Source organism: Ochlerotatus camptorhynchus, unplaced genomic scaffold (genome assembly GCF_037179485.1).
Source record: "Ochlerotatus camptorhynchus isolate MF236.1 unplaced genomic scaffold, CSIRO-AGI_Acam_v1.1 ptg000432l, whole genome shotgun sequence".
Taxonomy (NCBI): Eukaryota; Metazoa; Arthropoda; class Insecta; order Diptera; family Culicidae; genus Ochlerotatus; species Ochlerotatus camptorhynchus.
Genome location: NW_027040918.1, coordinates 8404892 through 8476980, shown reverse-complemented (window position 1 = coordinate 8476980; position 72089 = coordinate 8404892). Strand labels below are relative to the sequence as shown.

Here is a 72089-nt window from a genome sequence, read left to right as displayed (position 1 = left end):
AATGCCAACCATACTGATATTAACAATCTATCACTTTAAGTTTAACTAATTTATCCTTGGATTTCATGTTTGCTGAAAATAGGTTTAAATAAATGGCAATGTTCATACTGCAAATCTTGTTATATGTTATTCAGAATATGGCCAAAGAACATGTATCATGTTACTACCCAGATCACATGTTTCCAAGTGACATTGAACAACATTGCATGGCTTTTAGTAGAAGCAAGACGAGACATTGAGCAATTAATTTAATTAGTTTGACAATGTTTTGTGATAGAAGTTCTAATATACACTATTATTGAATACCGCATCAATTTCATAAGACTCGCGCTCTAGATTTCAAATTATTTCGGGTTGAAATGAAGAATTATCGCTTCTCTCATTTGACTTCATTTGTTGTTGACTTGCCATCTTCGCAAGTAATGTTTGGCATGTGCGTGTTTGACATTTGCTTCCAAAAGCAAAACTAATCAAATTCAATCGATACAAACAGTGGTGCCAATTCAAATGATAATCATTTTGATTTAATGGTGTTATACAGTGCATATTTTTCAACGACAAATCACTTTGTCTCTAAACGAAAATCACTTGAAAATCAATGATAAATCACTTCGATTCGTAGTGCCGCATGACAGACTAAGTCAAGTGCAAGGGTATTTGGATTAGATATGTCAACTTTTTACCGTACAGAATTGCTCAAAACGATTTGAAAACGTATTTACAACGCTCCAAACTTCTCAAGTGAGTGACTGAGTGTGACTTTTCATTTGAACTGCGTGTTAACCAACTTTTCTATTATTAGCGGCACCGGTGGTGTAGTGGTAAGCGTGATTGCCTCTCACCAAAAGGCCTGGGTTCAATCCCACTTGGCACCGCCGGGATTTTCTAAGGCACAAAATTTCTGATCAGGTCTTCCTTCGGAAGGGAAGTAAAGTCGTTGGTCCCCGGTCTATGAGTTGATCGGTCGATAGGTAGGGTCCAGGTGTGGGAGCTGTCTTCCTGGCGTCGGTAGTATTGGATACTCAGTACGGAAAACAAGATCGACGGAAAACAAATCAAAGAAAAAAAAAAACTGTTCTATTGATGAATCTACGCGAAACTGCACCAGTGCATGGGACACCTAGGTTTGAAATCCAAAACCACAAAAGTGATGATGTACTAAAAAATATTCCATACGATTTGACAGGTAGCAAAACGTCATTTTCATTTTCTCATCATTTCCATCTGCTGGTCGACCGTAACGTAGATTCATCAATTATCGGCAGCTCTAAATCGAGCCATTTGAAGAAAAACCTGGTACAACAGGTTTTCTCAGTCGTAAAAATGTAATTAGATTGAAGCTGGAAGACTAAGGAATCGTTTAAATAAATTCCGCAAAGTGTTTTGGTAAGAAAATGCAGCGAAATTATCGTTTAAATTTTGGTTGCCTAAAACAGTCAGTAGGTGCCGAGCCTGAATTCGAAAAATATAAGCGTTTTCAAACTTCTCTCCCATACTCCGCCGTGCAATATTTTGAAACCTGTATCATCAAGATTTTTTGTCCAGATGGCCACGAGAGGCCTATACATCTCGTGGTTTGCCCTCATGTGCCCACGGTGAGTGAAACCGGTAGTGAGGCACACACCGGGGTGGCGGTTTGTCGTAGCAGGGAGCATGGTTTCAATGTCATGACTGTTTTGTTCTTAGCTTGATGAATGAACCATTGATTGAGTGGGGCAATAAAACATATCGACATAATGTTAGAAGCTTGATAGAGATTGTCTATTTGCTATCAAACTGCGGTAGTTAACCCACGACTGTTAACTCTGCTTTACTTGATGCCTCTCTAATTCGTTGAAGACATGGATTAACAATACTATCAAAATGCCTTTAAAATGTTAAATAAATCATAATTTCTATTGATTGAAAAGAGGAACACAATTCATCTTACACACCTAAAATTGTATGTAGAAAAAAACTGATGCTTTCAAAGCTTTTCGTAGACACAAAACCTCCACATACTTCGAAGAATATTCAAAGCTTGAGACAAAGCTGAAACAATTAGCCAAATCAAAAAAAAATGCGATTATTGGCGCAATTTAATCGATCGACTCTCACGAGAAACCTCAATGAACACCTTGTGGAGGGTGGCTCGTAACATGTGTAACCGCTCATCTTCTAATAAGAGTGAAGAATATTCCAACCGATGGATATTAGGTTTCGCTAAAAAGGTCTGTCCGGACTCAGTTCCAGCACAATATATTCTTCGACTCTGGATAGACCATTCACAATGCTGGAATTCCCTATGGCTCTTTTTTATCGAACAACTCGTCACCGGGAGGCGATGTGATTAAATTCAATCTTTTGAAAAATCTCCCAGATATCGCTATAAGACGCTTGCTAGACGTATTCAATTCCTTACTAGAAAACAAAATTGTACCGCCTGAATGGAGACAGGTTCCGAGCAAAGTCCAGCATCAAAATGACAGCAAATTAAAATCAAGTTTTGATATGAACATCAAACAGAAATCATAATTTGATTTCAGTTTACGCAATTGATAAATTTGATATCTAATTTTGTTTTCATTTTGCTGTACATTTGCTCTTCAAAAATATGTTGTTGCGGGGTTGATTTCATTGGCTTAGCATACCCTCAAATTGAATAGGTACTTGTTATGATATCAACAGGAAAAATGGATATCAAATTAAGTTTTCAATTTTCTCTCACTGATAGCAGAAATAGTTTTCAATGTGATGTCACAGGAAGATTCGCTTCCTCTCAATTTTGATATTTTCACTATCAGCGAAATTACCACATCAAATTTAGATTTCAATTTGATCTTAGCCATTCAAAAACCTGGCAAACCAGCGTCTGACCATAATTCATACCGTCCGATTGCTATGCTTTCGTGCATTAGGAAATTGTTGGGGAAAACGATCCTTCGGAGACTCGTTCACTGCAAACTTAGAAATACCTACACACTTAGAAATGACTACTTTTACACGAGGCATAATCCATATGGGACGTAAATCATAGAACGTAAACAAACATTTCATGTAAAATTAACTGTTCTCAAACCGAAACATCAGCTAGTCAACGATGAGAACGTTTGATTGAATTGATTTTCACGTTTCTTTCAACTGATTCTTATGTCAAAAGGCCCGCTGTCATGTGTCGGTCTCAGGGAACCAAAATTTACATGACTTTTTAGTAGTGTGTAATCTTACACGTGACGGAATCCATTTTTGACATAAAGAATGATACGTAAACCAACATGTCATGTAAAGTTAAGTGCTCCGAGACTGAAAACTTCGAAAGTACGTTTTATTGAGTTGAATTTCGCATCTATTATGACTCAATTTTATGTCAAAATTGACGCTCGTATAGGGGGGATGGGGGCAAGAAGACCATACGGGGCGAGATGCGCCACCGTTCGTTTGGGCATAAAACCTATTAACTCAATCTAATTTTTTTTACAAACTTGTTGAAAATGCTTCTAATATGCATCTCCATGAAAATCGTATCAAAATTCAATTACATGTCTAAGATAATAATGGAAATGAGTGAAAACCTGTCAAAACGTTAACTTTTACTAGGGTGCTCATATTGCCCCCTATGAAATTTTTCAAACATAATAATTTATTGAGTCTATCATATTTTATCCATATTTTGAACATTGTATATTATCAAACATATTCCAAAGCATGAGCATGATCACAGTTATTATGCATAAATGAATGTTTTTCATGTGTTATGATGTGTTTTTCTTAGGGGGACCATATTGCCCCTATCTACCCTATGTCAGTCTCAGAGCATCTAAATTTACATGAATTTTTCTAAGTGTCCCATGGGTCGAATCAAGTAACTTCACACTTAGAAAAATTGATGTAAATTTAGGTGCTCTGAGACTGACATAAACGAGCGTCAACTTTTACATAAAATTGAGTCATAATGGACGCGAAATTTATCGTACTTGCGAAGTTATATCTTAACTCATGCGTATGATTAAAAAACTGTGAACAGCAAAGTTTAAGGAAATTAATTGGAATTTTTGTTAAAAATATTTTCAAGATTGGACACTCACGAATAACATCTCAAAAGAGCAAAAATTGCTCAAATTATGCGATAAGTGAATTTTAACCTGCGAGTATCTCGAAAATAACAACTTTGGGCAATTTAAGCATTTTGAGCTTTTTTGTTGTAAATTTAATGAGTTTCAATATTAACAATATTTCAAAGATATTCGATAGCTATCGGTAGTATTTTGGAAAATATTAATTTTTTCAATAATTCATAACTTTTTTAATAATGATTTGCCCAGCAAATACACAGTGTCAATATGTATTTCTTTACCTAAGCTACAAAATAAATATAAAAAATACATTTTAAAAAGATATGCAATTTGAGTAAACATTTCAAAAAGGCGAAAATTTCTTAAAATATGCGATAAGTGAATTTTAACCTACGAGTATCTCGAAAATAACAACTTTGGGCAATTTAAGCATTAAGAGCTTTTTTGTTGTAAATTTGATGTGTTTTAATATTAACACTATTTTAAAGATATTCGTTAACTGTAGGTGGTATTTTGGAAAATACTTATTTTTTCAATAATTCATAACTTTTTTGTTTATGATTTGCCCAGCAAATGCACAGTGTCAGTAGGTATTACTTTAAGAAGAAGGATATTACAGAAACATATGAAAATCCACGAACCTTTCATTTTATCTGTCAAACTTGGAAACTTGGAGCGAATCAAAACAAACATAGTGTAGTACTGGAATTTATACTAGAATGGGGTAAGTTAGTCGATTTGCTTGGGATCAATAGGCTAATCAAGTAGTAAGCCAATTTAAAATCGTTACTTTCGTATTGATTGTTAGTTTTACTCCTGACTTGGACATACAATGCACGTGGATGATATTGTCCAATACTAAAATTCCCGGAGTCAGATATCAACCCTGCGTGTATTCCCGTTTCTTACCGTGTAGAATAATAACGAAGGTCCATTTAATAAGTAACCAACCTTTTGATCTTTTGTTCATTCGACCTTTTGTCCATTCGAACTTGAACATTGACCATCAGTTCATTCGACCTTTTGTCCATTCGAACTTGAACATTGACCTTTAATTCATTCGACCTTTTGTCCATTAGACCTTTCGTAAATTCGATTTTTTGCCCATTCGAACTTTAATCCATTTGACCTTTTGTCCATTCGACCTTTTGTCCATTCGACTTTTTGTCCATTCAACCTTTTGTCCATTGTACGTTTTATCCCCCTTCTCATCATTCGACCTTTTGTCTCCCTTGCCATTATTAGACCTTATGTCCATCCGACCTTTTTTACTTTCGACCTTTTGTCCTGTCGACTTTTTGTTCTGTCGACTTTTTGTCCTTTCGAACTTTTATCGTTCGATGCTTTGCCATTCGACTTTTTGTCATTTGACCTTTCGTCATATAATCTAAAAAATATAGTACCTAATTACCAAATGTAGCTAAATTTAAATTTTTGTGAATTTCTTGACAACCGTTTTAAAACGCTAACATTCAATATTTATAGCTCGCACTAAGGCACTAGCTTATCAGCATACCTATTTCCATATAATTTGGAACAAACGACCGACATGCCCCGTACTCTGACCAACTTACCCCGCCTGTGAGCTAGTTGGTTAACATGACAACTTTTCGGAAAACACACAATATTCGTAAAATGGTAACATATTTTGGACCGTTTATTTTGTTTTACACGAAGCATAAACTCATCACAATATTTGAACGATTTAAGTTCCCACCAGAACATCACAAAGAATGTTCTACCCAAATACTTTGCTCAGCAGAAACATCAGAATGCAAGCTTAATTTAGAACTATTTTTGATCAAATGAAGAGCTATAAAAATGTTGTCTTCAGTAAAGTAGATTGAAATATTTATGTCTACACCTTTACTAGAGAATGTATCCACGTATACATTGAAACAAATGTTAGATTCATGATTTAAGTTACAATAAGGATAATCTTTTTTTTTTTAGAGAGGGCTCTTTTTATCATAAACTAGTTCTACGAAGACCCTAACCCCCTAAAATGAATAGAGCAAATTATTTTCCCTCGCTAAATTGCCATTTTGGACCATAGTACATTGTGTCCAAGCATTTTTAATAATCTTTCTAACAAACATAAGTTTATAATATTAAAAGCGTACTATATTTCTTATTGACATTTTTAACAGTTTGATTGTACATTTTTGATGAAAATTTATGATTTTTTCAGTATTCTTGCTCATGAGATTAATTACTCAAATAAGGGTATTATCAAAGTATCAGCTGTCATCCACAACTGTAATTTTATATACCTGACAATCTATCGGATTTCATCGTACTTCACGTTTTGGCTGTATCCCATAGGAACGTATTTTTCACTTTTAGAACCACAATTAAATTATGGACAGAAGTAAATAAATGAGGTAGTTATGATTACAAAGAATGAGAATCCAGCCAAAAAAATGTGAAAAATAACATAAAAATATTATTGTGCCATCAGCGAGAAGGAATTCAAGAAAAAATAAAAATATATTAAATAGCATTGATTTTTCACCAGAAAAGCTCAAAACTACCTCTCACTCATCTGGCCATATCTCAAAAACTATTTGTCCAAATCATTTGCCCTTGGAAACACATAAAGTAGAAGAGTTTTCCAAAGTGTGGTGAAAATTTGAGCCCAAAATATTAAGAAACAAAAAATCCCGAGCATGGTGAAAATAGGCCATTTTTTGACAATTTGGATACCTTCCGGTAATCAGTATGTTTACTGTAGTTTCTGTAATAAAAACAAAACGTTTTTACACATATAAGAATCTACATTAAAAAACCTTCAAGTTAACGTTCTAAGACCACGAATAGCTTATTTGGTTGTGGAGTAATCTCTTCTGAAAGTTGAAATTTTTAAAAATCTCGAAAATCCAGGGTTGTAGCCCAGAAGGATCTAGGCACATTAGAGCAAAATCAAAAAAGGCGTTTTTTCAAAATTCCAAAATAAGCGTTTTGGCCAAGTTTGGCTCAAATCGGTGTCATCGACCACAGGTGGTGTACCCACTTGAGCTGGAATGACCCATTAGCAAAATCTTATTTGTTAGCTGAGTATCGGAAATTGTTTTACTGAATCTCAGTAAAAAAATTGCAGAACTACTCGGCTGTTGGAATCTCGGCGAAAAAATTTAAGTCCTATTTAAACAAAATATAGTAAAAATTAACTTCAATTTTTTTTTTTGTTTATTAATTTATTTGATAAGGCTCAACCGAATTAACTTAACAGAGCCGAGGATTCTTGGTCACTATACAATACATCTTAAAGTTATAGTCAAAAGGTACAACACAATAAACACTTTATCTTCCGCTATCCAAAAAGCCTCCTCCATCAGAACTGGAGCCGCTTCCAGTAGTTTCATTGTATGGCAAATTGTTGTACGCCAACGAGGGTCAGAGCGCGTCCATTGCAGCAATGGACGCAAAATGTAATCAGCACTCACACACTCTTCACGAAACGGTTGCTTTCCAAAGTCGACGACGCATCGACCGAAAGAACTGCTGATGAAGAACAATGAGGAGGACCACACAATGGTTGCTGCCGAGTAAACAGACGATCGCGTAGCACACATCGAGAGTGGCCTGCTTTTGTCGACAGCCGAGTGAACACTGTAAATTAAATTAACTTCAATGATTGAGTTCGCTTTTTGCTGTGGACGGTCACGGCAGCAGTTGTATCTTTCGGTGTCGATAAATTATTGACAGTTTGTTTACTCGATCAGAACATTGTTCGTCACGCCTATTGTCTTTACCCGCAACTCTGTCGTGTGTGGTTGCTGTTGAAGCAAAAATTAACGATGAGTGACGGCGTTGAAGTGAAAAATACCATCAAAATTTGCTTTGAAAATGGTGCTGGAAGACCGTCGTTGGGCTGGATGTGGATCCTGTCCACATGGAAGCTACATATGTACATAATAGCTGAGGAGAAGTCCATGTTCATAAAAATTAAGACCGAAGAAGCGATACTCCGTATAACAGAGCAATTAATTTTCCACTATGGTGATGGAAAGGCAGTCGAGGTACGCATGCCGAATGCGGGGGAATACGTCCAATGTAGGTATATGATCTGCGACCTGAAGTTCCGGACAAAGATATAGCGTTGGTGCTGGGGAAATACGGTAAAGTGAAGGCACGTAATGTGGGTGGAAGCGAAACGGAAACGGCAAGTTTGACAGTTGTCACTAATGACATCAATGTGCCTAGCCGAAGTCGATTTGGTTCTAACTAGTTTTCAATCCGACAAGTAGGCTTACTCAGATCGGGCTTTTCCACTGCCGCTGCCGTTCCACTTTCGCTTTCATTGCGCTTGGGCCTTAAAGCGTGTCGTCCGTGAAAACATTCCAGCAGCAAGGTTGCAAATATGTACTCATTTCAGTTAAAATAATGTTTTTCGGAATAATAAAACCAAAAGATGGTATGATGGCATGTTTTACTTGTAATTTACAAGAAGATGTTACAAAGTATGCGTTTGAAACATAAAACCTGTAAATTTTGCTTTCTATGAGTCACAATCAGCGATTTTCTGATCGCTGAGTGAGTGAGTGAGTGAGTGAGTGAGTGAGTGTGTGAAAAATCGCTGATTGTGACTCTCATGAAGTGAAATAAACAGTTTTAATATGTCAAACACATTCTTTGCAACCTCTTCTTGTATCCTACCAATTCAAAATATGATCATGGCATCTAATTATTTCATAATTAAAAAAAAAACATTGTTTTAGCTGAAATGAGTATTTGCAACCTTGTCCAGCAGAACTGGGCCCCGTCACTTTTCCCGCGTTAATTAATATATCAGATCGACATTTTCAGACAATTCAAATGATTTTACAAATTTAATTGATTTTATTCAATTTCTTCGAAAGTCTATATTTTCGTACCACTTTCTTGTTGCACCACAAAGCGCTGTGACAATCTCATTAACTTATTATTTTGTGCCTTGTATAACGTGCAATGGTTATAGTTCTGCATAATTTGGAACTTATAAAATAAAATAATACATACTACAAAACCAGAAAGTTGTTATGACTAATGAAGAGATTTGTTTGATCGAAATCAACAGTAAGTCCAGCGCTCATTTTAGTTTGCATGATAGGCACTCAAATCCAGTTGAATTTATTATGATCCAAACAAGTTACCGGTCGACTAAATTTCAGGACGCTATGGTTTAAATTATTTTGCATAAAAGTCGGATAGATTTTCATCGACTCCGACGCCGACTCCATATGCTCAAAAATGCGTCCGAGTCCGACTCTGACTCCACATTCCTGCTCAATAGTACTGATTGTGAAAAAAATAATCGTCGTTAATATAGGGTAGAGAACTACTTCGGCATAAGATAGGCCCATTTTGGGCCTATCGAGCAGAAAACTTCAAATAAATCCATGATTCCAGAGTTAACAAGTCAATTATGCGTTTGGTACGATACTTTAGTTAATAAGCTACGAAACAAAGTCAATGAGAACGCGTGATATGAACGTTTGCACCCATTATTCCCAAAATCAAAAGAAGCGCTCCGACCGAATCAATTTTTATCTTCATCCGATAGGCCGAAGTGAATTCATTAGCGTTTCAATGGCGTTTCAATGCGTTAGGCCGAGTTTGGCGTCAAGAAGCAGTGTTAGACTTTTGACAATATCTCAACGATGGGTTTCTCTTTATCAAATCTTATGGTACATGGAAGCCATCAGTTTGGTGCTAAACTGCGCTAGATTAAGAAAGACTAAGTGCGGGTTGTGCTTAATAGGCCGAAAATGGGGTAGTTAACCCTTCACAGTTCGAAAAAGTACCTAATGCTACATAGCGTTTATTGTAAAACCCTTACTTACCATACATTTTGTGGTACAAAACAATATATTTTATTGTATTTTTCTGATAATCAATTATTGGTTTTATGGTGTGAAAATTGGATTAATTGCATTGTGAAATTAAGGACAAGGTTAATAGAATCCATAAATGGCCGTTCTCAAAGCTGGTTTGCCTTGTAAAATCAGTAATGATAGCGGCCACTTGTGGCTTCTATCAATCTTGTCCTTAAGTTGTATTGTATACTCACAAAATAAATCACATAACCAGTGGAAAATATCCATGTGAATTTCACATAACCTTCATGTGATCCCATAATTGGAAATTGCACCACTAAATAACATGAACTTTATGTGTCCAATGAAATCTATATGATTTCCTATATAGAATTTCTTATGCTATGTGATATTTAGATAAAAATCATTATTTTTGTTATTGGAAAATATTATGTGCGTTCCTAATAGAAGCTAAGTGAAAACTTTTTTCAGTGTATTTTTATGATATTTTTTATTAGGGCAGGGAGGCTGCTTCAACCACTGTTCCGAAAGAAATTTAAAAAAAATGCCTCTGTATTTCCATATCCATCCCCCTGATATTCTCCATATTGCCTTTTTCAGACTACAGTTGATGCAAAAACGGTCCGTTTAAGAGGGGAAATACAAGTAACACGTCAAAAACTCGATATTCGGAATTTTTTTGTGAGCAAATGAAACAACGCAAACGTTTGGGGTTTTTTTGCATTAAATTGCTTAAATCTTCCTCTACATTTGAGATTTTTTTTTCATTGGTGTGTGACCTCTGTGGCTCCTTGGGGTCACATCGGAAGGAGGTCACCTCCGGTGGAGATTGGTAATTGGCGGGCGTTCTAGAGACCTGAAAAATGGACAAAACTTACTTTTATCAATTGGACCTTATTCAGAAAAGATTTTTGTTCTAGGTGAACCTCTAAAACAAAAAAAAAAAAGAAGAAAATATCTGAAAAAAAAAAGTTGATTTTTCATTGTTTTTTTTTTCCACTTTATGCAGAACTGAACATTATTTATTGTTAATTTTTTCATGATATCACATAGAGTAAAAATCTATTTCCCTTAAGATGCGCCAGGTTTCAAGTCATTTGGATGAGAACTTTTTGAGTTATCTTTCCCGCCAATTTGGAAAACACCGTTTTGAGAAAAACGCGTTTAAAGTTTTGGGTTGTGTAAAAACATGATTTCTGGAACTTACGGTTAATCAGCTTGGGAGAAGTTTGTGCACTTAAAAAGCCCTTTCTTTTGAGCTTAGCCATTTCAAGATTGGTCCACCTAGCAGGGAGATGAAAAATTTCCTTTTCTTGTTTGTCAAGATGGCAAAATGGTGGTTGAGCAAAGTTTTAAACAATATTAAAACAAACATTTTCGCTGAAGACGTCACCCAACTAACAATTTTGACTGCAGACTAGCTTATACAGCCATAAATTGCCTTATGCAGCTAATTTGTGCCTGTATAGGCTGGTCTGCAGCTGGAACTGTTTGTTGGGCAACCCTCTAACTCTTATGTTTACAGAGATATGTCATTTTTTTTGGTAAGAGCCTTCAGAAAATCAATTTTTTGCAAATAACTTTTCAGGAAGTTATTTTTTGACATTAGTATGTTCTACACAAATGTTTTTTAATACGCCAACTTGTGTTGGAAAGCAAGTCCCTATCTTCAATATTTATTAAAATATTCAAGGTTTTGATCCAAAATTAGCACTATTTCCAAGGTCAATAACTCGAAGTTGGGCGAAATTGGGCAAACCAGGTTGATTACATTTGAAAGTATACTTAAAATCCTGCCCAATGCATACCAAATCATTAGTCTTCTTTTGTATTCTCTGCTGATCTGCTTATTATCAAACTTTAGTAAACCGTGTACAGATAATCGTTTTCTTCCATTTCTACATAGAGGCTCCTTCATACGTCACTTACTCTTGGTGTTAAAGGCTGAAGAAAAATCTAATTCGTATAAACCGAAGTAGGCATGCAAAAAACGAGTAGGCGTTGCAAAGCCGCGTGTGGTAAAAGATTTGATTCCAAATTCTAAATTGTAGTGACCGGTTGACTGGACAAGAAGGTGATTCGCAGCGCTGCCATTTATACAGATTTATCTGTATTATACAGATTTTTTAATCTTAATACAGACCCGATACAGAATACAGATTTATCACAGATTTTTAAATTACAATACAGATTTATACAGATTTTTATAAAATGCTTGAGAAAAAAAAAATTCAAAATTTATAAAAACAAAATAACTTGCTCGATTTTATCCCCCCTTCTCTCCAAAATTAATTGTTGTGCTAAAAACCATATTTTTTGCAGTGAGATCTGCTCGAGGCGTTGCTGTTTCTTTTATGCTTCTCTCACTCCCTCCAACGGAAAACGCAGTCACGCCCGTCACGGTAGTTTCGCATTGAAAATGTATTTCGTAAGAAATTGCGGATTTTCTGATATTCTCCATACTGCAAAAATGATTTTACCAGCACTGGCGGGGCGACATCTCTCGACTTTTCGGTGTAACTACCACACAAATGATGTAATTAATTGTATTCATCTATATTAAAAATATCAAATAGTAATGAACTCGTGCACTTTTTTGCATTTAGAACTGCTTATCAGGAAGATAATGAATAGAAACTAAAATCTCCATACATTTTCAAACGGCTTCTTATCCCTCTTATAAATAAGTACGGACGATATCACAAATGGCGCAATTATATCCCGTATGGTTAGTACGATAGCCCGAATAGGTGGTTAAGCACTTTTTATGGTTATTTTGTATGCACTGTATTTGTAAAACAACAAAACATGATTAATTAAGAAAAAAATCGTCAATACAGAAAATACAGATTTTTTAATAGAGTGGATACAGATTTTTTATAAAACCACCTGGCAGCTCTGGTGATTCGTAGTGTATATTGTAGTGATTGGTTGACTGAATAAACAGTGGTTCTTGGTTCTCATGGCAGGTGAGTCCCGGTGTTTATTGTAGTTTGTAAAAAATGACTGAACTATGATTGGTCTCTGTTTCCTCGGCAGGTGATTCACAGTGTCGGTAGTAGTGACCGATTGATTGAACGGTGTTTGTTGTAGTAATCTGATCTGTTAATTTCAACAATGAGACCCCTTCCAAAATAAGCAAAACTGCTTTTGTCCGAAGATGCTCAAACTGTTCTAGTTCCCTCTACCGATGCATGAACCGATGGTGAAACAGAAGTAAGCGACAATTCTGAAAGTGACGAGGAAATGGGTAGCGATGAATATGTTTTTTTCTTCGATATTGTATGAAACGGTTGATGAAATATAACTGTTTTGAGGTATATGCGGTAATCATTTGAGGTAGTAATGTTGTTTTAATGTTAATAAAAAAACAACAACAATAACACAATTATACGGGAAGTCGTGACCCTATAGTTTGGTAATAAGCAGATCAGCAGAGAATACCAAAGAAGACTAATGATTTGGTATCCATTGAGCAGCATTTTAAGTATACTTTCAAACGTAATCAACCTGGTTTGCCCGATTTCACCCAATTTCGAGCTATTGAGCTTGGAAATAGTGCTAGTTTTGATTCAAAACCTTGAATATCTTAATAAATATTGAAGATAGAGACTTGCTTCCCTAGACAAAATTGCGTATTAAAAAAAAAAAAAAAAAAAAAAGATTTTTGTAGAACATACTAATGTCAAAAAATTACTTCCTGAAAAGTTATTTGCAAAAAATTGATTTTCAGAAAGGCTCTTACCAAAAAAATGACATATCTCTGTATAAATAAGAGAAAGAGGGTTAACATGTTGATCAAAAACGTTTGTTTTAATATTGTCTAAAACTTTGCTCAAAACATCATTTTGATATCTCGACCAACAAAAAAAGTATATGTTTCATCTCCCTGCTTGGTGGATTAATCATGAAATGGCTAAGCTCAAAAGAAGGGGCTTTTTAAGTGCACAAATTTCTCCCAAGACACTATATGGCTTAAATGAACCGTTTTCGCATAAACTAAAAACCGCACGTTTTGGCACTTTGAGACCACTGTGCGAGGGGGGCGACACATCTAAATCTCAATTCTAGATGCTCGAAAAATCTCACACTAGCGAATCAATCTTTGAGAAATCTTCTTTCATTTGTCACACCTACTTGCATCGCGCATCATCTTTTTGCAGGAAATCTTCAGAATCGTCATCAATGTACTTTCTATTTACTCAGCGTGCGCGTCACAACAAAACACAATCTTTTCTGCATCGTAGATAGAGTCGCCCCCTTCGCTGGTCACTCCGAGTTTTTGACGATTCATGCCACAAATGATTCAGCGCAGCAAAAGATTGATTATAATTTCGATTACGATATCTTTATAGCTTCTGAGATTCGTGCCATCAAAAAATTGAAGTGGCATAATAGACTTCTCTGACGTTTATGAAATGCACAAGTATTAGTGCAGAACTTGGGGTAAATTATAAGTATTAGTGCAAGAAAACCTTTAAATCCACCCAAAGTTCTGCACTAATACTTGTGCAATTCATAAACGTCAGAGAAGTCTATAGCGGCCATGTGTGGATTCTATCAACTAGTTGAATCCTTCTATATCGAGTTAAGCTGGGCTTAGACAGGGCAAGTCAACTGATCAAGTCAGTTGAATTAAACTTCAACGTGAATTGAACGCGTAAACCATGCCATTCATTTGACTTGATCAACTAACTTGAATTGCAAAAAAGTTGAACCAGGCTCAACTTTTCAAGCCAATTGAATTCAACTGACTTGATCAATTGACTTGCCTAGTCTAAACCCAGCTTTAGGGAGAACTGGTGGTAAGACTGAATGACGCACATAGAATGCGGGATATTAATGCCATGCAGCAATGATTCTAAAAAACAAGTACAAGCTATGATAGGTGGATAGAGTCTTTCTTTTGCAAGTTTTGTTTTGTATTGTGTCTGATCAGTTCGCTGCAGAGCGAGGTGAGCGTGGTGATATTGAGCTTGAACTAAATCGGCCAGAAAGCTGCTTGTCTCGCCAGTCGATGCTCAGCGTGTGCTTGCTACGGATCACAGAAGCGGAGGTCGTATAATAAAAGTGAGTTTTTATTGTGGTGCATATTTTTCGTCACGCGTGTAGCTTAATTCCGAGGACCGCGGCAGGGCAGATGATACAATGTCAAATCGGTACTTAATGTATTCAAAGTGCTTCGGAGTGCAAGAATCAGATATTTCGATGGAGTAGAATTTTAGCAGATCAGTGTCCTCGAACTGAAACTGGACGTCCAAGAAAATCACCGGTTTTGTTTATAAACATGAATTTGTAGTGGCTTTTCCTCTCTATTTTACTTTTTTAATGATCATTCGACTTCTTCTAAGTCGTTATTTCGATAAAATAAGTAGTTTTCAAGCTACTAATTTTTTGAAAATAAAACCTTCTTTTTTAGATATGGCCTTATGAAAACTTGATCTCACAAAAAGTAATAATTTTAACAAAAATGCAACTTAGGATATCAACCGATTTACGCTCCAAGTTTCATCAAAATTGGAGTGGGTCTTGTTCAACTGTTTTGTTATTTGGCGTGGGACTGCACTATGCAGTATATCCGCATACGATTTTTGGCTTTTTTTGCTTTCCTCAAATTTTAATCATTGCAAACAGGGTTGCGGCCACTCGTTTGCTATAAACATTTTTTTTAGAAAGTTCAAATCATTAGATGTTATGATGATGTTTTGTACGAGTAAGAAGGGGTCGTTATTTATGTCTTTGACACATAAAAGCATTCAATTTGGCATTTAGAGAGTCACAATCAGTAGTTGTATGATCGGTGAATATCCACTCTTCATGAAGAGTAAATATTCATTGATTATAAATCTACCAAAAAAGACAACAAGTGTTTTGTGTCAAACACATAATTTACAATCACTTTTTGTTACTTTTTAGAGCAAAGTGTCATCATAACATTTATTGATTTGCATAAATACGAAAACATTTGTTTACAGCACACGAATAGCAGCAATTAGAATGCAATCCTGTTTATATGATCGCGTTTATTGATTTACAATTATTCGGAATATCTAAAAAAAAGAGAGTTTAATATTTTTAAAGTGTATCTAAAGTGTGGACCAGTTTGAACCCGGAAGCGCTGTATATTTTATCGATTGCACCCCTAGTGATATGTATGTGAACATACATTTTAGTGCTTAATGTTTCGGTCACGATTTGTGAAGTTTTTAAAAAGTTGTGCCTGATGGAGAGCAGAAAACTGAAACTGCAAAAAAAAAAAGAAGTGAAGAAACACAAAGGACCTGTGATGTTTTGGCCATATTTGGCAATTCTGCCAATTCTGCCGGGATGAACTTTAGTGGTACCATGACAACGGGGTGCTTTTAATCGCAAAGAACATTTATGCATCCAATTACTCCCTGTTCAAGAATAATCGATAAATATTGAACAATTATCGAGCGGATGCTGAAGAAGATTGATTGGCAAGGTGACTTGGGATGCTGATGCTGAGATGACCAAACGTTAGACAAACTGGCCGCTTTGGATGACCAGCAGTGTAAAATTTAATAGTCCGCATTCGGAGCAGCATTTCTATGCAGATAAAGATTGGCTGTAACGGCGGAGGAAGCTCAGAACAAGATTTTTTTTTTCAACGGCGCCGGTGGTGTAGTGGTAAGCGTGATTACCTCTCACCCCAGCAGGCCTGGGTTCAATCTCAGTCGGCGCCGCCGGGATGTTCTGAGGCATAACATCTCTGATCACGCCTTCCTTCGGATGGGAAGTAAAGCCGTTGGTCCCCGGTTCATGAGTTGATGGGTCGATAGGTAGGGTCCAGGTGTGGGAGCTGCCTTCCTGGCACGTCGGTAGCATTGGTGCTCATCACGGAAAACAAGATCGACGGAAAAAACAAACCAAAGGAAAAAAAAAAAAAATAAGATTTTTTTTTAGAATTTTGGCACCGGTGGTGTAGTGGTAAGCGAGATTGTTTTCTCATCCCAATTGGTCTCGGTTCAATCCCAGCCTGGGCTGGTGGGATTTTTCTGAGGCATAAAAGTCACGTCTTCCTTCGGAAGGGAAAATAAAGCCGTTGGTCCCGGCTCATATGTGTTTGAATGAGTGCGATACAATGGAAGCTGCCTTCCTGCATATTCGATTGCCGTCAATGGATGGCAATCGATGTCCGTCGGTATTTGGCACTAGATTGCGGAACAGAGACCGACGTTAAATAAAGGAATGAAGACTAATAGCGAATTCGTTTATTATCAGTGCAAAACCGAACCTTTTGTCAGTGCGAACCTCAACCTGAGCTAGGTTTTAAAAACAAACAAGCAAACTGACGTTTGTCAGAAAACAAGCAGACCCAATCTTGATACCCGATCCAGGTTGGAACTGAATAATAATCGAATTAGCTATAAGACGTCATTTCAAGTCGGTCGGGAGAGATTCAATGCAAGATCCAAGATATTTTATTTTGTGACCTAGGAGATAGGTATTGGGTTTAAAACAAACGTTAATTTAGTGTGGTTGCATTTGATTATCATTCCAATATTTGTATGGAATTTTGCTGGTGGGAAATTTTCCGTTGAGGGATATTAATATTCTGTAGATGGCCAAAAACATAACCGTGTAATTTTGTTTAATTTTATCATAATATTTAGCTATATTTCCATTTAGACCCTCGAGAAAAGGAATGCTAAGGTTGCAAAAATAGACTTTATTCCTTAATTTTCTTAATATCACTCGTAGAAGGCGCGTGTCAGTAATTTTTTAACTACGGATAGATACGGATCTGTTCGGTAAAAGTGGTGATCTGAGTAGGCTCTGTCGGCGAACGGTTGGTTTTGTTTGTTGATTTCGTGTGCTTTCCACATATTGTTCAACTCATACCAAGACAAAACTACAATCGTTTTCACGTGTGCATAAGTCGAAATGAAATTCAACTTAAGTAATATTTATTGTGACCATTAATTGACAAGAATTTGAATTGAGTAGATGTGGCCAGTGTGGTAGATAGTCGTTTTGTGCTTCGGTCGGTTTTCCTTTCGTATGGTTTGGTGCTTTTCGTATCTTGGTGCTGGCGTTCTGCCTTCCGGACAATTGTTATCAATTATTTGATGCACACTTAAATCTTTTTGTCGATATTCCAACAACCGAGTTCTGTAATTTATTTAGCTGATATTCAGTAAAACAATTGCCGATACTCAGCTAACAAATAAGATTTTTTTCTGAGATCTCAGCAAAGAAACATATATTTTTCAGATATATCAGCCAAAGTAAATAGCACCGGTTTATTCACTCACGGTAATCTAACAAATCCTTTCACTTTTGTTTCAACTGAAACCAACATCTTTATGGTGTATTCAGCAGACCATCAGACCTGAGCAAGAGCGAGAGTAGCGGAGCGGACTTCGGATATTCGGGTGCACTCGGCTCTCTGAAGAAGGCTTGATTGCTACCACGCCACAGCGAGCTTCAAAAAATACTTTCTCGGCGATAGCTTTGGAGCTCCGCTTGGCGGAAATTCTTGCTCTCTCTCTCTATATATATTTCTGCATAGCATCGGCTGAAGAGAACGAGAATTGACAAAATAAAAACATAGGTAGGCACAGCAAGACTGCCGGATTGATTGGTGATTTTTAAATTTTAGTAGAGCAAAAACGATAGACACCGAATCGGCGAATACTAAGAGCGGAAGGGAGAGAAGTAGGTAGTGGTAATTAGTTGATATCCCTAATTGGCGTTGACAGCACCGTTGAAAAATCGTCTCTTCTAGCACAAAATGACAGTATCTTATGGGAATTTTCAGTGGAGTAAAGAGATAGTACAAAAGCTGCCATGTTTCACACACAGTCTAACGTTTGCTTACGCGATTTTCCATAGGAGTAAAGAGCTACAGAGTCGCCGTCAACGCCAATTCATTGCACTCGCAGCTCAGCTGCGGTGCTATTTAACGGGTGTTCAATAAAAAAAACGAGAATTTTTTCAGTCATATAAATAAATTAAAAAAAAAAAATTCAACGAATTCAGTATTTTTTATTAAAAACATAATGTTTATTTTTCAAAAAAACGTCAATTATTATTGGAGAAGGGGCCCTGGTCAGCCGTACGACGCAACTTAGTCGCGATGCTCTCACAAGAGCGCTGGACGGCACTGAAATCATTCTCATTTTTTTTATTGAACACCCGTTAGATGGAGGATTGCGCAGCTCAGCTACTTTTGCATGCTGCTGTGCAGAGGCTAGCATCCGCGCCTCTTATGTCGTAAAGGCCCAAACGCAAAGTGGGCGGAAGCGGAACGGAAACGGAAAGTTTGACAGTTGTCACAAATGTCATCAAGCTGCCTAGTCGAAGTCGGTTTGGTTCTAACTTGATTTCAATCCGACAAGTAGGCTTACTCTGATCGGGCCTTTCCGCTGCCGCTGCCGTTCCGCTTCCGCTGTCATTGCGCTTGGGCCTTAAGGATCAGTGTTTCGAGCGCGCAATCATATTATCATTTCTGTATACAAAATGCGATGACATGCCAGCTTCAGGAAAAGTTATGTGAAAAACGGGAAGCCAAAGCAGTTCTGCAAATTTCATCGAAAATTTCAGAGAATTTCTAAAATACAAACAGCTAAGAAATATCTGTGAACATCCAGAGAAAATGTGTACACTTCAGAAAAAAAATCTGTGGAAGTTAAAGAAATTCTAAGATCTTCGAAAGACGATCTTAGAAATTTAGGAAATAAATACAAAGTCCTGCAAATTTCGAAGAACTTCGAGAGCTTCAGAAAAATTTAATATCATTCAGAGAATTTCACAATACAACACAAAATTTCTTAAAAGCTCCGCTTATATGCGATTTATTCTAGAATTCGTCAAGCTTATCAAAGGTTTGCATGTCTGACAATAATTGAATATTCCTGATGTTTGTTGAATTAAAAAAAGTTTTCAATGCGAAATACACAGAATTTAAGTGAAGTGTTGAACTTTTCTTAAGCTCACAAGTATGTTTTGAAGTCCACAGATGTAGTCAATTATTTTATTTTTTTATTTAAGTTGCCCAAAAATCCCTTAAATGGTACGATAAATACATCTTGATACTAAACTGTTTGAAGTTTGTTGCTTGATTTACTTTAGGTCTTAATAATGAAACTCAACTGTTTTAATGTACTACTTGGATGACCTCTCAAATTATGCATCACTCAAATTTGTATGAAGTTATATGCTACGTGATATTGTAGAAACACTTGAGCAACAAATCTAACTTGTGTTGTATTTGTTGAATGAGATTTCCATAAAATATTAGGTTTCTTGAAACTTCACACTTAGAAATGCATAATCTTACACGTGAAGGAATCCACCTTTGACATAAAGAATGAGACGTAAACAAACATGTCATGTAAAATTAAGTGCTCCGAGAATGAAAAGTTCGAAAGGACGTTTGATTGAGCTGAATTTTGCGTCCATATTGTCAAAATTGACGCTCGTATATGTCAGTTTCAGATCGCCTAAATTTACATCAATTTTTCTAAGTGTGTTGGTTGCATCAGAGTGTGAATGATATGTTGTTTGTATCTGTTGAGCAACTGTTTCGAGATGTTACTAAAGAGTTGATGAAGATGTGATGAAGAACCTATTTGCAATCTTATAATGAATTTTTAAGTTTTCAAACCTCGTTTTGCAACCAACTGTATCAAGTTGTTACTGTAAAGGTTTGTTACGACCATCTAGTATCTACCATGGCTCAAATATGCCATGTCACTGTGATGTTGTTAAAAACTTTTGGACTACATTGAAAAAACCAGAGAAATCGTAATTAGGAAATTGAAATAACAAATAACCATGTTGAGGAAGACCATGACGAGGACGATTGGATTACGAACGGCGGAGGACGATGGTGACTAACGCGAACTAAGTCAAAAACGATAGCCACAAAAGCAAAAGAAATTTATTTGAGTCCCAAAAATCAAAAGTCTTTTAATCGTCTCAAGCAATAGTTTATACAAATAATTAAAAAAAAAGCAACAACTGAAAAACACGCTGCGGGGCCGTTCGGATTGGTCCGGGTAACACATTTTCACCACCACCAGTTCCAAGGCTAAATATCAGCGGTTCCTTTGGGCATTCCAAAGGGATCCTTCACTGCAACTATCATATTTGCACCGGCGAACGAGAATGCGGCAGGTTTCCCGCCGGTGGAGGTGACGTTGCAGTGGTTCCAAACATTCTTGTAACTCGTATTTGCCGGAACTGCTGGCGAACTGAAAACGGCACCAGCGGGTGGATTGCCAGAACTAGTGGCTCCTAATGCCGAAACCTAATGGCTGCTGTTGGAGGAGCTGCACCGATGTCGCTATCACTCGATGCCGCATTGCCACTGACAAGAGAGGATTAAAGCACGCACATACTCACCTAATTCTATGGATCGAAGTAGGCCACGCTGCGAAAATGACGTATTTTTGTTTTGCTGCGTCAGTTTTCGTTCTTGTGAAAATGTTATAAATTTACAATTGCTTTTTTAAAAAGTGTTAATTTGAAAGTACAGAAGTGCATTAAGTGAAAATGTTCAAATTCTTATCCGTTGCAGGTGGTTCCGACTGTTCTAAGCTACGCGTAGTTACGCTCAGCTAAATTTATTTACCTTTTCGTTCCTCTGTCCTCGATAGGAAATATCCATCTAATTAAAAACATCATTTCAAAACTTACTAAATACGCGTCAATCAAGTATTTCACTACTGCTTGATTGAAAGTTTCAGTACATTATCAATGGTGTATATTTGCATCGATAATGTATTGGAGCGGGGCTTATCATGTGTGAAAATAGCTTCGGAATGCTTGCGTTCTTGAAATGGGCTATTGTACCAACGGTAGAGCTGGCACCTTCTAACTCCCGGCTTCAAGCTTCTTGCATTAATAAGAAATGATTGCAGGCAGATTTTATCCATAATGCCACTGCCAGACAGTGAGAGTTAGACCAAGGGCGAATCTTCATTCTAATCTACGATTCCACATACTATTAATAACCTCTTACACATGAGAACCTCCTATCGATCAGAATGAATTGTGTATATGTTTAGGAGCAACAAACATTTTCAGTCGCATAAGAGCAACAGGATCGAGCTAATAACGTTTCGTAATTCCAATATCTGAAGACTGTTTTGAATAATATGTTTAGGTAATGGGCAGCAACAACGGACTGATAAACTACTTACAGCTTCTATTGATTAAATGCTTGATATAACAATTGCCAGCAACGCCGGCTGGGCGTATCCAATGGCTTACCATCCCTTCTAACAAAAATCCACCCTTCCAGTGACACTTATGAGGGGTCGTAGAGTTCTCTGCATCTCTCTTAAGTAAGTGTCGGACTAACATTCCCGCCCTTTCCCCACCAGATGCAAGGACGTGCCCAGGACAGCTCTGGTCTGTTGGAGGGAGACACATCCTTTATCCAAATTACTATCTAACAGCAACGGATGAGGGTGGGTCTCCTTCTTAACAACAGTTTGGTGCTCGTACCACCTACGACATTGTGCAACCTGGTTTATGCTATGCACATACTCAACTATTTCTATGATTGTTCAAACTACACATTTGCTACTTATATTCAACATAGCTGGGACATGGATACCATCGATAATACGTAATGGTGCAGATATGTTGACAAACCGTTGCGGTGTTGCTGCAGTTTGATAAGAGTCATTAATTTTAATATCCTTTCATCTGCAACGTTTGAAATACTTGCTATAAACTTTCAGGATGTTTTGAAAAATGACAACCTTATTGTAACGTACTATTTAACATTTTTGCAACAGTTCTGTGGCTTACACAGCAAAAAAATAATTTTGATATCACGTCAAAGTGGATGCACTACAATCATGTCGAAAATATGGTGTAATATTACTTGCTAAAAAGGACAAAATTAGCATTAATACAATGCATGAACTGACATTACGCTGCTTTTACTGCATTTGTTTACAAAATTACATGAAATTTTCGACATGATTGTAGTGCATCCACTTTGATGTGATATCAAAATTATTTTTTTGCTGTGTAGATTATATATGGATAAAACGTACATTACCGGCCAAATTTATGTTGCTATAATGAGGAATGTTCACAAATATTCCAAACATAAACAAAATAAATCGATTCAGAATTTTGCACTTCGTAATGCTTATGTGAGAGCGTTTCAATTTGTAATAGGTGCAGAATATCAAAGAACTCAATAAGGTCGACTCTTTTTTCTTATGGTGCAATGTTGTTGTTGATTTGTACTTTGTCGGAATTTTAATAGAAGGCTTTGCTTTGAAAGAATTCACGGTTTGTGTAATCGACGTAGTGAAATTGCTTTGATTCTTCATTCTCTAAGGGGTCCAATATATCATGGTAAATTGTGCGATTGAATTTACGGTAATAAGGACAAGTGTTGAAATTACCGCAGAGAAGTATATAGAATTCACCAGACTGGTTCCTAACAGTGCCACCTGTAGGATTTACACTTCCAGTGCTGGTGTCACACCATCTTATCAAAAATAATCTGTAGTCTTTGCAAAGTCACTATTTTTGATCAGCCAGAGCGCTATAAACTGGACGTTCGAATCCAGAATGTTTGAAGCAGTGCACAAAACAGTCAGATTCAATGAGTCATTTTCATATGAGTATGAACAGCCATCCGCCTCATCATTCACTGCCGCGTGAGAGTCTGAATGATTGGTAAGTAAACGAGTCACTGATAGTCGAGCACTCAGTCAGTAGCTCAGTCAGCTCGTTTATTCTTCCATGATGGTACTCAACCCTTGTTTTGAATGAATGAGTGTACATTTTCTATGGAATAATGCCTCAATTGCATGTTGTGTGAACGAAGGCAAGTGGTGTGTGTCGCTTGTTGGTAAGCGGCTGAATGTTTTTGTTGGCTCTTTCATTGCCTCGTCCATTACCGTTGGATACCTGAGTACTGCGAACTAACTCAAAATGCTTGTCATCTGGGAGCCGAGTCAAACTGTCAAACGGGAGCCAAACATTCAAAGTCACGTAGGTAGTTACTTTTTGAACCACAAGTAAAGGTGTTGCCACCTACTGAAAACAAATTAAGAATTATAATTATGAAAGTGTCGAAACATCAACCTTAGTAGGCGTGATGTTCAAAAAAGTGTTTTTATTTGATATTATTAATGCAAAAACTGGGTTGCTGAAACAAGAATGTAATCAAACTTTATAAGAGTCATGTGAGCTTTGTGGGCAGGTGCACTTCTGGAGCAGAGTAGGAGGAGCCAAGAGTTCATTTGACAGCATGTATATACAATTTCGTGAGCTGTTTCAGCAAAACAATTTGAAACTTCGGAAGATTTTCAAGATGTTTTCTAGCTCACTTGAAAAATAAAATCGGCTGAGTTCGCAGTACTCAGTTGGATAAATACGTCCAGGATAGGCGAATCCAACAGAAAGTAAGTGATTGTTTCATCCCCTGGCGTTGAATAAGGGAACCCTAAAAAGAGTGATGATGGTGGAAATTTTTGCCGCTCTGCATACACTGATAAAATTTCAAAAATTGTTTTTATGTGTCCCACACATGACAATGTGATCAACAAATGATATCTATGTATCGGACACATACTTAATATGTGTACACTTAAAAACCATGTGTAACCACACATACTATTCATTTGACTCATAAATTTCATGTATGCTTCTAGGTGGATTTTGTTTATGTGTGGTCACATGAAAATCATGTGGAATTTCACATGGAAATTCTTCAATAAAAATGGGTGGAATTTTATTATTGTAGGAATACGAAAATATTTTCACCCTTCCTGATTAATTTATCCACCGCAAGTGCTTGAAATCATCATCCACGTGGAATATTTTGTTTTCTGTATCGGGTTTGCAGTAATCCGGCTGGTTCTTCCATATATTTTTGATGAGAAAAATTAAGATTTATAAAATTGTCCCTGCGGTTACGGTCTTACGGATTTTTAATGTGTGGTTATATCAGCTGTAAATCAGTTCCGATCTGTAGATTATCGAAAAATAAGACCACTCCCGGTGGAAATTTGCAAGTTGTGCAATAAAATGTATATTATTTTGAGTTTTGAAAATCGTCATTATGATGTAAACAAATGGATTGAATGACATTTCCTCTCAGATTCGGCTAGCATACTCTATATTGATAATGCATGAAAAGAGCATATATACCAATGCATTGAATAGAGCAGTGCTTTCACAGTCAAGCTGGGCTTAGACAGGGCAAGTCAATTGATCAAGTCAGTTGAATTCAACTGACTTGAACGCGAATTGAACGTGTAAACCATGCCATTAAACTGGCTTGATCAACTCACTTGAATTGAAAAAAAGTTGAACCAGGCTCAACTTAGATAGCCAATTGAATTCAACTGAATTGATCATTTGACTTGCCTAGTCTAAACCCAGCTTCAGGCTGTGTTCCATTTGGAAATTTTTCACTTCAATGTGACACTTCGAAAATAAATTAAGATGTTCGAAAATCCCTCTGTTGTTGATCGGCAAATTTTCGAGAAAGCTTCTGTAAAAGTTGATGCTTTGTCTGTCAGAAATAAGTCTGCTGGAAAAGCACGCTTATTTGAAAATTTTCCATCTGTCAAATTTAAGTGCAAATTCACCAAATCAGTGCTAACATTTGAAAACGGCGCAAAAGCCATTTGTAAACAAATGGTTTGTGGGCCCTTTACTCGCTACCCGAAGAACGCCCACGCAAACCAACAGCATCGTCAGGAAGAGGAAAATTTCCCCTACCCGATGTTGCTGTTGTGTCGCGTGGGTGTACTTCAAGTAGTGAGTAAAGGGCCCACAAACCATTTGTTTACAAATGGCTTTTGTGCCGTTTTCAAATGTTAGCACTGAAATGGTACACAGCCTCAGCCTAAGCAGTCAATAATGTTACGCTCTGGTTTGAAGATAGAAATCTAAGCGTCGTAATATCGATGACCTTGTAACATTATGATCGATAAAAGAGTAAAAAGCAAGCATTTTTGAAGTAACTTGAAACTGATGCATTGCAGCCAAAACACCTGCAAAAACAATAAACAAGGGCGTGGACGGCTTTAATGTGAGTGCCTTTTTAGCTAAGAATTACTCAGAGTAACTCTGAATTGCTCCGATCTGCATCGGAAAAAATAAAGAACAAGGCATATCTTGCGTAAACTTTGAAAAGGGCCTACAATCAAATTGTAAACAAATCTGTTTTGATACCATTCTATAGCACCGCTTGATAGCTACCAATCGTGTAGAAATGTTCCGCATAACCGGTAAAAACCATTGTAAATAACTCGATTTTCAAAACGACCGACCAAATAAATTGTTCGAATCATTTATTAACCCGCACGCTAAAACGGCCAACTATGTATTATTTGGGTGTTGTGTACTGAATTTTAGAAATGCTAACAAAAAATCGATTTTCTTATATAGGAATAGAAGTATGCAGATTATTTACAATCCATTTTCTGGATTGTTCATATTTTTGGTTGTAGGCCCTTTTAAAATGTTTCGCGAGATAGGAATCAAAATGTTTAAAAAGACCGAGAAAATGGCCGAGGGGGGCGACACATCTAAATCTCAAGTTTAGATGCTCAACAAATCTCACACTAGCGAATCAATCTTCGAACAATCTTCTTTCATTTGTCGCATCTACTTGCATCGCTCATCAAGTTTTTGCAGGAAATCTTCAGAATCGCCTTCAATCTTCTTTCTATCTACTCAGCGTGCGCGCAGGTAGCTACAGCAAAACACAATCTGTTTTTGCATCGTAGATAGAGTCGTCCCCCTCGAAAATGGCAGAGATTATTCAGAATCCATTTTCTGGTTTGTTTAATAATAAAAAAAACTTACTGTCCGCTTTCCGAATGCTTGGAGCTGTAACCTGAGTGTGACCCGGATGAGGAAAAAATATTCGGTATCCCGATGTTTGATTCGGGTTGTAGTATTCAAGACATCATCAATAATATAAGGATTCTGCCGCTGTTCATCACTTTCAAAACGAGTTTAAATATCCAGCTGAAGATTTCAAAAAGCCTAAACAAACCTTATACTTGAATTGTTGTCAAGAAATAAATAAGACCTTTTGCAAAAATCCACTAGCAATGAGAGAAAGATTCACTCAGAGAGCAATAGAGTTTCTCAGAGCAACTCTAGAATGCTCTAAAGTTTTCACAACCATCATCACTTTCATAGTTCTTCTATTCTCCACGAGTGCCAACTTTGATTTGCCAATACTGCTAACCTGCTTTGTTGCCTCTGTTCGAATGAAACCTCAGACCATTCAAATCGAAACATTGAAATCGCCTTTTCGAATGATAACTGCAACTGGATGACGTTTGTTTTGAAGTCCGGTGATTTTTTACAGGATGAACATTGTCATGAAAAGGGATAGGGCTGTCAGTTGGAATGCGTAATGCTCTCTGCAGAATGAAATTCATCCTAAATTGAAATGCATTTGGTATTGGTTCAGCCCCTTAAGGCAAATCATTCAAAACGATGATGTAAATAATTCAATTGAACGTCATTAGCCGTGAGTAGACAAACGAGGTGGAAGTATAGCCATCGCTATCAGAGGTGGTACGAATATTGATAAAGCGTGGAAACCGTAAATTATCTATTTCGCGGTGGAGGAAGTTTCCTATATCAACACTACATTTTTTGTATCCATGATTAATGGCTGTTCATAGCTATTCAATATGGAAATGTAAACAATCGAATTTAATAATCTAAAGCATTTCCGGAGAAATTTGAGATTTGGGCGTTATAGCTCTTGTAAACAAACACGTCTATCACCGATTTCTCACGAATGAATGCTCAATCTCGCGAACAAACTATACCAAATCAAATAAGAATCATTCCCCTACCTGTATGTGTTATTAGTTTTTTAAGATTGAGCTTTAATTCGCGATAAATCGGCGATTGGAATGTTTGTTAACAAAATCAATTACGCCCTAATCTCGAAGTTCTCCGGATTTGCAAGTCATCCTATCCTTAAATTGTTGTCCTCTGAGCCCACACGCTATGTCTGAAGGCACTTTTTTGCAACTTTCATGTACCTCAGTTTTTTCTTCACAGGAAGTTAGTTTTGGTCCTAACAATCAATTCTGTAAAGGTTTTAAAATAGTTCATCTTGGGTTTTTTGAGAAAAAGTGTTGTGAAGTTTACTTAGCCGTTTACAAAGGTGTATGCGGACTATTGATGATACAAAACTTTTACGAATCGAAACAAATTCAGCTGAAAATGATTCAAACAGGGATTGAATTAGTCAAAATACTAAGATTCAATGATACAGTAAGATTCCCTCTTCGGTACCGTAAGATATCGTAGCTTTGTCATGATCTCATAATGTTTAAATTTAATAATAAAATAATTAAACAATGGCTTAGTCCCTAAATTTACTATTATTCTGCCATTCCAAAGCAAAAGGATATAGTGGATTTCAAAACATGGTAAAAATTGTAGTTTTGTTCCTTTTTTGTCATTAGGGCGACCATTTCAACGTTAAAGTGGTCCAAAAAATCGTTTATTTTGGTTTTTTTTTCAAAAATTTATTACTTTTGAACCACTAGACCTCTTTCAAAGATCAAAATAAAAATTGAAAGGAATTAAAAAATAATTGTTAGAAAACATATAATAATATTAAAAAAATATATATTTGTATTGAGAAACATTTATTGTTTTGCTCATGCCCTCGATCACATTTCACAAGGGAAGCGTAGAAGAGAAAGAGGTATCGCAAGAATTTATCTCTATTATACCTGTTTTTTATGACAATGTTCCCTGTGGTTCACAGACCATCCTAAAGTTTGCAAAATTTTCCTCACGTTTAAAAAAACTTTTTACATAGCATCATTGAAATTCATATAATGTTGTTATGGTTCACAGAACTCTCTTGAACTTCGTTGAACTTACCAGGAGGACATTGCACTCCCCTGAAGGTCACAAAACGTCCCTTAAGTTCGCAGAACTTTCCTCAAGTTTATAGAACTTCTTCTCTAAAGATCGAAGCACATCTTTCTAGTTTGAATCAAGGTTGCAAATACTCATTTCAGCTAAAACAATGTTTTTTTTTTTTAAATTATGAAATAATTAGATGCAATGATCATATTTTGAATTGGTAGGATACAAGAAGAGGTTGCAAAGAATGTGTTTGACTTATTAAACCTGTTTATTTCACTTCATAAGAGTCACAATCAGTGATTTTTCACACACTCACTCACTCACTCACTCAGCGATCAGCAAATCGCTGATTGTGACTCATAGAAAGCAAAATTTACAGGTTTGATGTTTCAAACGCATACTTTGTAGCCTCTTCTTGTAAGTTACAAGTGAAACATGCCATCATACCATCCTTTGGTTTTATTATTCTGAAAAACATTATTTTAGCTGAAATGAGTATTTGCAACCTTGGTTTGAATAATTTTCCTGAAGTTTGTAGAGCTTACCTGAAGTTCAATGGACTTTTCTGAAAGTTGTTGAATTTCTCTGCTTCTTTGAAGGAACTTCTTTAAAGTTTTTCAGAGCTTTCCTAAAACTCAATACAGTTCCCTATAGTTCGCAAAATTTACTAGAAAATCACTGAACCTTCCTGAAAGTTTCCTTAGACAAAATATGGGAATTGCTATGAAGCTCTAGCAATTCTGTAGTAATTCAATGTGGGGGCTACCTAAACTCACTGGGCAAGAGTAGCTAATCTCATGTGAGCTTCATTCATGTATTATCGACATTATCGGATAAATTATTTTCATGGTTGTCAGAATTTATTTTCAATTTATCCGTTGAGTCAAACATCGCTATTTATTTTTAAAAATCGTTGCAAATTTTCCACCCCTCAGGATGTTTTGGTTACAAATGCCACATTCGCCACCTACTGAGTACGGGACACAAAACTTCCGGATACCTGTCATATCCTTTATTGAACTTTTTTACAGAGTAGCTTTTTTGAAGCACATTAAGCGAACTTTCTATTTTCTTCATGAGGTTTTTAAATTCTACACAGTACATTTATAAAAAACACTCGAAACAGGACGAAAATCAGTGCCTACTATGAAAACGTGGCTGTCACGGACTGTCCTGCTCGTTTCTTCTTTTTTACTCTTATGAGGGAAGAGAAATTAAAAAAGATGTGGTGCTACCAACAAATATAAAATGATTTTGCGCAAAGTCGACAAAATCAATATGGATCTTACTTACAAAGAGAACTTCTTAATGACATTTTGATTAATGCAATCAACTTTTGAACCATATTTAACACTAATTTATTTAGCATTTTTTTCAATTCATAATAGTTTTGTGTGGTCCATAGTTCATATACGTCTTCATAATCGGCTATGTTAACTTCAAAACACGTTTTCTCAAAAAAACCCTAGATGAAATATTTTAAAAACGTCACAGATTTGATTGTTATGATCAACACTAACATCCTTTGAAGAAAAATCTGAGGTACATGAATGTTGCAAAAAAATTTCCTTCAGACATACACTGTATGAAAAATTCATCTAAATTTCTGCGAGATATAGGGCACATAAAATTACCGCTAGATTTGGCATAATTTTACATAATTTAGCAATATTATATGCAAGCTTGTAAACGATATCGCTGTTTACGCCAAGTATAACTCAAAATTAAACGCGATAGTTAAAATACAGATTTTTTTCTGTGTAGCGTGGCCCAGAATGTTTTACAGCAAATTTTCAAATAAATATCATCCTTTATTTGGAGGACAGTTGTATGCATGCTTATCAGTTGATGATGAATTCAACCATAAGAAAATCATCCGAAATTCGACAACATATTGTTAAAGGGCTCGAGCAATATAGTAATCAGTCGAACGAAGTATTGCGGATGTTTTCGTTCAGTGTATATGGATGAGGAAATAGCTTGATCTGAATCGAGAAAAGACATAACAAAGAAATTCCCAATAACACACGTGTGTCATCTTCGGCTTTACTTCGTCAAGCAGCTTGCCAACAATTTGCTCGTTTCCTTCTACCGCCTCAAGTGAGCTGTGTCATGAAAAAATGAAAAAAGATAATAATGTTTATTACTTTCCACTTCTGACATAGCGTTATTACTCGGTTCGGTTGATCACTTGTCATTTTGTCATTTGGGGATATTTTTGATTCCTTGGAAATTACTGTCACAATTTTTCAAGCCCTCGGTGGGCAAGGCTATACCTACTTAGCAACGCGCGAAAAAACCTTTGCGCACACTTATTTTTGTAAGGAAAAGTAGGCCGTTATGTTACTCTACCGCGTGATGAAAAAAAATGTATTATGATGCGGAATTGAAAAACAATTATTTTAAATGCCAAAATTACATTTTGCCTCTACTTTACGCTTCTACCATGCAATTTTTTTTTATTAAATTAACAAAAATTACGAAGCTATGAAAAGTGCAACTACTGGATATTAATTCTTTAATTATTTAAACCAAAAAAACAAATCACCGACGTGAATCTCCGTAGAAGCTGTTTCAAGGTGGAATCCAATTGGAATGACTCATTCAACACCTCAATCACTTGAGCTACGGCGAAAAGTGGCGTCCATGCTTTCGCTGGTTACTCATATCGGGTGCTTGGAGTTTACTTGGAGAGAGTAGAGTTTTACTTTTTTGCTGCTGTTTTTGCTCTTGGTAGCCTTAAATGGAGAATTCTTCGCTGAGTTGGATTCACTGATGTTTTGCTCATTCGATTGCTGATTTAAGCGGGCAGATTCCAAGGCGTCACGATAAGTTTTCCGATGAGTATTTTTCCACTATTCGTAATTTTTTTTTTAAATTACGTTTCCTGAAGAATGAACAATCATTCAAGTTATAAGTTGAAACGGAAGCCGTTACTATTTGTGGAAGTGCTTTTTTTATCTAGTTCGTTTATTTGGATGCAAAATTTGGAAGGCTCAATATCGAAGGATAGGATCAGGGGAGGAGCTTGGGATGGGGTTTCGTTCTCTCATCAGAGCGTTGTCGCCAGTATGAACGTTAGTGTGGTACTAGATTCGTCTGGAGATCAACCAGCTAAAGTGACCAGTGAACGACGATGAGACTCATCGAGACGGGGGGTCAAGACAATTATTAAAGAGAGACAAAAGACAAAGGAATTAAATTCTACCCAACTAACAATTTTAGCTGCAGATAAGCTTATACAGCCGAAAATTGGCTTATACAGCTAATTTTTGCCTGTATAAGCTAGTATGCAGCTAAAATTGTTTGTTGGGTAGTCATTTGCAGAAACACATAAATCGACTGCATATGGCAGAGAGCGGAAGTGAGTTATCACTGTGATTATTTTCAACAATGTAATACGCACACTTAAACGCATCGCCTCAGGCTAAAAATCTCTAAAATAAAGAAAAAAAAAAAAAAAAAAAACTTAAACGCATCAAATCAGGTAGTTACATACAGCTTTGCGGGATCATCAGCTTTGTTTATTTTAATTTTATATGGAATTTAAAGCATGCATTTTTCACGCATTGCTTCAATCTTTAAAAAAGATGAATTTTCTGTATTTTACCTATTTTTATGCACTAGGGAAGCAGTTGTAGTGAAAACATAGACAAAAACCCGGTTACAAATAAAGTTACAAAAAACATCCTCAACATTTCAAGATATGGGGAAATCTAAATGAGTACAAGGGGGCAAGTTGAAACGGATGATATCCCATTCTCATTAGGGGAACAGGTAATTTTCTATTCATTATTTTGAACATTTCAAGATACATCAGACCGACAGTGAACTGTCAAATGTTAAGCTAATAAACAAAACATACCCATGGTTTTGACAGCACAAAAAGATTGGAATCCTGTTGTTTTGCACACATATTGTTATCTTAACCGTATATCTTCATCATTGTGTGATTATAGGTAATTTGGATCAATAATATGTTGTTAATAGTTCTGAGGCATAACATCTCTGATCACGCCTTCCTTCGGATGGGAAGTAAAGCCGTTGGTCCCCGGTTCATGAGTTGATGGGTCGATAGGTAGGGTCCAGGTGTGGGAGCTGCCTTCTTGGCACGTCGGTAGCATTGGTGCTCAGCACGGAAAACAAGATCGACGGAAAAAACAAACCAAAGAAAAAAAAATATGTATGTTATTAATTAGATTTTGAGAAAATATGCTCTGTTGGGGCAAGACCGTTACTCGTTAAGTGGGGTAAGACCGTTACCCTATTTGAAGTGCTGGTTATATAGGTGGGTCACACATATTCACTCTTATGGCTTTTTCGATTTGTATTGAGATTTGTGATTTGTGAGTGCCGAGATTTGTGAAAATGAGCCACTTTGGGATATTTTTTTCTTACCGTGTACCTGGAGGTTTGAGCTCTGTAATCACTTTTGGACAGGTCGTATGTAACCAAAGTGTACAAAGTGTGATGTTTCACTACTATGATGACTTCACATGTTGGTCTTGGTGGCTAGGTGCATAATTATTTTCTGTATATGAAGGGGTGTCCTGGGAGGTGGTATGTCGATAGTATTGGCAAATTGAATAGAAATGTAGTGATAGTCTCAATATTGGAGGATAAAGAGATATCTTTATCTTTTTTAAAAATGACGAAGGTTGAAATTTTCAGTAAGATGGACATAACTTACTCTTTACCTTTATTTTATCAACTGTTCCACATTCGACCTAATAATAACGAACTCTAGCAACTATGTTTATGGTAGTACACGATGTACACTCACACCACTACAGCATCAATGATAATCAATTCACTGACACATAGAAAGGAGAGAGAAAAAAAAAGCAAACAAAAGCGTGACGTATCGTATCACCTTAAGGGCACGGATGAAAGCGGATGCTAAACTAAAGTCATCGCCAAGGAAGTATAAGAAGGACTCATAAACGATGTCCCTCACAAATATCTTATTGTAATTAAAATTATAAAATTATTTAATGGTTTTCGGTTCCGTGGAATCCTTTTGGACATTTGAGGCTAACAAATAAAGTTAGTAAAAAAAAACGTTCTATTAACTTTCATAACATTTGCATAAAATTTTGGAAGTGAGCTAAAAAATTGAAAGACATGTCCAGAGATTTTTTTTTGTTTTCATTGGTGTCTTTGATTTATTATTTTGGCCATTCTAATACGAAACACGGAAAAGTTATTTATGCTACTGAATCCCCCTAATTTTTCAATTAATGTTATATTAAGCACCTACTTATTGGAAACCAAACGTTTAAATTGAGAAAAGCCACAACATTCTATTTTGCATCATTCTACGAACACGCTGTAAAGTACACAATTACGATGCATGATAATTTTATGTTAAGGTTGTCTTCTAAATTGCAGAACAAAGAGGTGCTTAAACCCCGTATGATCGTTATACCCCCTGCTCCCCTACTTCGTTGACATATAAACCATTTTTTTTTGACGTAGGACTACGTCTTTGATTTCTATATGGGGGTACACTTTGTGAAAACCAAAAATGGAACATGTAACAAATTAAGAAAGATTTTAAACGTTAATAACTCAGCTGCCCCTGGTCCAATTTCAATAATTTTATCACCAATCGATCAGAAATATGACTACGCATCGATAACAATGCTTCCGAATGTTGATTTTCAACAAGAAACTATTGAAAAACTGGTAAATGTCCAGAATTGCCCAAAAGCGTCGAATTAACTAACAAATCCACCAATTACCTACACGGAGAACAAATTATAGCAGACGCAATTATTTTTCCGGTCAAAACAACTAAATTGTTCAATTGTTTTAGAGATAACCCGAAACTATAGTTGATTTGACTATATATAGTATATCTATATTATAGTCCATAGTTGGCTCCTCGGTTGGCTCAACTATATTTTTCAGTAGATGAACAAACGTCAAACTTCAAAATACAACTATGCTTTAGTTGATTCAAGAAAACTATTGTTAGGGAAGTAAAATTTTACAATGTTTATTAAACGAACTGCTCTTCATTATCGACATATTAGGGAAATTTGTTTTGCTTCTTTATCGATCTCAAAAACACAACTGCAAAATCATAAAAAAAATGAACAAGAACATTCAACTAAGATTTGAACCGTGTTCATCTGCGTGAAAGCCAGCTATCTTATCGCCTGCTCTACGCATCACAAGTTAAAAGTATGTGGATTTATGATGATCACTTGAAACCAAATTATATAACTAAATTACATTTGACGGTTGTTATAATTGATCAAAGTTATAGTTGAATTGAGTATAAGATGAACAGTTGAATCTATTAGGTAGATATGATTGAGTTGACTGTCAAATTAATGTTGGAATAACTATAGGTTTCTTTTAAACAACAATATTTTTCCATGTGAAAGTAATTATTAGGTTTTTTATCTTAACTTAACGAATTTGTTCTCCGTGTACATGCATATGCTGCTTCCCCAGCACAGTCGTCAGAGAGTAGTAAGTAGACGAAACAAGTCGAAGTGGCATTCACCTCCGATCCTCGGGCTCGTGCGAATAGGGAGGATGGAATTGCTTAATATTTTGCACACTCATCGCCATATTCAGAACCACACGCTCCCAACGACCACACAAAATGCTCTCCAGAGTTGTAATCTGGTAACCAAACTTGGAAACAGGGGATCCACTCAAACATATATCACATATTTAATGCATGAAATCCATGTGAATTTCACATAGCTTTCAAAAAAAAAAGTTGATGACAACCTAAAGAAATCGTTTATGGACTTTGTCGTTCAGTTTTTTCCTGGAAATTTTTGTTAAATAAGCTAGAATTAAATAAAAAAGGTTTTTCCCATACATTTTTAACCGCTTTACTACCAATCCCCAGAGAGCCAAAACATTTAAATTTGAAAGAGAAAATTCACTCTCACGATCTCAATATCTCAACATTCCATGTATTTTGATAACACTCTGTAACATTTGGTGCAGGAGGGAGGATTAACATTTGAAGTCCCTCCCATTTTGCATATTCTGCATAAAAATACATATACATTCCCTCCCTTTTAACAAGAAAGCCTGCAAGAAAATACTATTAACAAAAATTTCTAGGAAAAAACTGAACTATAATGAATGATTTCTTTTGACTTATTTTGGCCATAATATGCATCCAATGCGTTCCATCCACTTTTCCAAATTTAAACTTACTATCAATGGAAAAGCGCCAGCAATGAGAAAAAATAGCCTTGACTTAATGGTGAAAACTATTTTTGTAGTTCTTTAAAAATTCTACTCTAACTCTTTTCTTAAATGAAATTGGTGGCCCTGAAAAGGACCGTTTTGTTACTTGGTTGTTGGTGATAATGATGCGTAGACGACATCCATGGCCAGGACTGTCTACTCTTGGCGTGTTCAGTGACGGCATCACGGATCACATTTTCTCGGCACACCTTCAGCACACAGGGTTTTCTCGTACATTTGCCTCGGGTTTCCTCGTTGTTTGCCGTTGAACGGGTTCATCCCAACTAATGCAAACGCGCAGTTAGCTACCTGATATAGACAACCAGCTCTGCCATTCGTCGTCTGGCTCGACGTGGTGGTGTCGAGCTCATCTCCGGTTTGATGTACGAGGAAACCCGAGGTGTGCTGAAGGTGTGCCGAGAATATGTGATCTGTGATGCCGTCACTGAATACGCAACTGCCTACACGTCATCATCATCTTCGAAAGGCTTTAAGCCTGTACTACCATCGGCCTTTTTCAGGGCCACCAACATTTTCATAAGAGTTAATTTTCTGAACATGTCCCAACTAAAATTCATATCAAAAGGTTCTTTTCAGGGCAATCATAGCCATACAAAAGAGTATAAACAGAGAGAACCCCGCTAATATACCTATTCCTACACAAAACACAATCTACTGCTGCAGTTAACAAACATATTTATTATATCAGATCGGTGAAAGAAAACTGTCGTAGCCGCATCAACATCGTCAGGAAAATCTCCCGCCCGCACCGCTCCAGTAACCGCGAGATCCGCCTTCGTGTTGCCCGGGCTGTTATCGACAGTCGACTTTTCTACGGCATTGAAATTACCTGCTTAGCCACCAAGAAGCTGAACCGCATCCTCGCTCCGGTATACAATACCTACGTACGCATCGTATCCGGCCTTCTACCTTCCACGCCTGCAGACGCTGCTTGTGCAGAAATCGGAGTCCTCCCTTTCCGCTATCGATCTGCTGCAGCTACTGCTACGAAAGCCGCTGCCCTCGCTGCTAAGACATCCGGGAATGATAGGGTCTTTCTCCTCAACGAGGGGAACAGAGCCCTCCGCACTGCAGCTAACCTTGACCTCCCCCCGGTGGCCAGGGTCCACTGGCATGGAGAGAAAAGTTGGCGATCTAACGTTATCAAAATAGATAAGCGGATTAAGAGAGGATTCCAAGCCGGAGATAACTCTGTGGCGTTGAGGCGTTCAGTTGCAGAACTTCTTGGGTCGGTCTATCCGGGGCACGTTCATCGCTTTACGGACGGATCGCGATCACGGGCTGGAGTGGGGCTCGGAGTGGCAGGACCAAACTCCGCAACAAGTCAAAGTCTACCGGAGGAGTGTTCCGTTTTTTTCGCAGAAGCCGCTGCTATTCTTGATGCAGCCATCACTCCTGCAGATCAACCGATCCTTGTGCTAACGGACTCACACAGCGTCATCCAGGCGCTGGAAGCCGAAGTCCCGAACCACCCCTGGATACAAGCCATTACACGATATGCCCCACCCTCAACCGTTTTTACATGGATTCCCGGGTACTGCGGTGTTCCTGGAAATGAGGCTGCGGACAGGCTGGCGAAATCCGGTCCATCTGGTCCCCGCTTCACCAGGAACGTACCACTCCTAGCCGTCAAGCGTTGGATCGCGAATATTATCATGGAAGCCTGGCAGGAGGAATGGTTTCAGTCGCGGACCACTTTCCTGAGAAAGATCAAAGAAACCGTGCGACCCTGGCTAGACAGCCACAAGTACAAGGACCTACTGATCATTTCAAGACTCCGAACCGGCCATGCGAGGATTTCCCACAATTTTGGTGGGACACCCTTCCACAAGGTTTGTCCAATCTGCAGCATCCCTGCCACCTGTACAACCAAATCTAGCACTCTCGTCGTTGGCTGCGCTGTCCGTGTTCTTCCACCTTCCTATTTTCCTGCCGTCGGGGTATCTCTGCCGGACTGGGGCACTGTCTTTTACGGTGGAGCTCTACCTTGTTCGCGCATCCATTCCTCACCACAGTCCCGATGTAACTCCCATTTTACATTAAGTTTTTTTTTTTTTAAATGTTGTCTCAGAGCTAGTTTTACGTTACGTTAATGTTAGACTGAAACGTTTTCTTAGAGGCAGACCCTAAGCCTGACCTTCTACTATCAAATGTGATGAACTCTAGACTAACGTTTGAAAAGGGCGGAACTCCAAAATAACCATATCGAGAAAATCGCTTCCGAATTTTGATGACCTAAAAATTAATCCTATTTCACGACTTTCCATTTTCTGGATGATTTTATAAGCTTGACATATAGTTAATAGTGTAATCTATCATCATGCATCACTAAAAACTCAAAAAAAGGTTTCTTTGTCGTGAAATTGAGAAGAAAACATCATACGCCCTGATAATTTCTTACATCTTGTTACCCCCCAGATCTTCCATCCTTTGAACTGCCAACACTGGTGATACGCCGTGGAAGTACACCATCGGGATTTTTTGTTTGTTGTTCCGCCTTGGTTCTTCGTGAGAGTGGAATTACGCCCGGAGATTTTTTGGTCTTCTTTTTGTTCGTTGTTTACACGTGAAATATCAATCGCATGCGTTTCAAATGAATCGGGCGTGACTAGATACTACAGAATCAATACGTTTGGCATATTAAAACAATATAATTCGTTGTTCTGGTGCAAGGCGTAACAACCAGTTGCATCATCGAGTTGAAAGTTGGAAATACGCCATGTAAGAAGAAACGTTTTTGATGATATGAAGTGATATTTTCTTCTACTTTTTCGTGTTTATCGAGTAGTTTGTGAACTGTTCTCTCTATATGTGCCAAAATATGGTTTGTTTACATTTTGGCTCTTCCGCCCCTTTCAAATGTTAGTCTAGAACTAGCCTACGGCTAAAAATCACAAAAATAAAGAAAAAAAAAAAAATATATCATACCACGTAGTCCTACGTCATCATTGCGTACAACCCCATTGGGCTGTCCCTTGTAGTTTTTCAATATTTAAAGTACCGTCTTCTGATAGGGAAAACATGCGTGCCTGATGCGTTTTAATAATATGGAACCTTTACTCTCTTCTCCTAATTTAAAACTAATGAAGGAGCTACTGAAAACAAAAAACGTAGTTTTTGGCAATTGTTTTATCCCATAACATGCATGGCGTTTTTGTGTACTGAGGTGCAAATCAACAATAAAATGTGTGATGAAATACCTTCAGCTCCTATTGTAGTCCATGTCGATGTCGAATTTAGTGCACATTGATCACAGCAAAATAGCTCAACATTGATCAACCCAAGGCAGTCATATAGGGGAAAATCTGTCAATTCTTACCTTGACCTTACCGAAAATGATTAAAAACTGTTTATAATCCCTGCTAAACATTAACTTAAATGGTTATGGAACTTGTCATGAACGTATGTGTGATAAAGTTTTAACCTTAAGTATTATGGTTCTTTGGAAGTGAACCTTACACATAATGGGTTGTTAAGAACCATTACCATCCAAAATAGTTGTTTACTCCATACATTTTCGGAGAGAGGACTATATTAGAACCTTTTTACTTATGGTTTGAGAACTTCAATGGTAATGGTTATGGTAGTCAGTAAGGTCCATTAATGGTTTTGTATTATCGGGCAACTTTACGTAGAATATATCGCGACCAATTCACGATATATTTCACTTAAAGTTGATCGAAGTTACAAAACCATCTATGAGCCTTACCGACTACTATAATCATTACCATTAATGTTCTCAAATCATAAATAAAATGATTCCAATATAATTCCTTTCCCAAAAAAATGTATGGAGAAAACTAGCATTTGAAATGGTAATGGTTCTTAACAACCCATTATTTGCAAGTTCACTTCCAAAAAATTATATTACATAAGGTTAAAACTTTATCACACAAACGTTCATGTAAAGTTCCATTACCATTTCAGTTAAAGTTTTGCAGTGATTATAAACAATTTGTTACCATTTTTGGTAGGGTCAAGTAATGGTTCGCATTTATGCGCACAGTTCGAAAAAGTAGTGTAAATTTCTGTTCAGTATGATGCACATAAATGGAGCGTCACATATCATATAAGTTTACATTATATATCATGTAAAGTTCTGAGACATTTCATGCAATGTAGCAAATATTGTATACAAAAGCCCATTGTTGTAAACAACATTGTTTACAAGTTGCTCGGTTGCGTGAAATGAAATACAAGTTTACGGGAATGAATGTTTACATCACTATTAAAATTCAGAATTTTTATCTGTGCGGGTACATCAAATTTAAATACATTATCTCATGCGTAAGATGAACGGTGGTCTGATTGTGCTAACATGAATTGTCGCGAGTTTTGAACTATAACCGAAACATTGAAATACTTGAAAAAAATTATATAAAGTATAATAATCAAAAATGCATGACATACATCAATTTTGCGTAGTTCTGCGTCATACTGCGGTCGTGTCTAGGACACAACCCTTTAATTTTTTTTTTTAATTCTTTATTATAGAGATTTTTAGCAGTAGGCCCCAAGCTAACTTGATTCTTAATAAATTGTACCTGATAAACTTTGAATATGAAGATATTTTAAATAATGTATACCAGCGGTTCTAAAACTTTTTTCGATTGTGACCGACTTTTTGGAATTGTATAAGCTCGCGACCCACCAATATTTTTATAGTTAAAATTGTAGTTAAGTTAAACAGGCTTACGTGAAAATCGAGGGTTCTAGAATCGGGAAAATGACTCTTGAAACGCCTTAAATAGTCCTAAAACTTTGTAGGTTTATTAAAGCCAAAAATCAATAGATCCACCAAAATGACTCTAAAAACGCCTAAAATAGCGGATTACAATAAGCGATGTCAAATTTTACTTGGAAAATTGCAATCGAATTTGGATTACCAGAAGCGAAGTCAAATTTTACATGGAAATGTGAATTTTGGTTTACGAGAAGCGAAGTCAAATTTTACTTTGAAAAGCACAATCAAATTTGGATCACGAGAAGTGAAGTCCAATTTTACTTGAAAAATAGCAATCGAATTTGGATCACGAGTAGCGAAGTCAAATTTTACATGGAAAAGTACAAACAAATTTGGATCACGAGAAGCGAAGTCAAATTTTACTTGGAAAGTGCAATCAAATTTGGATCACGAGAAGTGAAGTCAAATTTTACTTGGAAAAGCGCAAAAAAATTGGATCACGAAAAACGAAGTCAAATTTTACTTGGAAAAGCGCAAACGAATTTGGATCACGAGAAGCGAAGTCAAATTTTAATTGGTAAAGTGCAAACGAATTTGGATCACGAGAAGCGAAGTCAAATTTTAATTGGTAAAGTGCAAACGAATTTGGATCACGAGAAGCGAAGTCAAATTTGACTTGGAAAGTGCAATCGAATTTGGATCACGAGAAGTGAAGTCAAATTTTACTTGGAAAATTGCAATCAAATTTGGATCACGAGAAGCGAAATCAAATTTTACTTTGAAAAGCGCAAACAAATTTGGATCACGAGAGGCGGAGTCAAATTTTGCTTGGAAAAGCGCAAAAAAATTGGATCACGAAAAACAAAGTCAAATTTTACTTGGAAAAGCGCAAACGAATTTGGATCACGAGAAGCGAAGTCAAATTTTACTTTGAAAAGCGCAAACAAATTTGTATCACGAGAAGTGAAGTCAAATTTTACTTGGAAATTGCAATCGAATTTGGATCACGAGAAGCGAAGTCAAATTTTAATTGGTAAAGTGCAAACGAATTTGGATCACGAGAAGCGAAGTCAAATTTTACTTTGAAAAGCGCAATCAAATTTGGATCATGAGAAGTGGGTTTATATTTCCTACCACCATCAGGTTTAAAACCTTTACTAAGGATTTTTCATATGTTAAGATACTTTATTATTAATTCTGGGGGCGTAGTGGTTAACATCCATACCTCTCACGCCAAAGTCACGAGTTCAAATCTCACCCCCGGACAAGTCACGAATGACCCAAGAGTGTTAAAGTGACTATAATAAAAAAAAAAAAAAAAAAATATTATTAATTCTAAATTTTAGCCGTTATAAGCATTTACACATAGGTGTAAGTTTCAACTCAGGTTTGATTCCATATAATTTTAAAAATTGAATTCCTGTGACCCACTTATGGGCAGCTGAGGTATACATATTTTATCAATAATTGCTATTAACACTCACTTTTTTAGGCAAATCAGCTAGGATTGCCTCGAGATCATTTCAGATTTGGGATGAAGAGATTGACAATTACTCATTTTTTTTTTTGGAAATGTAGTATATGACTTCAGCCAAAACCCATCATTATTATTATTGAATAACATTATTAAACATTTAGTACAACCAGGCTCATATTGAACTTTCTCGGAAACTGCCCGACTTCTCCTTCTGAATATGAATTACGGTCTACATCCAACACCCAACATTAGACAAGTAGGGAAATTTCCTTTTACGAAAATTTACACTGGCTGAAGCGATCAGACCGAAGTAGTTTTTTTTTCCCTAACTGTGACCTTGACATTTGTTACCTAGGGGATTAGATTTTGATAAGTCTTTAGTGGGAATGGCACTGAAGAAGTCTGCACATTGTAGTCGAAATGCGTATCTGTTATGGTCATGGATACCTAAATGAAGTAAGTGGAGTGAAATGGAAGATAACCTTTTTTGCTGCTGTATGATAATTTAAATTAAGTGAATAGTGATAAAATTTCCAAAATAGCGGAGCGCAAAAAAAGTGCATCCTACTTTTTGCTAGGATGCAGTGGCTCACACCAATTTTGACGTGTAAGTTTTTGATTTTAAAGCATTCAGCCCCGCTTGACCATCTGAGCAAATACATATGTTTGCATTTATATAATTCCTTTTTATGCAAATTACTACACATTTTAAGATGGCATATATTTTAGCTTGAAATACCGTTGGCCATTCTCCTATTGACACTGAAAAGTTAACCACAGGACCGGTTATTTCAGCACTCACTTTAATGTCTTATTGCTAGTAGACCTGTGCGTCGATCAAAATATTTTCGGCGGCGGCGTGGGTCGGTGTGAGTTTATTTTTAATGATTTAGAAAAAAATACTTTCCAAACCAATCGCACATGGACAAAAAATGTAACCCACATTTGAGTTCAGATTACTCAAAATCTTTAAAACGGTCACTTATAATTTCAGTAAATTTTCCGATACTTTTCCGGAGAAAACTTCTCGAATATGGGGAAAATTAAAAAAAAAAATGTGCACAGGTTAGAAGTGAACTAGTCTACAGACTATAAACAAAATCAGTTTCCATCATATTCGAGAAGTTTTCCTCGGAAAATCGTCGGAAAGTTTACTCATTCTATGAGTGACCTACGTTTTCGTAACCTGAACTCAAATATGAGTAACTTTTACTAAATTTTCAGTCCTTCTCATTGGTCGTGCATGCGGAATTCGTTTAGAAAAATATGTCAAGTGCTTGTTAAGATTGCAGGGGGTGGAGTCATATGGCAACCCTTTTATTAAGTATGAGAAAAGTACGTTACGTAGGGGTGGATAGTATTTAAAAGCAATCTGTTGCATTATGTAACATTTTAATGGCCCCTGAGTTCAAGTTCCGCCAGAAGCTGCTTAGAATGCTCTTCAATTATGTTACCGGAACTTTCAAGTTCTTATAACAACTTAAAAATGAGGCTACTTAGACCATCTTCAACCAACCTGCTTACCCAAGTAACGATAGGCACGTTATTTCGCCTTTTTGGCTATATACAGCTGATCAACGGCTATCCCAGTGTTTGCAAGTTCTGATGAGGCCCAAAAGGTGAAATAACGTGCCTATGGTTACTTGGGTACGCCTCAAATAGCCTTTTATCAGAACTTTTGGTTACTTGGGTAGTGTAATTCAAAAGCGATACTTCTTCATTCCTTTATTTAACGTCAGTCTCTGTTCCGCAATCTAGTGCCAATCACCGACGGACATCGATTGCCATCCATTGACGGCTATCGAATGTGCAGGAAGGCAGCTTAAACACCTGCGTAGGATATCACATCCATTCAACACACATGGGCCGGGCTTTATTTCCCTTCCGAAGGAAGACGTGACCAGAGATTTCTATGGGGAAATGGAGAGATGTAGGGGAAATGGATGTAATGTCGGCCTAAATGCCCCTAATTTGGGCCCATACATGAATTCAGCAATCGACTAAATTTTCAATGGGAACCAAAATTATCCATTAGTACCGTCCCAATGACGCGTTCATCAGGATATTATTGATAAATAGCAGATTTTTAGCGATGGGCCCAATCTTTCCCCTGTATGAAATTTATATGATACTATAAAATATGATACGTTATAATTCATATAGTTTCTGCAGTTGATGGTTAATTTTACATATACAAATGGTACTGCTAACGGCAACAGCGAACTTGGAACTTACCATTTTTCTATGATATAAAACCTTTGCCCGGCACCTTCACTGGATCTTCATGTCCACCGTCTATCACTGCCTGCAAAAATATCTAATAGCAATTACCTGTGCTGTGATACTTCCTTCTACCAAAACAAATTTTCTTGCATTGCTAAGGTCATCTGGTCCACCGAGCACTCAGAATGAGCGGGTCGTACATTATTGGATCGATGGAGAAAATTAGTATTATATGGTGTTCTATGCAAAGTGTGAAAGGAGAATGAAAGAAATACAAAAGGGATTAGTTTCAAGAAGTGACAGTTTCATCGGATTCCCCAACTAACCATACTCAAAAAAGTATATACAAGCTATATTGAGACTAAATGGTTACTTGGGTACTCATATGGCCGTCAGAACACACTAAGATTCTGTTTTCTGTAAAACTTTGAGCTTGATTTTAAAAGCTATTGAATTTGAAAATAATTTCAAAACATGTTCAACTTTGTTTAACCAACCATCATTAAATCAAATCTTGTCATTTTAGTGGATATTTAGTTTCAAAGTAGCTGAATATCAATTGAATTGAATTGCATAAATTTTACCGAACAGTTCAGGTTTTCAGATTTCGGTAAATATTACTGAAGTCGGCGATAATTTCTAAGTGTGAATGGTTCGTCGATATTTCTTTATGTTTTGATTTTATCCTAACGTTACCTCAATTTTATATGATATGCGTGATAATGTTCGCACCATTGAGCAATGTCAAAATGAAAAAAATTCTCAAAAATTTCGTTTTCGAGTTTTTTTATTTATTTAAAGGGGGGATGTTTTTCAGAGTCTTAAACTATGTTAATCATCGATCGAGTTTCCACTTGCTGCAATTACGGCCTCCACACGCTTCCGGAATGCACGGCAGGTTCTAATAATGTAGTCTGGATGCATTTCTCTCCAGGTACGGGTCAATGTTTGTCTGAGGCTTGCTGTACTCGGGTGGCGTTTAGAACAGGCCTTGGCCTTCATGACGCGCCATATTGAATAATCCAGCGGATTAAGATCGGGGCTGGATGGCGGCCACATATCCTTCGCCCAGAACGGAAAATGTTGCTAGAACTGAACTTCTGAGTGCGGTTCGAGGTGTGGCACAGAACCCCATCTTGTTGAAATACAACATTTTGCTTCGGACCGTACTGTTCTTTGATCCACGGAAGAACATACTTACTTAAAATCCCAATGTATACCTCCGTGTTGACCTTGTCGCCTTCTGGAATGAACACCGGGTCCATTTTTTTTGCCATCGGAAGCCACCAATCCAAACACCATAACGCTAGCAGGATGCTTGGTCAGATACACGTTCTTGTGCTCTACGGCCACGTCTTTTACCGGAAGAGAAATAATATACCGGTTGGTTCTGGAATTTGGTACGGGATCGACGGTAAACATGCTCTCGTCGGTGAACAAGATTACCGGATTTTTTCGCTTATGGAAGTTCAAGATTTTCTTGCATCGTTCGACTCCTAGCTCCCGGATGCGGTTGGTAATCATGTGAGTTTTTTTCCGTGCCCTCGACTTCGCCCTGCAATCTTCCTTTACGATCTTTCGTGCCGTAAAGTCATTGATCTCGTGTTCCTTTGCCATTTTCCTTATTGAACGCATTGGGTTCATCCGAATCTTCCTTTTGATAGCAGCGATAACCCTCGGAACCTGAGCTGACCTCGAACGACCACCTTTGCGGATAATTGTGCTTTCTTTTCTTGGTCTAAAACCCTTTTGACGGTCCACCGGGACACTCCCACGGTGATTGAAAAGGGCTTTTTGCGACATTTGCGCGTGGGACAAATCACGAATACGCTGCCCCTTCGTCATTGTGCAACTGTCAAACTAATAACGAATTCGTTTAATATCGGGGGTGGAACCAGTTCCAACCCAGTGCGAAAACGAACTTTTTGTCAGTGCGAACCTCAACCTGAGCTAGGTTTTAAAAACAAACGAGCAAACTGACGTTTGTCAGAAAACAAGCAGACCCAATCCTGATACCCGATCCAGGTTGGAACTGAATAATAAACGAATTCGCTATAAGTAAATCATTTTCTTTTATACACAGCTTACTACGGTATGAGCTATAGGTTACGTGCATGCAAAGAAAACCAAGGCATTGTATGCACAGGTGAACGGGAACGGGAAAAAAAATAATTGATTATGCGCGCCACAAGTGGCGGTACTACCAACTAAGAAACAATTAAATTTACCGTTAAATGCTATTTCGATGAACATTTTGAGAGTGTTATGTCTACTTGTCTGTGATCATATATTCTCTATCGCAACTTCGGGTAATCCGCGAAAGTAGGTATTTGCATTTTTCTCAGCCACTTCCAACTCTCACATACTCGAAATGTGCCACGACCAAATCGGCGCTCTCTGAGCGCTTTGGGCATGAAAGAGCGATTTGAGTAATTTTCGGAATTGGCTTGATGAAGACTTTGGTATCGAAGAATTCATGCAACAGGCTCAGAATGTTGCTTGAACCTCGGCATTTCACTATCGATAATAAAGTAGGTGATCCCCATGCCAACACCATTGAGAAGCCTTTGTTATTAGCAAGACTAACCGCTTATATTCGAAAGGAGCTGAAAGTAGCTAAAGTTATCGGGCACATTTAAAAAAATCCGGATCAGCGCGGAATGATGTCAGCAGAAGGGAATTTTAGTGTTCTCATCGAAACTGGATTGAGTAGGTTTCATAATGGGGAATCACCATCAAGATTTCTGCCTTACGATGTAATCGAGGCAGCGAAAAAAATATGTGCCCCACCCAGTGAAATCTGTGAAAAGTTTCTTGATATTATAATAGCTACAATGCATTGGTTGAACTTATGAAAGCTGTCAATGAAATTGAAGAAGATTTTGTTCATGATGATATGGTAACAGGAGAAGGATCAAGAAATTCGTGGATTTTATTTAACTTTAATCATAGTACTACTCTATATTATGTTTTCTATTTAGAGATGATGCTAAAAGAAATAAACAGATTTAAAAAATATTATAACCTGATCAAATGTAAGTTTTTACTTTTTTCTACGGTGTACCCTGTATAAAACCAATCGTTAATTATCTTTGCATTAAATTTCGAACTATCTTCTAGATTTTATTCTTTGTATTCTTGAAGGTCTAGCCTATTTCAAAATATTATCAATACATTTAAAACAACAGTAAGTTAAGCCCTTTTCAAAAGCTGGACGAATTTTGAATTCGAAATCTCCCATAGTGGCATGTCAACATTATCAATATCACTTCTTTATCATTATGTTGACTTTCTGTGCTGTTGTAGAGGCAGGCAAATTAATGTAAATCTAGGTTGGAGACTGCTCTCAGTTTTGTAGAATATTTGATTTGAGAATCTATTTGAAGTCAGCTTGGATCAATGCGCATTAGTTAGCAGCTCAGCGTAAACCTCGCAGAAATTTGCAAAAACAGGTTAAGAACGAATCACCCTCGTCATCTAGCCGCAGTAAGATCGTTCATCTCGTAAATTCATTTCCCGGAACAAAACAAAGCTCAAGAAACAAGTTTTTCCATGTCTTAAGCAGGAAATATTCTCTATCTAGCAGCTTTTGCGTTCACCCAGAAGTGGAGCGGAATATGTGTGACGATCGAAACGACTTTTTAATACCAGCAGCTCAGAGTTCTGTTTAGAGATTTGCTCTGATTTTGGTGACGATCGGACAGTTTTGAATGGAATTTCATAGCGAAGTTGCTAGCTCACGCGAAGGTCATCGGATTTGGTTCTGCTGCTACTAGTGTCGCCAACTCTAATTGCTGGACTTAGGGAAATCCACACCGGTCAGTTGATCAGTAATCCAAAAATTAAAACTTCAAATAGTGCTCCATCATCGTTACTTACGTACTTTTGCTTCCAACAGAGTGGAAATGTTTTGGGATTCTTCGTTCCGGCTGGATAAATCGGTTTATGTGTGAAGGGGTAAACGGACGGAGCACGATGCCAAGCTACACGTGTTCATTCATCGAGGTGTTCTTTGTCTGCCACGTCAGAAGTTGCAAATTAGCTTCAGCGATGCGGTGTGAATAAAGCGCCAGTGTATGCTATTGTGCTGATTGTGATTGATTGATTTTCGTTGCATCGAGAAGGCTATAATTGTACTGCTCATCTGGCTCTTTAGAATTTGATTAACTTGCAGATTGCATCGTGTTAATTTATTTGCATTACAGAATTTTGACTGTCACTCTGTAGATACATTGTGTGTGTGTGTGTGCGTTTGTTTTGTAGTACGGAACAAAACCTTCAAAAGACTGACGAGCCGTGGGAAGTTTATCGACCTTGACATCCTGTTGACGACATTCAACAAATGGGGTATCTTTGATAATGCGGGTAACTTTGATAGTAGAATATAATGAATTACATTTACTCTCTGCACTTTTTACGAATTGGAAATATTGGTTCCATATTGTAGCTTAGGGAGTTTTTATACAGTATGTGATACATCTTTTCCAAACACATTAAGCAATATTTTTCTTGTGAAAAATCAATCACTTATGAAATATATCTCCGATATAGCCATCACAAATGCAATTTTGTTTCTTAATGCTTTTGATGTTTTCTGATGATATACTAATTCAAATTTTAATATTTCTTGAACTAAATTATTGGAATATCACGCATGTTTTTCAACATTCATCGAGCATTATCAAAGTAACCGCAAATCAAAAAACTGATGTTCGGACACAAAACTAAAACAAATAGTTCAAATGCAATAATTTCCGTTAAACATATTACTAACGAATTGACTCTAGGATGCTCAGTGTTTTCAATAAATTAAATTTGAAAAACATTAATTGCTGTTTAAAATATTAGAACATACTTTAAAAAACTTTCAATATTACCCCGTTTTACGGTACAACATTCTCCGTGTTGATGACCACTCCACTAAGGGTATCATCTATTTACGTTACCACACTCTGGGCAGCGGTGTGACCTTCCGTGTGCGATGAGATGTAGCAACCGTGACCAGAAAGGGATTGTGCCATGTGAAAGTTTATCTCTCCATTAGGGTGTCCCAAAATAGCATTTTGTCATTAAACTTGGGAGTTCAACTGTTGCTTAGCAACTGGTATAGATGGGATAGATTACGTTTATTTCTGTTAATATTTTTTTGTAAATTAATTTTATTGTACAGGCTCCATCGAATAAACTTTATACAGAGCCAAATTATCATTTGTGTTTGTGTTACATTATTAATATCTTAAATCTAAAGTTAAAGGAATTGAACCAAGTACTCGCGGTCGTCTCGAGGTTACTGGAGATTAACAGTTTCATGGATGGGGAGAGGGAGAAGGAGGTTTGAAATATGATTTACGATACAAATATTTCATTATTCCTAAAACATGAACTTATTCCTATTCAACTTGATATCGGCACTGTAATTACACTACTATTACAAGACAAACACTAAAAAAACACACACACACAACCACAATACAAACTAAACACAAGGTTAATCAAACTTACAATCTAAGGTTAATATTCTACAAGAAAACATAAATGGGCTTCATAAACTCAAGATCGCGTCCAGCCACAACATCCCGAACTGGAACATTAGGTTGTCTACCTCGAGCCCGAAGGGAATCATATAGCTCAGATCTGACTTCATGATGCTCAGCACAAGACCAAATAATGTGATCTGCGTCCTGGTAACCTTGTCCACATCCACAGAGATTGCTGTCCCCCAGCCCAACACGGAACAAGTGCGCGTTTAACGAATAGTTATTGGACATGAGGCGAGACATCACACGAATGAAGTCTCGACCCACATCCAACCCCTTGAACCAAGGACTCTTCGACACCTTAGGAATGATCGAATATAGCCATCGTTCCAAACTCCCTTCACTCCACTTATTCTGCCAGCTGACGAGTGACTGTTGATGATAAATGAAGAAAAATTCATCGTAGGCGATTTGTCGATCGTAAATATCGCCTTCCATAGCGACCACCTTAGCAAGTGAGTCAGCCATCTCATTGCCCGGAATCGAGCTATGAGATGGGACCCATGCAAAGGTGATGCAAAAGATCTTAAAGATAAAGCACTTAAAAGCTCTCGTATTTTCATGACAAAATACGAGGAGTGCTTTACCGGCCTCATGGAGCGAATAGCCTCGACAGAACTGAGACTATCCGTAAAAATAAAATAATGATTTGGTGCAAGTGAGGCGATCATTTCTAGCGTATAATGTATTGCCACCAGTTCAGTAACATATACGGAACAAGGACCATGAAGAATTCGAGAGGCGTTATAAATACCAAAACCAGCGGACGCTTCTATTAGTGATCCATATGTGAAGAGCGATCTTGCGGAATCAACTTGGCCAAACTTTGCAGCGAATTGACGGAGCAATCATGGAACGATGATGCTCTGGGATTCCACGAATCTCTTGCGTCATGGATAAATCAAACTGAACAGAATTGTCGAAGTCGGAGAAGCAAACACGATAGGGATTATGTTGTGAAGGACTGACATCCTGTGTACCCGTAGTACAACGACATAAAACGAGTTTGAGGGCTTAGCTCAAGAAGCTCCTCAAAGTTTGCAATCACCAGTGGGTTTATAATTTCACAACGGGTGACGAGCCTGAGGAACAATTTCGAAAACCGATCAGAGAGGGTTTGAGGGTTTAGCTCAAGAAGCTCCTCAAAGTTTGCAATCACCAGTGGGTTTATAATTTCACAACGGGTGACGAGCCTGAGGGACAATTTAGAAAACCGATCAGAGAGTGGCAACATGCCCGCCAACACTTCAAGACTCATCGTATGAGTCGAGTGCATGCATCCTAACGCGATACGAAGACAGCGATACTGGATCCGTTCCAGTTTGCTGATGTGAGTTTTAGCCGCCGACTGGAAGCAGAAACTACCGTACTCTAAAACCGATAAAATCGGTGTCCGGAACAACGTTAGAAGATCTTGCGGATGGGCTCCCCACCACGTTCCGGTAATTGTTCGAAGAAAATCGATCCTTTGTTAGCATTTTCGTCTCAGATACTCAATGTGGGATCTCCATGTGCATTTGGAATCGAACCAGACCCCAAGATATTTGAAAGACATGGAATGAGTGATCGGCCTACTCAAAAGTTGAAGCTTCGATTGTGCTGGGCTATGCTTCCTAGAAAAAACGACCACCTCAGTTTTCTCCGTGGAGAATTCGATACCTAGCTGAATAGCCCAAGTAGACAAATTGTCTAAGGTATCCTGTAAGGGTCCTTGCAGGTCGGCCTCTCTGGGCCCTGTCATAGACACTACTCCGTCATCTGCAAGTTGTCTCAGCGTGCAGTTGTCACTTAGACAATTGTCAATTTCTCTGACGTAGAAATGATACAAAAGGGGGCTTAAACGTGAGCCCTGGGGGAGACCCATGTAGCTAAATCGTGAAGCTGTAGAGTTTCCATGAGAAAAGCTCATATGTTTCTCTGACAGCAAATTGTATAAAAAGTTATTAATTAATCGAGAAAGGCCACAAGTGTGGAGTTTGTCTGAAAGAACTTCAACCGATACTGAATCAAAAGCCCCCTTAATATCCAAGAACCCAGAAGCCATTTGCTCTTTTTTTAGCAAAATCCAGCTGAACTTTTGTGGAAAGCAAAGCAAAACATTCATTCGTTCCTTTGCCCCTACGGAAACCAAACTGAGTATCTGAGAGTAGGTGGTTTGTCTCAACCCATTTGTCCAAGCGGAAAAGGGTCATTTTCTCAAACAATTTTCGAATACACAATAACATCTCGATGGGTCGGTACGAGTTATGATCTGACACGGGTTTTCCAGGCTTTTCAATGACTATAACTCTCACCCGCCTCCAATCATCCGGAACAATATTGAGCTCCAGGAACTGACCAAACAAATTCAACATGCGCCTCTTAGCGACGTATGGGAGGTTCGTCAACAAGTTGAATTTGATCCTATCAGCCCCCGGAGCCGAATTGCCACACGAAAGGAGCGCGGTTGAGAGCTCCACCATTGAAAAAGGTTGACTGATCTCGTCTACCGAATTCGTCGTTTCGCGAGGAATCATCCGTGCCGGCACGGAATCAGGACACACTTTTCGCGCGCACTTGAGAATCCAACGATCTTAGTACTCCTCGCTGTCGTTGTTCGAAGGCCGGTTACGCATCCTTCGCGCTGCGTTCCAAAGCGTATTCATCGACGTTTCGCGTGATAATCCGTCCACGAATTGCCGCCAGTATCCGCATTTCTTGGCTTTGATGAGGCCCTTGAGTTCGCGTTCAAGAGCCGAGTACGCTTCGAAATGCACGGGTGTTCCACGTTTCCGGAAATGCTTAAACGCGGCGGACTTTTTACGATAAACCTCAGTGCATTGCTAAGGAGGTTTCCTACGGAAAGACGTTCCTGAAACCGGCCGAGTTTGAGCTTGAAGCGCGCTGTCCAAGATCATATTGAAGAGGAAGTTATAGTCGGTGGACGCCCTTCTACTGACGTTAGTGCTTCATCTATCACAGTCTTGAACTTTGTCCCATCGATATTACGAACGATCTTTGTCCTATCGTTAACGGGTTCCAACGGATTTAACCCACTAGCTACTGCAAGTTTGATCGGCAAGTGATCACTATCTTGGATCACATTCCACGTGCAATCCAACGATAATGAACTAGAGCAAAGGGTGAGGTCTAATCTACTTTCATTCGAGGATAGGCCAGCCAAACGTGTTACTTCTCCATTGTTAAGAATTGTCATATTGAAGCTGTCGCAGAGGTCATATATCAAAGTAGAACGGTTGTCATCATACAGTTCCCCCATCCTGTACCGTGGGATTTAAAATCTCCCATAATCAACAGTGGAGCAGGAAGTACCGAACAGATATCTGAAAGTTGTTTTCGATTAACAACGGCTCTAGGAGGAATATAAACAGAAGTAATACAAAGGTTCTTACCTTTAATAATAGCCTGACATGCGGACAACTTCAATACCTGGAAATTGTGGAAGATTCACTCTATAAAAGGAATGGCACTTTTTGATCCCCAAAAGTACTCCTCCTCCTCGCGAATCCTCACGATCCAGTCGAATAATGTTAAAATCATAAAAAGGAAGATCTATATCTGAAGAGAGCCAAGTTTCACAAAGAGCAAATGCATCACAATCATTATTGTGAACTAAAAACTTAAACGATTCCAATTTAGGAACAATACTTCGACAATTCCACTGTAGAACAGTAAAATTCTGTTTATTGTTTCTCAAGGACCTAGGCTGCACATTGATGTTTATTTGTTCCAATAAAGCTGGGTAATCAACGAGTGTTGAACTAGGCGAGTGTTGAGAGGTTCTAGGTGTATTAATGAACAACGTTCTCCATAGGGGGTCACGGTAATCGCCGAAGTGCGTAGCGAATGAATCTGCGTTGAACTGACTCGATTCGCTCAACTCCATTATTATAAAAAGGGTTCCAAACAGCTGCGCCATATTCTAATGTAGATCGTACTAGGGAACAGTATAACGATTTAAGGCAGTACACGTCAGTGAAATCCTTAGCTATCGTAAAGATAAACCCCAAAAATCTGGAGGCTATGTCTACCATGATTGAAATGTGCTATTTGAACGTCAGTTGTGAGTCCAAGATAATACCCAGGTACTTCACGTGACCTACTCGTTCAATTGAATTTCCCAGGAGTGTGCACTTGCTAGGATTTACTGTCATGCGGCTCAAGTCATACCAGTCACTGAATCTACCAATCTTACTTTGTAGCAACATAGCGTCAGCATGCGTTTGAATCTTGAGAAAAATCATCAGCGAATGCCAAACGAGGTGTCTCTAGCACAAAGTTCACATCGTTGAAATAAATTTAGAAAATTATTGGCTCGAGGTGACTTCCTTGAGGAATACCTGAAGTTGCTGGGAAAGCGATCGAATTACAATCCTCAATAGACACACTTAGTTGGCGTTCGATAAGATACGACTGGAATCAAGATAGTAGACATTCATTAATCCCTAGCCGTTCCAATTTAGCGATGGTGATAGCGTGATTGATCTTGTCAAATGCTGCTAATAGGTCGGTGTAGATTGCATAGGTCTGATGTCGCACAACTAGGCTTCTCGTAACGTACGAGGTGAAGCATTGCAGGTTAGTAGTCGTTGATCGGTTGGAAACGAATCCGTGTTGGTTTTCATGGAGATACTGCTTACAGTGCGATAACAGTGGCTCCATAACAACTAATTCGAAGAGTTTTGAGATAGCGCACAGCGAGGTGATTCCACGGTAGTTGTCCACATCCGCAGTTCTCAAAGACAATCCGAAGAGATGACTCAGAGGCTTCAGTAAACACGTTAAGTGTTCCTTCAGGAAAACGGACGGTATTCCGTCTGGTCCGGAATTGTGAGACGATTTCAGCCTGGGTGCTACCGATGAGATGAGAGCTTCATCGACCGGGATTTCGTTCAGTACGTGATTGTAGGCGGGTACATTGGAAGTAGCTATAGCAACTTGTTAGGACGATATACTATCGTTGGCAAACACGCTGGAAAATTTGTTCGCGAAGAGCTGGCAAATTTATTCAAGGCTAGATGCAACGTCATCTCCTAACTTCATGGTAGAAGGGTGACCGGACTCTTTACACACTTCCAAAAACTCCGTGGATTGGACTTGAATTCGCGCTGCAGGTTCTGCTGGTAGTGGGAAAAGCTCTCCAGTGTTGCCATTTTGTACGCCAAGTTTAGCCTCACGTAATAGTCTCGAAGTGATATAGTGCGGTATCTCGTAAACCGTCTTAACGCAGTTCTCTTGATGGATTTCATCTTACGAAGACTTTTCGTTTGCCACGGATGACGATCTCGATCTCGATGCACCGTTTTTGGCACATGCCTATCGATAAAATATGACAGAACATTTGCAAAAGTCCGTGCGGCAATTTCCACGTCAGAGCTATCGAGCACAGTTTCCCAATCGATGCTTGATAATACCTCAGCGATGTTTTAACATTTCAATTGATTAGCCTATCAGCGAAGACAACAAATCAAGCTTGATTTGTTGTCTTCGCTATCAGGCTCTTCATATTTGTTTAATTTGTTATTCTAATTTACGTATTCACGTTTTTCAACTAGTTTACAAAATACCCCTTTGGGGTTCATTTTTACTGAATTCAAAAAATAATTTGATAAACTACCCAACTACAAACAATTTAACCTAATTAGCTAGATCGCGATCTCGTGATTTGATCTTGAGTCTGCGGGGGACTGTTGAGGGTCATCATAAGGATCTTGTTCTGGATCCTTTGGAGTTTTAGGTGATGGTACTTTGTACAGCTCTCCCAGATTGGCGTTCCGTATTCATTGTGTTTGTGATTTGTGTTTGAAAGGCAGGCTTGTTTTTAAGGGACAGGGTGGACTTTCTGTTGATAAGTGGATATAGCGACCTAATCAAGATGTTGAACTTGGTGGATGTTTTGTCCACATTGGAACGGAACAGCAACTTTCTATCAAGGGTTAGACTTCACTCGACCATTCAATGGGAGTATTATCAAGGTGGACTTTTATGTTACCACGCGGAAGAAGCCGAGGTGAATTTGAGTGTGGAAATAGTATGGTCTGTGGAACATCCAGGACTGATTGAAATTTTCTCGTCAGAACACCGATCACTCGACCCTTATAGATGATGGCAGTGTCATCCACTAACATTGACAAAATACCACCACCCGGAAGGGGAGAAACATCTGACGTGAAGATGCTGAAGAGGATAGGACCTAGAAGGCTACCCTGGGGAACCCCAGCGTGAACGTTGAACGTATCAGAAGGTGAATTGTTCCAGAAGACCTGGAATGAACAAGGAAGATCGGGAAGTTTTATCGATGCAGTTGGACGAAGTACGGCGACGTCTTGGGGTGCCACGCACAGAATCAAAGCGATTATTTCTGGGCCAACGTGGGGTAGAGCTTGTTGGAACCTTTGAATCAACTTTTGCTGCTAGAGCATTAACAGCTGAATTCAGTTTTTCAATATCCTCCTTCATCGAATCCACCGCATTCGGCGTCACAGAAGTTTGATTGACGTCACGACTCACGATATTGCGGAAGTGGCCGTTTGAAAAAAGCGCCGCACATTGATCGCACATCTAGAGCACGTTATTTGCGTACAACCCAAGTTGATCGAGAACTCAACTAGCACCAGCTACATGAAATCTTCCACTTCACTGAGGTACTCTTCACGAACGCGCACACAATAGAACAAAACACGGTAAACACAGATCAATTTAACACGGTAAAAACTTCGCTTTATTACCAACGGGTTTACGTTTGTTGACAATAGAAATCGCAAACGAATTTAGTTAAATTTTGATATTTAATTTATAAACAATAATTGGCCCGGTATTACCATGTTCCGCTGGTCTGCCTACGTTGATTAATTCTTTTGGAATCCCTTGTACTTTTTCCCTAACGCTTCATATTTCATTCCGTGCTTCTGAGGGAGATAAATCCGCACTAATTTCCGTTCCTGGTTCGATGTTGACTCCTTCCACGCTGGTTGGTGTGGTTGGTCTTAACGAACTATCTGACATTAGCGTTATTATCTTAACATTGACGAAAATCCATATGGGACTGATATGGGATTATAGGCAGTGATCTTTACGGTTAAATTGGTCATGACCAACGAAATTTGATCATATTATTTCATATTCCTTAACCGATTTTCAACGAGCTGCTATTAGATAAGAGAGCCAAACGAAGTGTCAAAGCCAGTACCAATCTAGCAGCGCCTGCACACCAAAAAATTCTGAATTTTACTGGTGATGTAAACATCCATGCATGCAAACATTCATACATGTAAACTTCCTTTTCACGTAAACTAGCAGCTTGCAAGAAATGTTGCAAACAAAAGTGGACAGTTGCATACAATATATCGAATATTGCATGACATGTCTCATAAATTTACACGATCTATAATCTAAACTTGTATGATATATGACGCTCCATTTATGTGCATCATAGTAACGGAAATTTACACTACTTTTTTTTAGCTGTGGATAATCAATGCACTTATTATAAAATATGTTAATTATAGAAACAATACAATGAAAATATTCTTGTCAGACTGTTTAAATATTGCCGATTAAGGGAAAACAATTCGACGCAACTGACACCCACGGCATGCTATTAAAGCTGATAATCTGACGTCAAATGCAAATTTTTCTCTGAATTGGCAATAATTACCTGTGCAATGATATGATGCTGTTGTGATCTGCTCTACTTTGACAGATCATGCAATGAGACGAATTCATGAGGAAAAATAACCAGTCAACTACGATCTTCGCAGTAGTTGAAAAATTCATGGCACGAGCAATGCGTTTTCAAACTTCTTTTGTATGATCCTCATTGTTTTTGTAGCTGAATGGATTCGTTCCACCAAGGTATATTTCGGCACTGCTGTTCGTCAATCTATCCCAATCATGACTTTGCTCCCGTGCTGATTAAGATTTTTTATTTTTTTTTATTTTCAGTTCATCATGGTAAACTGGACTTCGACGACAACAACTGCTACAGTCAATACGGTTGTTACAGATGGTGACAAATTGGCAGCAGCAACGTCTGCTATCAACAATAACAATCCCTCCATTGCACAATCCATCACAGCGAAATACCCCTCCTATTACCGCAATCCTCTGCGAACGAACAATCAATGGTTAAGAGGAAAACGCCGCGATGACGATGCAGAAGGATTGTGGCGAATAAATGACTCGTTGTATGACCTTACCAAATTCATGGACAGTCATCCAGGAGGGGCTGAATGGATTCGTTCCACCAAGGTATAATTAGACGCATCATGTTCTCAATAGGGATATGCATTAAATTGCTTCGTCTGCTTTAGGGAACCGACATCACGGAGGCGTTTGAAGTTCATCACATCGGAACACGACCCGAGCAGCTATTGCCGAAATTTCGCATTCGAACGGCTCAGTCCCCGCGGAACGTCCAGCTGACGTTCCACGAGCATGGATTCTACAAAACACTAAAAAGACGTGTGCGTGATAAGCTTACGGTAATCGACTACCGGCCGGCTCGAACTTCGGAAATGATATTGGATTCACTATTGTGTAGTTCATTCGTCCTAGCGTCCATGGCTATCAATTTTGATAGTTATCTGCTGGCTGCGATTTGTGCATTGTTCATCTCCTGGACCATGATCGCCGCCCACAATTTCTTCCATAGGAAGGACAACTGGCGAATGTTGGCGTTCAATTTAGCATTTTTTAGTTACAGGCAAGTTGTTGGCTAATTAGTACAAGAGTTGACGAGCTCATTTAAAAGTTGTATATTTATAGGGATTGGAGAATATCACATGTGCTTTCACATCATTTGTTTCCCAACTCATTGCTGGATCTGGAGATATCTTTAGTGGAACCCTTCATTTGCTTTCTACCAATACCGTCAAGTAAGAATCTGCTCCAAAGGTTTGGCTCGTGGATCTACGGTCCGGTGTATTATTGTGCAATGTTCTTTGGTGTATTTGTCATACGGTATGTTTGAAGGTACTACTGAAATTTTACGTCTTTTTAATTTATACCCATGATTTTCTTGTAGTATAATCGAATCGGTGATATCGAGGAAGAATACCTTCTACGCAGACAATATCATCCCAGCGGCATTGCCTCTCTTTATGTTGGCTACTAGCAATAGTGGCATTTGGGAAGTACTGAAAATGTGGTTCTTCATTGTACTGGTAGCAAGTTTCGTCTTTGCAGCAATCGGTGTGACTGCAGCTCACCATCATCCAGATGTCGTTCACTCGGGTGATTGGATTCCGTAAGTTTAAATATAACATACTGGAGAAAAATACCGGTTGATCCATTTCTACACTGACTTCCCACAGAACGGACATCGATTTCGGTGTGTACCAGATGGCAGCGATCATCGACCGATCCGATATCAATGGATCGCAGTTCAAGGCGCTGGTCAGCTTCGGTGATCATAGTTTGCATCATTTGTTTCCGACACTAGACCACGGCATACTGCCGCAGCTGTATCCGGTGTTTTTAAAAACGTGTGCTGAATTTCAGCTGGAATACAGAGCTCAGTCCTTGTGGCCGGCAGTTGTTGGTCAGCACCAACAGCTAGCTCGAATCGAGCCTATGGTTTATGTGCCAACGAAAAAGTTTAATCAGTGAAACGTGGTGCGGCACTGCTTTGAGAATCATTGGCTGTGGAAATAAATGGATGCCGAAAGGCTGAAGAAATGTGATTGAACCAGTATTTATAGTGCTGGAATTAATACTGTTAAGATTTCATAGACCGGTATTTGATCGTAATTTTTGTTTGTTTCTCGGGCCAGTCATTACAAATGAGATTTAATAACAGATAAATTTCTGGTGTCGGTTTAGAAGAGTCAGAAATATTGCCATCTCAATAATAACAATCTCAAACATATCTACTTATGGTAAGGTTATTTTATACAACATGGTGATGAAATAAAGATGGAATCGATCTTTGACTGACTGTTTCAACACAATAGAATTTTTTAAATTAGTTTATTAATTATTGCTCAAATGTCCAAATGGATTCCTCGATGTCGAGAAATAGTAAATACTTTTAAAATAATAAAAACATATTTATGAGAAACATTCTTCTTACTATTCTTGGGCTGGAAAGTGACTTGAATTTTGCTTTTGTTTTCTGCCTTCTACGCATGCGCTTCTTTTCGGTATACTCGGCCTTCTTAAATGCGCTTCTTTTCGGTATACCGTGGAGGCACCATATTCGAAGCGGTTCCTAAATCGACGCACTCAATTATGTTCGAGTATTTTCAATAATTATTTTTGAAATGTTACTTCTGCATATATTAGTTTCAGTGCTCAAGGGATGATGGTGTCGAGGTTAAAAAAAAAAAAAATCTTGTCAAAATCGAAATGCGATCAAAAATAGACGAGTGCGGCATCATTAGGAACGCGTCAAATATGGTGCTGGCATCTACTATGTATCCCGGATTTCTACAAGTGTTAGGATAGAGAACTGATTCGGCCTAATCGAGCAGAAAACATCTAATAAATCCTTGATTTCAGAGTTAACAAGTCAATTATGCGTTTGGTGCGATACTTTAGTTCAAAAACTACCGAACGAAGTAAATAAGAACGCGTGATATGAATGTTTGCGCCCATTATTTTCAAAAACAGAAGAAGGCCGAAGTGAATTCAATGGTGTTTGAATGGCGTTTTAATGCGTTAGGAAGAGTTTGGGGTCAAGAAACAGTGTTAGATTTTTAACAATATATCAAAAAATTGTTACTTTCTATCAAATCTTACGGTACGTTCGGAAAGGTAAGTACAATTAAAAGACATCTGCAGTGAAAACATTCCATTTTGTGAAAAAAAAACCCGCTCGAAAATAGCGGTAAACAGCAGGCTCAAAATTAGATCTACACGCTATTTCAAAACTACCCAAATTTGGGTAGCATCCACCCAGATCCGTCAAAACTGAACCTACCCAAAAATGGGTAAACTGTGTTGGGAGTGACAAGTTGACAAATGAAAAACATTTTCATGAATCCGATCGACGTTGTTCATTTGTCAACTTGTCACTCCCAACACAGTTTACCCATTTTTGGGTAGGTTCAGTTTTGACGGATCTGGGTGGATTCTACCCATATTTGGGTAGTTTTGAAATAGCGTGTAAGCCCTACGCGTCCCTTCGAAGTTTAAAAACAGGCGGCTGCTATTTCTGAACATCGGATAATAATTATTTATCTCCACTGTTCTGTTCTTTTTAGTCTCCGGTGACGTCAGGTCCATCTCCACCACTTTGTGTTCCAGCACCTTAACCTGTTTTTATTGTTGTAGTCCATTGGCGATGCACCTGTCAGCCTATCACTTTTGCCGATTAAGTTGCCGACGCAACTAACAGCCACGGCATGTTATTAAAGCTGATGATAATTTTTCTTGGAATTGGCAATACACCAGCGTATACACTGTACCAAAACATCTTCCTCAAATGAAACCTCAGACCATTCAAATCGAAACATCGAAATCGCTTCTTCGAATGATGGCTGCAACCGAATGACGGTTGTTATGCAATCAAATGATGCTCCTCTCGAATAAAGGATGAACATTGGCGTTGACGGCGACTCTGTAGAATTTTACTCCTATGAGAAAATCCATAAGCAAACGTCAGACTGTGCGTGAAACATGGCGGACTTGGTACTATCCTTTCACTATATCGAAAATTCCCATAAGAAACTGTCCATATTTGCTGAAAGAGCAAATTTTTCGACGGTGACGTCAACGCCAATTGATACGAGAAGCGAAAGGAGCTCAGTTGAAATATGTAATACCAACCGGTGGAAACTAACGATTTTAAATTGGCTCACTACTTGACTAGCCTATTGGTCCCAAGAAATCGATTAACGTATCCCATTCCAGTCGAAATTCTAGTACTACACTATGTTTGTTTTGATTCGCTATGAAAGTTTGACAGATGAAATGAGGGGTTAGTGGATTTTCCTATGCTTCGAGGGGTGAATCGATTAGCTTGGGACCGAAGATAGTACCAGAGCTGAGCCAACAAGTTGAGCACGTTATTTCGGGACCTTCTAGTCTTAGAGTTACCTCTATGGTAATACTCTCTGTAGAATGATTGTCATCCCAAATTGAAATGCATATGGTACTGGTTCAGCTCCATAAGGCCTCATAGCCTAGTAAGTAAAGGCACGGTATTACCAACAATCAATACGAAACTATCGATTTGAAATTGGCTCACTACTTGACTAGCCTATTGGTCCCAAGCAAACGATTAACGTATCCCATTCTTGTCGAAATTCTAGTACTACACTATGTTTGTTTTGATTCGCTATGAAAGTTTGACAGATAAAATGGGGGTTAGTGGATTATACTATGTTTCGAGGGGTGCATCGATTAGCTTGGGACCGAAGATAGTACCAGAGCTGAGCCAAAAAGTTGAGCACGTTTCTTCGGGACCTACTAGTCTTAGAGTTACCTCTATGGTATTACCAAGCCGGAGGCGGCAGGTTCGATTCCCGGTACGGTCGAGGGAATCTTTCGGGTTGGAAATTTTCTCGATTTCCCTGGGCATAGAATATCATTGTGCTTGCCACACAATATAAAAATTCATGCATCGAAAGCTCTCAATTAATAACTGTGGAAGTGCATTGAGAACACTAAGTTGAGAGCACGCAATAAGCTAATATGCGCTAAGCAATAAGTTTTAAAATGCGAATACGAAGAAGAAGACTGGTTCAGTTCCATGACGCAAATCATGCAAAGTGATTTTTTTATCTAGTTCGTTTATTTGTAAGGCTCAATCGTGTTAGCTTAACGGAGCCGATAATTCATTGTTCTTTGTTTGTAACAAAATTCACTTAATTCTATGTCTAGTAGGAGTTGGGCCGTATACTCGCAGCTTACTCGAGGTTAGAGGGGTACATTGTCGAAGGATAGGAAAAGGGGAGGAGCTTGGGGTAGGGTTTCGTTGTCTCATCAGAGCGATGTCGCCAGTATGGACGGTAGTGTGGTTCTAGATTCGTCTGGAGTTCAACCGGCTATGGTGACCAGTGGGCGACGATAAGACTCATCGAGACGGGGGACAAGCCAAACAAAAACTAACAAAGAGATACAAAAGACAAATGAATTAAATTATTATACTAGACATTTGCAGAAACACATAAATCGACTGCATATAGCAGAGATCCCGGGTACCCAACACGTCTCTGATAGGGATATAGGGTTTGCTTCCTTGGGCCTCGAGGGTATTCAAAAGTCGCTCTCTGGCGGCGTCATTATCTGTACATTGCCAAACTGCGTGATCGATGTCGTCGTAATCGTTTCCACACCGACATATGTTGCTGTCCACAAGGTTTATTCTATTGAGATGCGCATCTAGCGAGTTTGGGTTGGACATAAGTCTACTCATCACGCGAATGAAGTCACGACTTAAGCCAAAACCTTTAAACCACGCTCTCGAAGAAACATTAGGAATAATTGAATGTAACCACCGTCCAAGATTTCCAGTGTCCCAATCTGTTTGCCGACTCGAAAGGGTACTCTGACGCACTAAATGGTAAAATTCATCGTGTGAAATTTGCCTGTCATAAAATTCGCCTTCCTGCGTGCCCACCTTTGCGAGAGGGTCCGCTTTCTCATTTCCTGGGATTGAGCAATGTGAGGGGACCCATACAAAGGTAATCATATATGATCTTTCGACCAGCACACTCATCTGCTCCCTTACCTTTGAAAGGAAATAAGATGAGTGCCTACTTGGTTTCATCGACCGAATAGCCTCAATCGAACTGAGACTATCCGAGAACGAGATGTTTTTTAAAGACAGGTGGGCAGGAACTCACGGTCTCCCAGTGTTGGTGAGTTCTTAGTCGTTAATGTTCACGAAAAGTTCACTATTTTGCCATACAGAAATTCAAAACAAAAATTTTTATCTGCGGATTTGGACAGTTTTTGACCTGTTTCATACGACCGGAAGGTGTATTCTGGTTACAAATGCCGTGCCAAACTGATTTCCTACGCAATTAATCAATCTTTAATGTGAATTTCGCTAATAAACACGAGGAGCATTTCTTATAGCAAATCTTGCCATAACAAAATGAGCGGTTCATTTTAGTAAACAAACTAACACTTCTTCCGACTGTGGCACCTTTCTTACTCACCTAGATCCGAGAAGATGAAGTAATGGTCTGCGGGCATGTTGGAAATCATCCCCAATGCGAAGTTGATTGCTGCCAGGTCAGCAACATAAACGGAACAAGGCTCCTGAAGTTTGCGGAAGGCGCTAGAGTTTTCATTGAAGACACCGAAGCCAGTGGATCCATTGAGACGTGACCCGTCTGTCACGTCTTTTCACGTAATTGACGTGTTGGTACTTTTCAGTAAAAATACGTGGGATAATAATAGTTCGAAGTTGATCTGGAATCCCATGAATCACTTGTTTCATGGACAGATCATATTCAATTGAGTAACTGCGATTGGTGAAGTGAGCACGGTCTGGAGTATAACAAGGAAGACACATATCCGAGGATATGTAGTGGTGGTAGATTCTCATAAATAGAGATTGTGTGTTCAGCTCAAAAATTTCTTCAAAATTTGCAATTATAAGTGTATTTGTCACTCCGCATTTGATTAGTATTCTGAGATAGAGCTCCCAGAAACGGTTCTGGAGGGATGTTACTCCTGCCAGAACTTCGAGACTCATGTTATGCGTTGAGTGCATACAGCCAAGAGCAATGCACAGACAATGATATTGAATTCGTTCCAATTTTATTAGGTGACATTTTCTTGCCGAGAGAAAGCAGAAAGAGCCGTACTCTAGAACAGAGAGAATAGTTGTTTTATAAAGCGTTACGAGGTCTCCCGGATGAGCACCCCACCATGTACCGCAAATTGAACAGAGAAAGCTCATCCTCGGTTGACATTTTTGCTTCAAATACGTAATAAATATGTGGAATACCCATTGCACTTTGAATCAAACCAGACCCCAAGGTACTTGAAAGACAATGATTGAGTAATGTTTCTGCCCAAAAGATTAAGTTGCATTTGGACTGGGTACCGCTTTCGAGTAAACACTACCAGTTCAGTTTTCTGCGGCGAGAATTCGATCCCTAGATTCCTAGCCCAAGAAGACAACCCAACAAACATTAGAAGTAGACTAAGCGCTTATTCAGGCAAAAATATGCTTCTTCAGCTCAAAAATGGCTTATTCAGCCTTTAATCAGCACAAATTGTTTGTTCGGACGTTATCTAAGGAACTTTGCAATTGTCCTTGCAAGTCCACGGCATGTGGACCTCTTACGGAAACCACACCGTCGTCTGCAAGTTGTCTTAGCGTGCATTGTTCTGCCAAACAGTTGTCGATATCTTTGACATAAAAGTTATAAAGGCCTATGTAGCTAATTCTGAAAGTTGTCAGTTGTCCAAGGGAAAAGTTCATTTGCTTTTCTGACAACAAATTGTACAAGAAATTATTTAAAATTCCAGAAAGTCCACATCTGTGCAGATTGTCTGACAGAATTTCAATGGAAACTGAATCAAAAGCCCCCTTAATGTCCAATAATACTGAAGCCAATTGCTCCTTGTGCGCAAAGGCCAGTTGAATATCTGTGGAAAGCAGCGCTAGACAATCGTTTGTTCCTTTGCTCTTGCGGAACCCAAACTGTGTATTTGATAGAAAGTTATTTGTTTCGACCCACTGATCGAGTCTCCGAAGGATCATTTTCTCCAACAATTTCCTAATGCACGAAAGCATCGCAATCGGACGGTATGAGTTATGGTCAGACGCTGGTTTGCCAGGTTTTCGAATGGCTATTACTTTGACCTGTCTCCATTCAGGCGGTATAATGTTGTTTTCTAGTAAGGGATTGAAGCAAGCGTCTTTTAGCGATATCTGGGAGATTTTTCAGAAGATTGAATTTAATCATATCGCTTCCCGGTGAGGAGTTGTTCGATGAATGAAAAACCATAGAAAATTCCAGCATCGTGAATGGTCTATCCAGAGAGCCGCCACTCGGAGACGCTTCTCGAAGAATGTGTTGTGCTGGAACTGAGTTCGGACAGACCTTTTTTGCGAAATCGAATATCCATCGGTTAGAGTATTCTTCACTCTCATAAGAAGATGAGCGGTTACGCATGTTGCGAGCCACCCTCCACAAGGTGTTCATTGAGGTTTCTCGTGAGAGTCCCTCGACGAAATTGCGCCAATAAACGCGTTTCTTTTCTTTGCCTAATTGTTTCAGCTTTGTCTCCAGCTTTGAATATTCATCGAAATATGTGGAAGTTTTGTGTCAACGAAAAGCTTTGAAAGCATCAGATTTTCTACATACAATTTTGTGCATTCTTCGTCCCATCCAGGTGTGGCTGGTCTCCTTTTGAAGGGCGCACTTGGAGCTTTTCTTTTTTGTGCTTCCAGTGAGCTTTTGTATATCAAATCGGCGAGGAATCGATATTCTTCCAATGGTGGAAGCGTATCTATTGATTCGGCACCGATTGTCACCGCCGTTGCATATTTATGCCAATCTATGTTCCTTGTAAGATCAAATGGAACTCGAGATGGTTCTGCAGAGTGAGGGGCACACTTAATTGAAATGATGATTGGCAAATGATCGCTACCATGGGGATCATTGATAACCTTCCACAGACAATCCAATGATAGCGATCTTGAACACAAAGATAAGTCGAGTCGGCTTTCTCGAGCCGGAGGTTGAAATCGTCGCATAAATCGTAAAAAATAGCCGCTCTATTGTCATCATTAGCTGCTTGAACGTCAAGCAGTACAGTTCGGTCTTTGCTCGCTCTGTCGAGTTGTTCGATTAACCTATAGTTTGTTACAAACGTTCGCAGATATACTGCACGTCGCGTCGTCAGTAGTGTCGGTCGCATAGCGTGATGGGAAGACAGTGCTCTCGGAGCAGACTTCGTGACCAAGCGGAGAAGAAGAACAGTGGTGAGGGTAGCTCGGTACCTACCTCAAATAGGTACGCTACTCTGCCCACCGATGTTGGAAATACCAACCCAGTCCCGGTGAAGCGGACGAAAAAGAGGAAGAAGAATCAAGGACAGTCCGATGGTACGAGCGGACGCGACGATGTTACCGCGACGAACGCCAGCGACATCGGTGATTTCGGCGACGCCGTCGAAACCGAGAATTCTGCCGGCCCGAGTGCGGTGAAAATCAAGCTTCCTCCACTGGTGGTGAAGCAAGTACCACTCAACACGCTGATTGGCGATCTCTCATCGCTGGGCGTTGCAGCTGAGTTTAAGCTCGGCAGGATCGGCACCAAGGTGATGCTGCGAACAAAAGCGGAGTACGAAGTGGCCGTAAAATATCTGAAGGATTCCAAGGCGGAATTCTTCACGCACGACATCCCCGGTGAGAAGCCCTTCAAGGTAGTCATCAGGAGTCTACCAAATTTCGACCCCAAGATGGTCGAAGATGAAATCAACCGGTACAAGCTAGCCCCAATCGCTGTATTCCGAATGACAAGGAGAGACGAAAACGTGAAGACGTACCCGGATTGCCTCTTCCTGGTGCACTTCCAGAAAGGGACGGTGACTCTCAATGCGCTGCAAGCCATCCGATCGATCTACTCCATCATCGTACGATGGGAGCCATACCGTGGCGGCCATCGTGACGTAACGCAGTGCCAGCGGTGCCTCAATTTTGGTCACGGTACCCGCAACTGCAACATCAAGCCACGTTGCAGCAACTGCGCTCAAGAACACGCCACTTCCAACTGCCCTGCGGATGGAGCCGTGGCGTTAAAGTGCGCCAACTGTGGTGGTGCACATCAAGGTTCCGACAGACAGTGATCCAAACGCGAGGACTTCAAACGCATCCGAAAACAGGTGGCAACTAACAACCAACCAGGACGCAAGAAGGACAAAGTCCCGGCATTTCGGACGGAGGATTTCCCGCCTCTTCGTGCTCCTCAGCAAAGGCAAGCGAATTCGCGGGTGCATCCCGCTCAAGCAACTTCCGGTGATTCTGCTGGCCAAAGCTCTCCATCCCCCCTGGATTCTGGAGACAACCAACAGCGCAAAACAACAACCCCGATCTGTTCTCAGCGGATGAACTGATGGAAATTTTCGTCAACATGTCCGGTGCTCTTCGTAAGTGCCGCAATAAGCCCGAAGTGCTCGGTAAGTTCATCATCCAGTATGGCGTCTAAACCGCTAACTATCGTCACCTGGAATGCTTGCTCCGTAAGAGCAAAAAAGATTGAGCTTGCCGACTTCCTCCGCAAGCACAGCATCGACGTGGGTCTTCTAACCGAGACCCATCTAAAGTCCGGTGACAGCTTCTGGTTGCCTGACCACAACATTATCCGGCTTGATCGCACCAGCTCCAGGGGGGGTGGTGTTGCGGTCGTCGTCAAGAAAGGAATAAAATACCACACTCTGTCCCATATCCGCACCTCTATCATCGAGGCTCTTGGTGTGGAGGTGGAGTCGTCGACTGGATACGTCCAGTTCATCGCCGTCTACTGCCCTCGACAGTGTGCCGCCAGCAGTGGACTAGCGGCTAAATTTAAGAAGGACCTGTCCACCATCACCCGTACCGGTTCCCGCTTCGTAGTTGGAGGAGATCTGAATGCTCGCCATGAGGCCTGGCGGAACTACCAGCAGAACCAGAACGGTCGTCTGCTGTTCGACCATTCACAGCATGGGCTGTACTCCATTTGGTTCTCGGACGAGCCAACATTCATCTCACCGGCAGGCAACCCATCGACGCTAGACCTGTTCCTGACAAATATCGGCTTGTCCAAGCCGGTAGCCTTGAACGAACTCAGCTCCGACCACCAACCGGTGGTGGCTGAACTGGGCTGCAACGTGGCTCCTGCTTCAAGCCTGCGCAAGGACTATCATCGCGTAAACTGGGCCCAGTTTGGACACGTGGTAGACAGGTACATCATCGACAACCCGCCGCTTGACACCGTGGAGGACATCGACCGAGCGTTGGAGGGACTCCACCAAGCCATAACCGTGGCTGACGAGGTGTGCGTCCGACGAGTTCCTGTGAGGGGTAAGTTTATTGCCATTGATTCCCACACCCAACTTTTGATTCGCCTGAGAAATGTTCGTAGACGCCAGTTTCAGAGGACTGGAGATCTGGGCAAAAAACGTGAAATGGCTGATCTGAACAGACATATTGCTTCCAGAATGGACTCACTCCGAAATGAAAGTTTCGGGCGTGTTGTCCAGAATCTGGACGACCGCTCCAGACCATTCTGGAAGGTAGCCAAGGTCCTGAAAACTCATCCCAAACCCATTCCACCTCTCAGAGTCGAAAATGATGACGATCGGCTTTTAATCACCCCACAGGAGAAAGCAAATGCGATCGGCGAGCATGTCGCTTCATCGCATTTGCTTGGCTCGAATATCCAAAGTCCGCTCGAAGATCAGGTTGCGCAATGCGTTCAAGACCTAGATGCCTCCCCTTGTGTCGTGCCTCCGGCGGATATGATTACAGTACAACAGATTTGCTCAGCGCTGAAATGCACCAAGAACATGAAGGCTCCCGGGTTTGATGGTATATTCAACTTGATCTTGAAGAGACTCAGCATGAAAGTGCAGTCTCTTCTAACCGCTATCTTCAACAGATGTTTGGAACTGCACTACTTTCCAAGCATCTGGAAAATAGCAAAAATCATACCAATCCGCAAACCCGGTAAGGATCCAACATTGTCTTCAAGCTATAGACCAATCAGCCTCCTTTCAGCGCTGAGCAAATTGTTCGAGAAACTCATTCTCAATCGTTTGCTCAAGTTTGTCGAGGAAAATAACATTCTCCTTCCGGAACAGTTTGGGTTCAGAAAGGGGCACTCCACCAATCACCAGCTAGTGCGGGTGATGAATAACATCCGAAGTAACAAAGCTGTATCCAAGTCCACAGCCATGGCCTTGTTAGACGTTGAAAAGGCGTTTGACAATGTTTGGCATGATGGACTTGTGTACAAGCTTTGTAATTTCAACTTACCTTTATATCTTATTAAAATCACCCGTAACTACCTTCAGCAAAGGTCGTTTAAGGTATCGTTGAATGGTTGTCTCTCAGACACGTTTTCGATCCCAGCAGGAGTCCCGCAAGGTAGTCTGCTTGGCCCCTTGCTTTACAGCATTTACACTTCCGACATTCCTCCCCTCGGTGACGGTTGCGTGTTTTTCCTGTTCGCAGATGATACCGCAATAGCCGTCAAAGGAAGGATGCCTCGCGAAATAACGAACAAACTTCAACGATGCCTTAACGCCTTTGCTGATTATGCCACCACGTGGAAAATCAAAATCAATGCCTCCAAAACACAAGCGATTATGTTCCTCCATCGGCAATCGCCCAAACTGAAACCGGCTCCATCTTGTACTGTAATGATGGATGGCACAAGGGTTGAGTGGTCCGCTGAAGTAACCTATCTCGGTATGTTGATCGATGAAAAGCTCCTCTTCCGTTCGCATGTAGAGAAAACTGTAGTCAAGTGTTCTACCTTGGTTAGGTGTCTGTATCCGCTGATTTGCCGCAGATCCCGCCTCTCAAGGGTGAACAAACTGGCCGTCTACAAAAAAATCATAGCACCTGCGATCCTTTACGCAGCTCCGATGTGGGAATCATGTGCACAGACTCACAGGAACAAAATCCAGGTCGCTCAGAATAGAGTGCTGAGGATGGTACTTGTTCGTCCTTTTGACACTAGAATAACAAATTTACACGAAGAGGCAGGCATTGCCAAAATAGATTCCAGAATTAACGAAATTAAGACTCAATTTGCAGAAAAATGTAATTTATCAGAACATGCTTTGATAAGCAATTTGTATATAGTAGGTTAGGTGTATATAGTAGTTGTAGTTTAGATGTAGTTGTAAATAGTAGTTATAAGTAGTTTCCTTTTTCAATTTAAAACAAACCAATCCCACCAAGGTGGTCATTCTTTAAAACAGGCCCGATAGGACTAGGAACTGTAATTAATAATAATTGAAATTTCACAGGAACTAAAGTTGAAAAGACGCGTCTGTGTCACTTGATAAGTTATACATGTAAACCACACAAATTCAAGAAATATAGATCATTTAAAGTCAAAAAAAAAAAAAAAAAAGCTCTATTGTCATCATATAGATCGCCCCACCCTGTACCATGGGAGTTCATATCACCCAGAATTAATACTGTGGATGGAAGAATCGAAACAAAATTCAGAGTTGACTACGGCTAATGGAGGTTCTTGGTGGAACATAAACTGAAGCTATGCAAAGGTCTTTGTTCTTCACATTTATTTGGCAAGCGACGATTTCGATGCCTGATAGAGTAGGAAGGGAAATTTTGTAGAAAGGGTTGCACTTTTGATCCCTAATAGTACTCCTCCATAAGAATCGTCTCTATCCAGGCGTATAATGTAAAAATCGTGGAAGTTGAGTTCTTTATCGGAAGAAAGCCATGATTCACAAAAAGCAAATATATCACAATCAGAATTGTGAAGTAAAAATTTGAACGAGTCTAGTTTAGGCACTACGGCAGTTCCAGTGTAGCACAGTGATCATATCGTCAACCTCGTTCGACGAATTATCCATCGAAAGATATGATTGATGCAAGGAGGGGCCATGAAACAGTCAATTGCTTAAGATATGATTCTAATGTTGGAAGCAAGGCAGAAACTAAGCTTCTAAGAGTGTCTTGTATGTTGAACATATTTAATATGAATTCCACAATGTCCGAAAAAGCTAGCAAACCTCGTTTGGACTTGGATTTCTTTTGAGAAGTTTGAGGAGCAGCTTTTTTGTTTTTCTTATCTTTGTTGGGTAATGGCGGAAAATCCTTACTGCAGCCAGGAAGTGGAGCAGTAGGAGCCTTCGATTTAATTTGTTCATCCCCATTACCCTGGGAATTTTGCAATCCTCTGGGAGTGACTTTAGTTTTCTTACGGCGCACTTTCGGGGAGGAGCATTTTCGTTTTGAGGATTCGTTCGTTTTCAAAGGTGCGTGTACCACCGTAGAGTCACCCTCATCGGATGAGTCAGAGTCCGATTCTTCATCTGACAAAATCGAAAATTGATTTTCATCTTGGACGGCTTGTGCAGCCTTCACCATTTGTGCATATGACTGCTTGGAGCGTCCAGAGATTGATCGCTATTTTGACTTGCAGATTGTAAACAATACACATTAAACAATGTGTACGCAAAATTTCAATTATTTTACCCAACGGAACAAAAGTTAGAGCAATTTGAGTGTGTGCAGATTTTAAACGG

The 72089-nt window shown here is 38.9% G+C and overlaps 1 protein-coding gene across 1 annotated transcript; it reads left to right on the top strand.

Moving 5' to 3' along the window:
- Window positions 1-14907: 14907 nt before the first annotated feature.
- Window positions 14908-59613, top strand: LOC135711400 (cytochrome b5-related protein-like). The gene is made up of 6 exons (XM_065234277.1): window positions 14908-14941; window positions 57855-58160; window positions 58223-58614; window positions 58677-58871; window positions 58936-59157; window positions 59225-59613. The coding sequence occupies exons 2-6, from the start codon at window positions 57861-57863 to the stop codon at window positions 59517-59519; spliced, it is 1404 nt and encodes a 467-aa protein (XP_065090349.1). The 5' UTR covers window positions 14908-14941; window positions 57855-57860; the 3' UTR covers window positions 59520-59613.
- The last annotated feature ends 12476 nt before the right edge of the window (window positions 59614-72089 follow it).

Excerpts from the sequence above, each read along its gene's own strand:
- LOC135711400 (XM_065234277.1), top strand. The coding sequence starts at position 57,861 with ATGGTAAACTGGACTTCGACGACAACAACTGCTACAGTCAATACGGTT. Across the intron at positions 58,161-58,222 it reads AATGGATTCGTTCCACCAAG|GGAACCGACATCACGGAGGC; the intron begins GTATAATTAGAC and ends CGTCTGCTTTAG. Across the intron at positions 58,872-58,935 it reads TTTGGTGTATTTGTCATACG|TATAATCGAATCGGTGATAT; the intron begins GTATGTTTGAAG and ends ATTTTCTTGTAG.